Source organism: Symphalangus syndactylus, chromosome 6, assembly GCF_028878055.3.
Source record: "Symphalangus syndactylus isolate Jambi chromosome 6, NHGRI_mSymSyn1-v2.1_pri, whole genome shotgun sequence".
NCBI lineage: Eukaryota > Metazoa > Chordata > Mammalia > Primates > Hylobatidae > Symphalangus > Symphalangus syndactylus.
Window position 1 is genome coordinate 48,464,721 of NC_072428.2, and position 72,089 is coordinate 48,536,809.

At 38.4% G+C, this 72,089-nt stretch overlaps 3 protein-coding genes and 1 pseudogene across 4 annotated transcripts; 3 read left to right on the plus strand and 1 right to left on the minus strand.

Annotated features, from left to right (window-relative positions):
• The first annotated feature begins 3,709 nt into the window (after positions 1 to 3,709).
• Positions 3,710 to 4,460, plus strand: LOC129484447 (large ribosomal subunit protein uL16-like). Of its 2 annotated transcripts, XM_055282547.2 has the most exons (2): positions 3,710 to 3,825; positions 3,934 to 4,460. In XM_055282547.2, exons 1-2 carry the CDS (start codon positions 3,746 to 3,748, stop codon positions 4,388 to 4,390), a joined length of 537 nt encoding a protein of 178 aa, XP_055138522.1. In that variant the 5' UTR covers positions 3,710 to 3,745; the 3' UTR covers positions 4,391 to 4,460. The 2 variants fall into 2 exon arrangements, with proteins under 2 accessions (XP_055138522.1, XP_055138521.1); XM_055282546.2 differs by having other exon boundaries at positions 3,710 to 4,452.
• A 4,932-nt stretch (positions 4,461 to 9,392) lies between these two features.
• LOC129485526 (uncharacterized) lies at positions 9,393 to 9,490 on the plus strand (annotated as a pseudogene).
• A 37,453-nt stretch (positions 9,491 to 46,943) lies between these two features.
• LOC129485266 (olfactory receptor 8U9-like) lies at positions 46,944 to 47,918 on the minus strand. Its single transcript, XM_055284649.1, has one exon. It carries the CDS (start codon positions 47,916 to 47,918, stop codon positions 46,944 to 46,946), a length of 975 nt encoding a protein of 324 aa, XP_055140624.1.
• A 13,636-nt stretch (positions 47,919 to 61,554) lies between these two features.
• Positions 61,555 to 67,530, plus strand: LOC129484453 (olfactory receptor 5P3). The gene is made up of 2 exons (XM_055282559.1): positions 61,555 to 61,571; positions 66,393 to 67,530. The coding sequence occupies exon 2, from the start codon at positions 66,414 to 66,416 to the stop codon at positions 67,347 to 67,349; it is 936 nt and encodes a 311-aa protein (XP_055138534.1). The 5' UTR covers positions 61,555 to 61,571; positions 66,393 to 66,413; the 3' UTR covers positions 67,350 to 67,530.
• The last annotated feature ends 4,559 nt before the right edge of the window (positions 67,531 to 72,089 follow it).

The window sequence follows — 72,089 nt, forward strand, 5'->3', positions numbered from 1 at the left end:
TGATAAATAGAATAATATCTCACATCTCAATACTAATATTAAATATAAATGGCCTAAATGCTCCACTTAAAAGATACAGAATGGCGGCTGGGCGCGGTGGCTCACGCCTGTAATCCCAGCACTTTGGGAGGCAGAGGCGGGTGGATCATGAGGTCAGAAGATCGAGACCATCCTGGCTAACACAGTGAAACCACGTCTCTACTAAAAGTACAAAAAATTAGCTAGGCATGGTGGTGGGCGCCTGTAGTCCCAGCTACTTGGGAGGCTGAGGCAGGAGAATGGCGTGATGGCATGAACCCAGGACGTGGAGCTTGCAGTGAGCCGAGATTGCGCCACTGCACTCCAGCAACAAAGCGAGACTCCATCTCAAAAAAAAAAAAAAAAAAAATACAGAACGGCAGAATGAATAAGAATTCACCAAGCAAGTTTCTACTGTCTTCAGGAGACTCACCTAACACATAAGGACTCACATAAACTTAAGGTAAAGGGGTGGAAAAAGATATTCCATGCAAATGGACACCAAAAGTGAGCAGGAATAGCTATTCTTATATCAGACAAAAACAAACTTTAAAACAACAGCACTTAAAAAAGACAAAGAGGGACATTATATAATGATAAAAAGACTAGCCCAACAGGAAAATACCACAATCCTAAATATATATGCACCTAAAATTGGAGCTCCCAAATTTATAAAACAATTACTACTAGACCTAAGAAATGAGATAGATAGCAACACAATAATAGTGGGGGATGTTAATACTCCACTGACAGCACTAGACAGGTCATCAAGACAGAAAATCAACAAAGAAATGATGTACTTAAACTATACCCTGCAGCTTAAAGTATACCCTGCAATAAATGGACTTAACAGATATTGTACTTACAGAACATTACAGTACTTACAGATAATGTACTTACAGAACATTCTACCCAGCAACTACAGAATATGCATTCTATTAATCAGCACATGAAACATTCTCCAAGATAGACCATATGATAGGCTGCAAAACAAGTTTCAGTAAATTTAAGAAAATCAAAATTATATCAAGTACTCTCTCAGGCTACAGTGGAATAAAACTGGAAATCAACTCCAAAAGAAACCCTCAAAACCATGCAAATACATGGAAATTAAATAACCTGCTCCTGAATGATCATTGGGTCAACAATGAAATCAAGATGGAAGTTAAAAAATAATTGAACTGAATGATAATAGCGACACAACCTACCAAAACCTCTGTGATACAGCAAAAGCACTGCTAAGAGGCAAGTTCATTGCATTAAATGCTTCCATCAAAAAGTGTGAAAGAGCACAAATAGACAATCTAAGGTTATCTCTCATGGAACTGGAAAAACAAGAACATGCCAAACCCAAATCCAGCAGAAGGAAAATAATGAAGATCAGAGCAGAACTAAATGAAATTGAAGCGAAAAAAATACAAAAGATAAATGAAACAAAAAGCGAGTTTAATAGACCATTAGTGAGATTAACCAAGAAAAGAAGAGAGAAGATCCAAATAAGCTCAGTTAAAAACAAAACAGGAGATATTACTACTGATACTACAGAAATACAAAAGATTATTCAAGGCTATTTTGAACACCTTTATGTGCATAAACTAGAAAAGCCAGAGGAGACTGATAAATTCCTGGAAATATACAACCCTCCTAGATTAAACCAGGAAGATACAGAAACTCTGAACAGGCCAATAACAAGCAGTGAGATTGAAATAGTAATTTAAAAATTGCCAACAAAAAAAGTCCAGGACTAGACAGATTCACAGCTGAATTCTATCAGACATTCAAATAAGAATTGGTAGCAATCCTATTGATGCTCTTCCACAGGACAGAGAAAGAGGGAATCCTCCCTAAATCATTTTATGAAGCCAGTATCACCTTAATACCAAAACCAGAGAAGGACATAACAAAAAAAGAAAACAACAGACCAATATCCCTAAAGAACATACATCCAAAAATCCTCAAAAAAAAAAAAAAAAAAAAAAAAAAAATACCGGCTAGCCAAATCTAAGAGCATATAAAAAAAATCCACCATAATCCAGTGAGTTTCATAGCAGGGATGCATGGATTGTTTAACATCTGCAAGTCAATAAATGTGATACACCACATAAACAGAATTAAAAACAAAAATTACATGATCATCTCAAAAGATGCAGAAAAAGCATTTGACAAAATCCAGTATCCCTTTATGATTAAAACCCTCAGCAAAATTGGCATAGAAGGGACATACCTTAAAGTAATAAAAGCCATCTATGACAAACCCACGGCCAATACTATACTGAGTGGGGAAAAGTTGAAAGCATTCCCCCTGAGAATTGGAAGAAGACAAGGATGTCCACTTTCACCACATCTATTCAACATGGTACTGGAAGTCCTAGCCAGAGCAATCAGGCAAGAGAAAGAAAGAAAGGGCAGCCAAATCAGTAAAGAGAAAGTCAGACTGTTGCTGTTTGCTGATAATATGATCGTATATCTAGAAAACCCTAAAGACTCAGCCTAAAACCTCCTAGAGCTGGTAAATGAATTCAGCAAAGTGTCAGGATACAAAATTAATGTACACAAATCAGTAGTTCTGCTATACACCAGCAGCAACAAAGCTGATAATCAAATAGAGAACCCCTTTTACAGGAGCTGCCAAAAATATATTTAGTAATATACCTAACCAGTTGGGGAAAGACTTCTACAAGAACTGCAAAACACTGCTGAAAGACATCATATATGACACAAAAAAATGGAAAAACATCTCATGTTCATGGACGGGAAGAAGTAATATGTGAAAATGACCATATTGCCAAAAGCAATCTATGAATTCAATGCAATTCCCATCAAAATATCACCATCATTTTTCATAGAACTAAAAAAAAAATCCTCAAATTCATATGGAACCAAAAAATAGCATGCATAGCCAAAGCAAGACTAAGCAAAAAGAACAAATCTGGAGTCATCACATTACACGACTTTGAACTATACTGTAAGGCCATAGTCACCAAAACAGCTTGGTACTGGTATAAAGATAGGTTCATAGACCAATGGAACAGAATAGAGAACCCAGAAATAAAGTCAAACACTTACAGTCAACTGATTTTCAACAAAGCAAACAAAAATATAAAGTGGGGAAAGGAAACCCTATTCAACAAATGGTGCTGTGATTACTGGCAAGCCACATGTAGAAGAAGGAAACTGGATCCTCATCTCTCACCTTATACAAAAATCAACTCAAGATGAATCAAAGACTTAAATCTAAGACGTAAAACCATAAAAATTCTAGAAGATAACATCGGAAAAGCCCTTCTAGACATTGGCTTAGGCAAAGACTTCATAACCAAGAACCCAAAAGCAAATGTAACAGAAACAAAGATAAGTAGATGAGACTTAAACTAAAAAATTTCTGCACAGCGAAGACATAATCAGTAGAGTTAACAGACTACACACAGAGTGGGAGAAAAACTTCATAACCTATACATCTGGCAAAGGACTAATATTCAGATTCTACAAAGAACTCAAATCAGCAAGAAAAAAACAATCAATCCCATCAAAAAGAGGGCTAAGGACATAATAGACAATTCTTAAAAGAAGATATGCAAATGGCCGACAAATATCTGAAAAAATGCTCAACATTACTAATGATCAGGGCAATAAAAATCAAAACACAATGTAATACCACCTTACTCCTGCAAGAAAGACCATAATAGCTCTTTCCCATCGGTGTGCCACTGAAGATCCTGGTGTCACCATGGGCCGCCGCCCCGCCCGTTGTTACCGGTATTGTAAGAACAAGCCGTACCCAAAGTCTCGCTTCTGCCGAGGTGTCCCTGATGCCAAGATTCGCATTTTTGACCTGGGGCAGAAGAAGGCAAAAGTGGATGAGTTTCCGCTCTGTGGCCACATGGTGTCAGATGAATATGAGCAGCTGTCCTCTGAAGCCCTAGAGGCTGCCCGAACTTGTGCCAATAAGTACATGGTAAAAAGTTGTGGCAAGCATGGCTTCCATATCCGGGTGCGGCTCCACCCCTTCCACGTCATCCGCATCAACAAGATGTTGTCCTGTGCTGGGGCTGACAGGCTCCAAACAGGCACGGGAGGTGCCTTTAGAAAGCCCCAGGGCACTGTGGCCAGGGTTCACATTGGCCAAGTTATCATGTCCATCCGCACCAAGCTGCAGAACAAGGAGCATGTGATTGAGGCCCTGCACAGGGCCAAGTTCATGTTTCCTGGCCACCAGAAGATCCACATCTCAAAGAAATGGGGCTTCACCAAGTTCAATGCTGATGAATTTGAAGACATGGTGGCTGAGAAGCGGCTCATTCCAGATGGCTGTGGGGTCAAGTACATCCCCAGTCGTGGCCCTCTGGACAAGTGGCGGGCCCCGTACTCATGAGGGCTTCCAATGTGCTGCCCCCTTCTTAATACTCACCAATAAATTCTACTTCCTGTCCAAAAAAAAAAAAAAGAAAGACCATAATAAAAAAAAATGGATGTTAGTATGGATGTGGTGAAAAGGGAATACTTTTACACTGTTGGTGGGAATGTAAACTAGTACAACCACTACGAAAAACAGTGTGGAGATTCCTTAAATAATGAAAAGTAGACCTACCATTTGATCCAGCAATTCCACTACTAGGTATCTACCTAGAGGGAAAAAAGTCATTTTATGAAAAAGTTACTTGCACATGCATGTTTATAGCAGTGCAATTTGCAAATGCAATTACAAAACTTGGAACCAGCACAAATGCCCATCAGTCAATGAGTGGATAAAGAAAATGTGGTATATATATATACCATGGAATACTACTTCGCCATAAAAAGGAATAAAATAACGGTATTCGCAGCAACCTGGATGGAATTGGAGACTATTATTCTAAGTGAAGTAACTCAGGAATGGAAAACCAAACATCGTATGTTCTCACTCATAAGAGGGAGCTAAGCTATGAGGACACAAAGGCATAAGAAGGATACAGTGGACACTGGGGACTCAGGGGAGAGGGTGGAGGGGGGTGAGGAATAAAAGACTACACACTGGGTACGGTGTACACTGCATGGGTGATGGGTGCACCAAAATCTCAGAAATCACCACTAAAGAACTTACTCATGTAACCAAACACCACCCGTTCCCCCCAAAACCTATTGAAATATAAAATAAATTTTAAAAATTGAAAAAAAGGATTTTGCCCAAAATAATAAAAAAAAGGCAAGGGTCAGGAAAGGCTTCATGATAGGGGCAATTATGGTCATAGTTTATAAGGCAGTAAGAGTTAGTTATATGGGAAAAACAAGAAAGAGGACTCTACATCTATGTTTAGGCTGGTGTTTGGAAAGCATGAGGGAGTTTAACCTCTCTGAGTAGAATTGTGTGACATCTGCATACAACGTTGGTAGTGGTGGGGGTGGCAGGAAGTGATGCCACACCATAAAAATGTTATGACTTAAGAAAAAGAGATTCAACTCAATTTAAAAAGGTATGGGGAGTCACTGAAGAATGTAACACATGGGCAAAACAAAATAAAATTTGTATTTTAATAATAGCTAGTATAGGCTGTGCAAGGTGTCTCATGTCTATGATCCCAGCACTTTTGGAGGCTGAGGCAGGAGGATCTCTTGAGCCCAGGAGTTCCAGACGAGCATGGGCAACATAGGGAGACCCCGTCCCTTAAAAAAAAATAGCTAGTATTTATTGAATACTCTATATCTTACTAAGTCCCTAACATGTATGAACTCATTTAATCTTCACAATAATACCATTTGACAAAGAAGCTGAAAGATGCTAAATAATTTGCCCAAATATTCAAAATTATTTTGTGACAGGTTTCTTGGACTTCAGAGTTCTTGTTTTTTTTTTTTTTTTTTTTGAGACGGAGTCTCGCTCTGTCGCCCAGGCTGGAGTGCAGTGGCGCAATCTTGGCTCACTGCAAGCTCCGCCTCCCGGGTTCACGCCATTCTCCTGCCTCAGCCTCTCCCAGTAGCTGAGACTACAGGCGCCCGCCACACCCGGCTAATTTTTCGTATCTTTTTTTTTAGTAGAGACGGGGTTTCACCGTGGTCTCGATCTCCTGACCTCGTGATCTGCCCGCCTCGGCCTCCCAAAGTGCTGGGATTACAAGCGTGAGCCACCGCGCCCGGCCTAGAGTTCATGTTTTTGACTAGTAGGTGTATTCTACTGCTTCTCATGTGATAAAAGAACAGGAACTGAAAGTATCCCCATGTTGGGCTTAAGTGCCGCAAGCATTGCGTTAATGACTGTGCCCCAAGATCTTGTCTGCAATATGTAGCCCAGGCTCAAACAGCCTTACAGAGGTGGCCAGATTGGGTAGACTGTATGCCTGGAATAATAGGTCCTAAGCAGAGATTGTGGGCAGAGTTGTTCAAATCAGTACTGGATGTTCTTGGAGGTCTGACACACCACCTGAGATCATCACGTGTCCTTGTGCAACTCTTTGGGCATCCAAAGAATCCCATCAGCGTATGCAATTTGGGCATAAGATACAGCCACTTTTGGGAAGTACGTAGGGGCAATTCTTTTTAGAAAGTTCATGTTTTCCCTATCTTTTGGCTTCTCAGACAGGCGTTTATAAAGGTGGGGAAAATCAGGCATTTATTACAAATGAAAATTCATTCAGTCTCTGTGATTATTGTTGCCAAATATTACCTGCTTTTTCCTAACATTGTAGCCTTTGCTAAAAAACTCCATGGACTGCTGATACTTGGCAGTTTATAGAATTTCAAGTCACTGTTTCAAAAGAAAATTGTAGCAAACCTATTTTTGGTGTTAGGGCCAGATGTCATCATAAGGATGTCTGGACAGGAGGCTGGAAGTCCTTGTAGGTCAGGATGGTCAAAAGTAGCAGAAATATGAAGAGCAGAGCACAGATGCTCCCACCTTCACAATTGCAAACTTGTCTCTTGGTCTATTGCTTTGCTTTATGTTTCATTCAGATAAAGCTATTCAATGACCATCTTTTAGTGCAGTTTTGTTTAGAATAGTGGTCCTCAAAGTTGGTTTTGGGGCCTCTGGGAGACCCTGAGACCCTTTTATGAGTACTGTGAGATCAAAATTATTTTCATAGTAATTTAAAAATATTATTTGCCTTTTATCTCTCATTCACCCAAGAATGTACAGTAGAGTTTTCCAGAAGCTATATGATGCATTATATCACAACAGATTGAATGCAGAAACAGACAGAATTCAGCTGTGTTCTAAGCCAGATATTAAAGAGATTTGCAAAAATGTAAAACAATAATATCCTTTTAAATATTTTTGATCAAAATTGTTATTTCTGTCAACATGTAATAGAGTTATTATTATTTTTGAATGAGTTAAATAAATGTTTTTAAAAGTCTTAGTTTTAATATTGAATATAGTAAATATGAATTGCTATAATCTACATAAACAAAAGCTCTGGGGTTTTCTAGAAATTGTAGAAGTATAAAGGAGTCTTGAGACCAAAAAGTTTCAGAATGTTGGCTTGGAGAATTCACTATAGTCGATTTCTCAATGACTTTGAGAGGAAGGATGTATGTCCTGATTCCCCCCACCTCAGGAAACGAGAGGCAGCAGGAAATACATATATTTACAGTTCCCTGATCTCCTTGTGTCAAACATAGCTCTCTGCACGGTTGATCTGTTTCCTTGGTAACCTAACTGTAGCTGCCACCTGTGGCCTATTAACAACCTCCCCTGGCCAGTTGGATTCTATAGGGCAATGACTGGGAATAGTTAGGAAACTTGGTAAGGAAGTTTCCTCCAGCAGGAAATTGGTTCCTCTGGAACTTGTTAGGCATTAACGCTACAGCCAAGACCATGAAAACATTTACTGAAATTAGCGATAGTGTGCAGATCCTCTGGGAACACTTACTCCGGGCAAATAGAGTCAGGAATCAGGGACTATGAGTTTATTCTTAAAGGCTTAGGTGTCAGCTTTAAGCTATAAGGGAGCAATTAGGTTAAAATGACTCCTGAGTTTCGAATGGAGTCACACTTTTAAGCTTCTCCCTGGGGTTAAACATTGGTCTACAGCAGGGGTGTGAGATGTAATTAAAGTCTACTTTAAATCCAGATGTTTCCCTTCACGGAGCCCCTTTGCCACCACAGACTTCAGTAATAGTTACAAAATGTTGCCGAACCTAGAGAAGTTGACCAAACTTAAGACAGCCTCAGCCAAGCGTGAATTTTTGATAGCTTCATCAGTCTCAACTCAATAAAAAGCAAAACATTTTTCCCCGGATAACACGTGGAGGCTTTAAGATTTGTCCAATATAAGCACATGAATCTGAAGTAAAAATAAAACAAAACAAAATCTACAAGAAAAACACAGTCATGTTTTCCCTGAAGAAAAATAAAAACCAAGGATTCGACAGAGTGAAAGGAAAGAACAAGGGGTCCAGCCCAGAGGTCTCTACCTCTGGTGGGTTCCCTGCAGCCCATGGAACCCCAGGTCTGTGCCAGGTTAACCCAGCCCCTCACAGAGAGTGACACATCTGACAGATAAATGGCAGCGCCATCATCTCCTCCTCCTATCATTCAAATGCTCTACAGATGGCCTGAAATGGAAAGCAGTTTTGGTTTGACACAAAAGATCAACACATTACAGTAGGAAGAGCATGAGCAGAGAGGGAGAACATTTCAGTGTGAAAATTTTGTAACAAAAGAAAAATGCAGAAGTATGAAAATATAATGAATAATGATTTGAGTGTCTACTATGAGCCGGGCACTCTGCTGAGCTCTTTTTGCTTTCTCATTTAATGCTCTTAACGGTCCTGTAGCAGAGGCACTACTATTACCTTCATTTTACTCATGAAGAAACCTAGCTGGGAAGGCTTACATCACTTTAACTCCAGGTTCTAAGTTTGACCATATCCTAGGCACAGCATGTCCCTTTTCTTCTTCATTCAACTCACACTTACCAAGGGGTCACTCTATGTTAGACTTGAAAATAAGGAACCAAAACACACGTTGTTCCTGCCCATATGGGGCTTATAGTAAACGGCAAAATACATACATAAAATAATTACATAAATCAGCGCATCATCACAAGCCAATAAGTGTTTGGAGGAATATGTAAAGCAAACCAATAAGACTATCTATCTATCTATCTATCTATCTATCTATCTATCTATCTACCTATCTATCTATCATCTCTCTATTGATCTATCTTGACCTAGGCTGGACAGGTTAAGAAAGACATCTCCAAGAAAGTGATATTTACATTTAAATCTGAATTTTAAATAGGAATTAACCAGAGAGTTTGTAGAGAGTAGGTGGCAAAGAGAGCCATGGGCAGAAACAACAAAAGCTCTGTGGCAAAAAGAAATCTCAGACAAAGAACTCAAAGAAGTATGAGAAGTATTAATATCATAACTGAGGAGGTCTTAGGTTTAGACATATAGTGCTCGCTTCGGGAGCACACGTACTAAAATTGGATACAGAGAAGATTAGCATGGCCCATGTGCAAGGATTGGATATAGAAAACTTTAATACTTCATTAAGGATGCAGTTGAAAAATCTCTGTTGCTATATTTTGATTTTGATTTTTTGTTTGTTTTGAACTTTTTGGCTGTTGTTCTCATGTGAGAAATGTTTCATATATAGATGACAGAGAATAATGTAATAAATATTCAGGTAACTACTACTAACTTAAATATAATACTATAATTGGATAATGCTTTTAAATAATATGACCTCGATTATAATTGAACTCTCTTGTATACACCTAATGACATCAAAAAGTTTTAAGCCAAGAGCAGATATGAACAGATTTGCATTTTGAAAACATCTCTGAGAAGTTGCAGTGTAGGCAATGGGAAACAGACATTGATACGGGGATTCCAGTTAGCTGACTATTGAGGCTGTCCAGGTAAGAGGTATGATGGGCTGAACTGTGGTGGTTACAAAAGAGACAGATAGACTGGGGAGGTATTGGGATGAAACTGACATGACCATTAGTGATGGACTGGTTAAGGGGAGTGAGAGGGTGCTATGGAGGCTGAAGATAACTTCTGAAATAATCTCTCATGAAGTCAAACAGTATTTCTAGGGGTAAAAGTATCTATCCTTAGTGATTATCTCAAGAATTAAGAAAAAAGTACAACCAAATTAAAATAGAAACACAATTTTAAAGAATTTTAAAATTACAATTAAGGAATTTTAATTTTAAGAATTTTGAATGTTAAATATTTTAGGTTGATTTATATAATTAATCAATATATCTATTCACTATATCCTTTTCCCTCAACAAGATTAAAACTTCAGGTCAGGCGCGGTGGCTCACGCCTGTAATCCCAACACTTTGGAAGGCCAAGGCAGGCGAGTCACCTGAGATGAGGAGTTCGAGACCAGCCTGGTCAACATGGTGAAACCCCGTCTCTACTAAAAATACAAACATTAGCTGGGTGTGGTGGCTTGCATCTGTAGTCCCAGCTACTCTGGAGGCTGAGGCATGAGAATTTCTTGAACTCGGGAGGCAGGGGTTGCAGCAAACTGAGATTACGCTACTGCAGTGCAGCCTGGGCGACAGAGTGAGACTCAGTCTCAAAAAAAAAAAAGGTAAAGCTTCAGTACACTTTTATTTCCTTCTCCCCCAAACCCACTCTCTTGCCTTGTATTATTATCTCTCCTGTTGACACTGAGATTTCTTTCCAAACTCATTTTTTCTGCAGCCTGCATCAATAATTGTTTGAGTTTAATTATATGATTTCCTTGAATTTTACTTCATCACTTGGGTCTGTGTGTGTGATTTCCCTTTGACTTGAATTCCTTTTTTTTTTTTTTTTCTGGAATATATCCTTGAATAGTTCTTTCTTTTCTTTTCTTTTTTCTTTTTCTTTCTTTTTTTTTTTTTTGAGACGGAGTCTCACTCTTTAGCCCAGACTGGAGTGCAGTGGCGCGATCTTGGCTCACTACAAGCCTGCCTACCAGGTTAAAGCGATTCTCCTGCCTCAGCCTCCCGAGTAGCTGGGACTACAGGCACCAGCCACCACGCCTGGCTAATTATTTTTGTATTTTTAGTAGAGACGGGGTTTCTTTCAGAGACAGCCTGAGAGCAATAAACTTCCTGAAATCTTGCATGTTTTAAATGCTTTGTTTTGTACTTCATCTCAATGCTAGTTTGAGTAGATGTAGTTTAGGTTCAAAACAAACTTTTCTTAGAACTTTGAGGAAAGTCTATTGCATTCTATCACGAAGTGTTGCTAAAGAAAAGCATGGGATTAATCTTTTTATTTCTTTAGAGTGAAATTATGTTCTCCCCCCATGCCCAAAATTTGTAAAATTACGCTCCATTCTTGGTGCTCTGAAACTTACCCTGGGAGGAATCTGGATTTGTGCCTCTGTAACGTTCACCATGCTTGTCACTCAATGGGACTTGTAAATCTGAAGACTTTTGTGTTTCTTAAGCTGTGTGAAATGTTCTTAAAGTTATCTTTGACTGTTTTGTCTCCTCCATTCTATTTTATCCTTTTGGAACTCTATTTAAATAAATAGGGGTTGAGTTTCTGAATATATCTTTTGCATGTCCACTTTTTTATTTTCCAAATCTTTTCTTTCTGTTCTGCTTTTAGGTGGTAAAAACAAAGTTTAGTTTTCTAGTTCATCAGTCCCTTCTTCAATCGTATCTATTCCCTTTTTCAGCCCATTGTTTTATCTAGTAAATTTCAAATATTTTTCATTCATCACAATTTCAAGTATTTAAAGTACATAATTAAATAATCTTAATAATGTGTTTCTATTAATTGAAGTAATTTTAACTTTTTTTGTTTTGTGATCTGTTTTATTAGGTATTATCTCTTGTTAATGAAATTAAGTTTCTCTCTTTCTTTCTTTCTTTTTTTTTGAGACAGGGTCTCACTCTGTCGCCCAGGCTAGAGTGCAGTGGTGCAATCATGGTTCACTGCAGCCTCGACCTGCTGGGCCAAGAGATCCTCCTGCCTCAGCCTCCTGAGTAGCTGAGGCTCGTACCACCATGCCTGGCTAATTAAAAATTTTTTTTCTATAGAGACAGAGTCTCGTCATGTTTCCCAGGCTAGTCTGGAACTCCTGGGCTCAAGTGATGCTCCTGCCTTGGCCTCCCAGAGTGTTGCAATTACAGGCATGAGCCATTGCACCTGTCCAGTTTCTTTCTTTTAAGGCATAAAATTTCCTGAAATGCTTGGTGGTTTTTGATTGCCATCTCACCTTTGAATTGATAATTTCTCTGTATTTACCTATGGAGGTGGTTTCTGATGAGCTTCCCTTTATCATTTGGAGGAGTAGAACATGCCATGTGGGTATGTCAATAATTAAAAAAAACTTTTTTTGATTGTTGGTGCAATCCATTCATCTCGGTTTGCCCACCCTACCCTGAGTCTCTGTTCCTAGGGGCCACACTCACTACTTTAATTTCACAGGGAATGAGCTTGTGCTCAGCCTAAGCAGAGGAAAAGGGATTGGTCAACAATTGGCAATACCTTATTTAATCATTCTGATGACTGTCTCCAGTGCTTCTTCCTGTTGCTTGTATCCACTGATTCTGAACTTAGAGTTCCACTCCTAACTCTTCTGCTTATGATTTTATGTTGAGGTTTTCCCCATTTTTTCTCTATCAATTTAATTACATCATAATATCTGCAAAAAAATCATAATTTTGATGATTTTGTTTCTTCATTTTAGCATTTTCTTCCTCACTGTCTCCCCCTAATCTTGGCATATTGCCTTGACTAGGACTTTTAGAATACAGCTTCCAACCAGCCTGCCATAAGTGGGTAACAGATGTGCTGAGATGGCCAGAGTTTTAATGGCTATTGCTTCTAGGCACAAGTAAAATTTTTCTTTCACACTACTGTGCCATGCAACATTATCATTTTCCGAGAATTCTCTGGTGTGAAAAATATTGGGAAGTATTACTCTACAACAGTTGGGAAAACAGTTCCTTCATTTAGCTTTTTCAAATTACTTGTTATAAAATGGTTATAGTATCAAGCTGAACCTAGCAAATTATTTTAATTTGTGGTTATACATCTTTTCCTTATTTTAATTTTAAGTTTTTTCCTTTCTCTTCTTACATCTCTTTTCTTTCTTTTTCTTTTCTGCCTTTGGTAGACTTATCCAGGATGTGCCAGTTATTGGTTATTGCAAAGAAGTAGATATTTCCTTATTAAATCAAGTATACTGATTTTCTGTAATTTATTTAACTCATGCTTTTATATGTATTAATTCATTTCTACCACTTTTTGCTTTATGATTAGTGGTATTTTTCTAGCCCCCATGATTGAATGTTTCATTTTATAAATCACTCTAATTTTAAATTAAATAGTGTTAAGGCTACAAGTTTTCTTCAGTTTACCAGTTTGGACAAATAGTGATATACAATGCATTCCTTTGATGATAGTGATCCATTTCTAGTTATGCCATAAAAGGAATATATTTAAAAACTCAAGATATTTATGAGAAGTGTTCATTTTCAAGTACTTAGATTTTTTTTTCTATTTTCTGTTATCATTTTCAGTTTTAATTTATTTCAATAAACACTGTGCTCTGTATGGTTTTTATCTTTGGAAATTTATTAAAAACTTATCTGCAGCTGAATCTATGGTCAATTTTTGTGTGTCATAAGCATTTGAAAAGCACATGTGTTCCTGTTGGGATCTAAAGTTAAGCACACACTCACCCACATGCATTCATTCACACACACACATCTAGTGTTTTCTGCTTCATTTTAATGTTCATGAATCAGTTCACTTGATCATTTACCTGCTGCCACCTGCTGGCCCAGTGGAGCTCAGAAGCCCCTGTTCCAGTGGGCTCTTCAGGCAGCCTGTCTGCTCATCTTGGCTGACTCATGGGTCGCTGTCATGGCAAAGAGGCCTTGACTGCTGTTGACCCTGGATAGTCTGGGCAGTCAAAATAAAAATGGAGTCAGATGGAGAGTTTCAAGAAATATCAGATAGAATTGCTCACTTAGTGACTGACAGGTCATGGTGATGGCAGCAGCAGGGAGGCATTGCCAGGGCTGCATGCTCCATGGAGCTGGTGGGATCCTTGGACAAGCGGGAGCCCTGCCTGTTCTGAGTTGGGGTTGGAGCTCCCAGGGTGCCCCTGCAGCCACCCACACTGCAGCTGTAGTCCTGGGCCTCCTGCTGTATGGAACAGGCAGGAGCCCCACCCTCCCAGGTGCAGCTGCAGCAACCAGATCGGTGGCTACAGATCCGGGCCTCCCACTTCATGGAGCAGGAGCAGGAGCCAGACTCTCCCCCTTTCCTGGCATCCCTGAACTGTTGGGGGCTGGGAAGGCCCCCCTGCCCTTGTAGACTCAGAAGTTCCTGCTCTCACTGCCTGCCTAGCTTTTCCCTGCTGTTGGTGCCTGCTCAGATCTCAGAGAAGTCTGGGTGAGCTTTGGCACCATGAATGGCAGCAGGAGGCAAACAGGTTCAGAAGCCCAAGAAAATCAGCTAAAAAGAATACTATGTATAAATAATTTTTCCATAGCTGACTGGTTCCATATTTGTCATAAATTATTTTTTATTCTTGATTTTTCCCTCTTCCTAATGTCCTACTGTATGTGGGCAGAATGAGGGCAGTCCCATTAAGGCCCCACCTTCAGGCCAGGGAGGGCCTGAATTCTGGGGGTTGGGCTGCCAGTCCTGCAAACTGGAGTGGGGGCTTGTGGTGCCTTTTCCAGGACCTGCCACCCATGGCTGCCAGGGACCAATCAGCACACACTTCCTCCCCTCTGAGGTCCATAGAAGCCATGGCTCAGCCAGAGCCAGGAGTGGATGGAGAGAGGACTGGATGATCAGCTGCAGAGAGGAGATACCACTCTCTGCTAAGAGTTGGAGATAATGAGATGACCAGCTGCAGAGAGGAGCTACCCTCTCTGCTGACAGCTATAGAGATCACAGGATGACCTGCCAGCAGAGAGGAGCCACCCTCTCCAGGGCCTCCTCTCTGCTGAGAGCTGCAGACATCAGGAGGACCAGTTGCAGAGAGGAGCTACCTTCTCCAGGCCCTCCTCTCTGCTGAGAGCTGAACACTTGACAGGACTACCTGCCTACAGAGAGGAGCTACCCTCTGTGGGTCTCCTCTGAGCTGTGGTAACACTCATTAAATCTCCTCTTCATCTTGTTCAACTTCCACTTGTTTGCATACCTCATTCTTTCTGGACATAGGACAAGAACTCGGGCAAAGGTGTCACCAGCCAGCCACAGAGGTTTCTGTCCAGAAAAGCGACACCTCAAAGATCCCATTACAATAGGACATTAGGAAGAGGGAAAAATCAAGAATAAAAAATAATTTATGACCAATATGGAACGAGTCAGCTATGGAAAAATTATTTATACATAGTATTCTTTTTAGCTGATTTTCTTGGGCTTCATGAGCATCATCAGGAAGTAATGATAATTTACCTGTTTTGTTCCAGTATTTATAGTCTCGTAAGTCTGACGGTGGCTAAAATTTCAGAGACTTTTCTAGGTCTCAAAGAGTTAGAAAAGCCCATTGAAATCTGGGTTATAACAACAAGCCCCTATGACTCCCAGGGCTTCCAGTGCATTGGCATCATAGAGAGTTACAAGAGTTTAGGGTCATCCAGATACAGCTGGAACTCAGTGACCCACTTCCTCTGCGTTCACCTAAAGGAGATATAAATAGGGAGATGTGTCATCTTAATGGAGATCGTTCTGATTAGGCATAAAATCTTACTAAGCCAACTCAGAGGAGGTTGCAGTTCCTTGCCAATTTTTGATAGCCTTGTGTTCATCCACTTTCTCAGGCAGGGACTACAGGAAATGAAGGTGAACTTGCGAGGATTTTGGAGAGAATTTAATGAAGAGGCTGTTTACCAAGGTGTGGGCAGAGTTAAGGGGAATCATAAGGGATGTTGAGGCACTCAGAGACTAGTAACAACATTAACTAAAAATAAAGCCATTAAGACCCTAGGCTTGAAATGGTGATAAGGAATTAGTGTCACCTGAGTGGCGGACGTGTGGCAGGGGGTTGCCTGGTTAGACCACTAATGGTAGAGGGACCAGACACTGCCAGAACCACAGTGCAAGGCGGAGCAGGGAGGAAGCCAGAGACTACATCCCCTAACCTCTCTTCCCACACTTCCAACCTTTCGCTGGTGCCTTCAATCGGCTAGACCCAACCAGAATGCAGAGATCTAAGAGCCTGGGTGGTGCAGAGTGTGTGTGTGTGTGTGTGCAGCCCACTGTGTGTGTGTGTGTGTGTGTGTGTGTGTGCAGCCCACTGGGGCACAGAGCAGAGTGGATCAGAGAAGGGCAAGAAAAGATTGTTACCAGGTCAGAAAAAGAATAACCAGAGCCCACACTGGTGCTTGTTCCAGTCAGTTGGGGCCAGGATACAGGGTGTGTTTTATATGCAACATATTGAAAATTATAGTACCTGAGGCAGAATAATCAACCCAGGATTACTGTTTTCTGATGTGGACTGTGGATGTGAAAAACACTAGCCAGTAGAGATATAATCATAGCTACATTTTTATTCTGTGAAAACTATGTATTATGAGCATTTGTCTTTTTCATTTCTTAACAAATATTTTTCAAAACTCATTTTATTTTTGATTTGGGTATATTTTAAGTACATAGAACATGTTATTTATTTATTTGTTTATTTACTGAGACAGGATCTCTGTCTCCGAGGCTGGAGTGCAATTGTGCAGTTAGGGCTCACTGCAGCCTCGACCTCCTGGGCTCAACTGATCTTCCTACCACAGCCTCATGAGTAAATGGGAATACAGGTGTGTGCCACCATGACTGGCCAACTATTTACTTTTTGTAGAGATAGGTCTTGCTATATTGCCAAGCTGGTCTCAAACTCTTGGGCTCAAGCAATCCTCCCGCCTTGGCCTCCCGAAGTACTGGAACTGCACAGTGAGCCACTGTGTCCGGCCACAGAACTTTTAAATTGTGCATTAAATCTGTTTTACCTTCATGATTCTGCCTTTGATACCATGCTTAGAAAGAATTTTCCTACCCTTAAGCATTTATAAATTTCACCTACGTTTCTGGTACTTTGTGACTTTTCCAAAAAAACCCTATATTTATTGCACAATTTATTGAAATATCCACATATTTAAAAAATATATTCATCGATATGAGTTGATAAATATTTATATTGTATTTCTTTTCCTTTATGTGGTTATTATTTTCCTGGGCCAGTGTACTACACTGTTTTAGTTATTGCTTTGTTATTGTTAGGATACATTTTAAATCTAGCAAAGAAAAACAGAAAAAATCTGTTATTTTTCCTATTTAAAATTTTTATTTTGGAAAATTAACGAGAAATAAATGCTTTAAAAGGCTAGAAAATACAGACAAGCAATAAAAACAAGGAGAGTATCCATACTCCCATCAGCTTAGAGATATAATATCTAGTTGTACACTTTCCCAGTTTCCTTTTTTTGTTTATAGTCCCTGCAAATTTTATGCATACATATTTTTACTTATAGAAATTAAATTATCTTATATATACTGTTTTGAATCCTTTTATTTGTAATTTAATAGAAGACCGTGGGCATTTTTTCTATGCAACTACAGGTAGTATCCCATGATATGAATGGCCCTGGATTTACTTACACATCCTCCTTTTAATGAGCAAGTAAGTGGTTTCCAATTTTTTCCACTATTATACAGAATACGCAAATGAATATCCTTGCACTTACAGGATTTTTTTTCTTAAAATAAATTCTTACAAGTGCAATTCTTTGTATAAAAGAAAATTATATTTTTAACTTCTATAAATGTTGCCAGGTTTTCCTCCAGAAACATTTTACTCCTACCATGTATGAAATGTCCCTTTCCTCCTTAGCCTTACTAGCATGGGGGGGTTTTATGCTTACATTTTAAATCTTGGCTAACCTGATAGGTAAAAATTAATCTATCACTATTATTTTGTTTGCATTATTTTGATCATGAATAAAGTTGAGCCCTTTATCCTATATATATTTTATTTTAAATGAATTTATGTATATATACACCCCATTAAAATATATATCCTATATTTATATATTTATATTATATAATAATATATATTTATATATTTTAAATTGGATGTTTTTTTGTGAGTACTTTTTATATAATATAAATACTAGATTGAATTGAATAGATTTCAAGTTTTTTTAGTTGCCTTACAGTTTCTTTCCAATATCTCATACAAATATTTAAAACATGTGTGGGATCAAATATGTCATCATTTTGAATCCTGTTCTTAATGTCATCTGCAGAAAAATCTATCCAACCTAAAGTTCATTAAAACACGTTTCCCAATTTTTCCCACAGACACATTTACATTTGGCTATGGTATAAGCTAGATATCCAGTATTTTTTTTTCCGAAAAGAATACTGTAGTCTTACACCACTTTTGAATAACATCTTTTCTGCAATAACTTGAAATACTTCTCTTATCTTATTTATAGCTCCCAGCTATACTTTGGTCTGTTGTCTGGGTCTGTTCTGTTTCATTGATCTATACTTTTATTTCTAGGTGACTTCCACAAAAAGTTATTTTTTGAGGCAGTCCATTGGCTAGGCAGAAATCCTAAAACACAAACCCGTTCTGACTGGTTAATTAGGATACTCCCAGCTGAGAGATGTTGAAGGGCTGCAGACACTGAATTCAGTCTTTATCCAAGTCAGCTGGAACATCCTGTAATCCTTTAGCAGGTGTGAATGCAATCACCTCGCAATCTCCTGTCTCCACTTTAAAGCCTTAGCCTTAATTACTTCATTTTCTTTCACATAGTGAGAATTTTGTACTGCTTTGCCCTAGCTCCTGTAATACTTCTATTTTTCCTGTAAAGAAACCTCATGGCAATGGTGGAGATTTGCACAGGCCCTAAGAGCCATTGATAACAATATTGAGAGGTGACAGCATGCTGGCAGTCCTCACAGCCCTCGCTCTCTCTCGGCACCTCCTCTGCCTGGGCTCCCACTTTGGTGGCATTTGAGGAGCCCTTCAGCCCACCGCTGCACTGTAGGAGCCCCTTTCTGGGCTGGCCAAAGTGGGAGCCGGCTCCCTCAGCTTGCAGGGAGGTGTGGAGGGAGAGGCGAGAGCGGGAACCCGGGCTGCGGGCAGCGCTTGCGGGCCAGCTGGAGTTCCGGGTGGGCATGGGCTTGGTGGGCCCCTCACTCAGGGCAGCCGGCCGGCCCTGCAGGCCCGGGCAATGAGGGGCTTAGCACCCAGGCCAGCAGCTGCGGAGGGTGTACTGGGTCCCCCAGCAGTGCCAGCCCACCGGCGCTGCGCTTGATTTCTCACCGGGCCTTAGCTGCCTTCCCACGGGGCAGGGCTCGGGACCTGCAGCCCGCCATGCCTGAGCCTCCCACCCCCTCCATGGGCTCTTGTGCTGCCCGAGCCTCCCCCCCTCCATGGGCTCTTGTGCTGCCCGAGCCTCCCCCCCCTCCATGGGCTCTTGTGCTGCCCGAGCCTCCCCGACGAGCGCCACCCCCTGTTCCACTGCGCCCAGTTCCATCGACCATCCAAGGACTGAGGAGTGCGAGCGCACGGTGCAGGACTGGCGGGCAGCTCCACCTGCAGCCCTGGTGCAGGATCCACTGGGTGAAGCCAGCTGGGCTTCTGAGTCTGGTGGAGATGTGGAGAACCTTTATGTCTAGCTCAGTGACTGTAAACACACCAATCAGCACCCTGCGTCTAGCTAGAGGTTTGTGAGTGCACCAATCGACACTCTGTATCTGGCTGCTCTGGTGGGGCCTTGGAGAACCTTTGTGTCGATACTCTGTATCTAACTGATCTGATGGGGACGTGGAGAACCTTTATGTCTAGCTCAGGGATGGTAAACGCACCAATCAGCACCCTGTCAAAACAGACCACTGGGCTCTACCAATCAGCAGGACGTGGGTGGGGCCAGATAAGAGAATAAAAGCAGGCTGCCCGAGGCAGCAGTGGCAACCCGCTTGGATCCCGTTCTAAACCGTGGAAGCTTTGTTCTTTTGCCCCTTGCAGTAATTTGCTGCTGCTCACTCTTTGGGTCCACACTGCTTTTATGAGCTGTAACACTCACCGCGAAGGTCTGCAGCTTCACTCCTGAAGCCAGTGAGACCACCAGCCCACCGGGAGGAACGAACAACTCCAGACGCGCTGCCTTAAGAGCTGTAACACTCACTGCGAAGGTCTGCAGCTTCACTCCTGAGCCAGTGAGACCACGAGCCCACCGGGAGGAACGAACAACTCCAGACGGGCCACCTTAAGAGCTGTAACACTCGCCGCGAGGGTCCGCGGCTTCATTCTTGAGGTCAGTGAGACCAAGAAACCACCAATTCCGGACACAATATCATTATTCAACACTGTAGTTACAAATCTATGTACCTTCCTGACTTTCATCTCCACAGAAAGTAAATTTTTCACAGTCATAGACATTTCTAGTGCTTTTTAAAGGCACTGGTTCTGGTGGACACTGAGAGGCAATTTTTATTTGCTGCACGTGGAAAGGACAACAACATACCTGGACAGAAATGCCTCGAGGATGTACTGAAGGCCCCTCTCACTTTTCACAGGTACTGAAGACACATTTAACAGACAGACATTTCCCCCAAGGGTCAACTCTCTTGCAGTATGTTGATAACCTTCTTTGTTCTCCTTGTAAAGAGGCTTGTGAACATGATAGTGTTTATATTCTTAAAATTCTAGCAGACAAAGGCCATAAAGTTTCCAGAGAAAATTCCAATTAGGCACGTCAAATATTTCAGATACTTGATACTAAACTAGGAACCTCTCTTGGATCCTGATAGACTTAAAAGCTTATATGGTTTGCATCTGTGTTCCCACCAGGTCTCGTGTCAAATTGTAATCCCCAATGTTGGTGGTAGGGCCTGGTGGGAGGTGATTGGATAATGGGGGTGGGATTTTTCATGACTGGTTTAGTACCATCCTCTTGATACTGTCCTGGGGATAGTGAGTCTTCATAAGATCTGGTTGTTTAAAAAAGTGTGTAGCACCCTCCTGTTCCCTACCCCTCTTCCTCCTGCTCTGCCCAAGTGACATGTCTGCTCCCTCTTTGCCTTCAGCCATAACTAAGTTTCCTGAGGCCTCTCCAGCAGCCAAGCAGATGCCGCTGTGCTTCCTCAACAGCCCACAGAACTGTGAGTCAATTAAGCCTCTGTTCTTTGTAAATTACTCAGTCTCAGGTATTTGTAGCAATGTGAGAGTGGACTAATACAAAAGCATTTTAAACTTTCCTCAACCTCAGACTAAGAGACAGTCACAAGGGTTTTTGGGCCTGGCAGAGTACTGTTGAAACTGGATATCTAATTTTTCTTAATAGCTGAATCATTATATATCCTTCTACAACTTAACAAGCTAGAGCCTCTGGACTGGGAAGAGAATGCTTGTATCGTCTCCTTTCAATTAAAATAAGGACTTCTAAGTCGTCCTGCCTTAGGGCACCCCAATTGTCAGCTCCCCTTCCTCCTTTCTAGTGAATGAAAGAGAAGAAAATGCATTAGGGGGTTCTTAACTGAAAACATGGAGATTAACACACACCCCTTGGATGTTATAGCCAGCCATTAGATTCAGTAGCTAAGGGACTCCCTTCCTGCATGGGAGCTATATCAGGCACTGTGGCTTTAACTAAATCTATGTTCCTCATGCTGTAGAAGCTTTAATCAGTTCTCATAATACTCAATATTTTTCTGTAAGCAGAGTCACTTTTTATGAGATCTTGCTGTTGACTTCTCATATTATTCTTTCTCATTTCAATAATCGTAATCCAGCAACTTGCCTTCTCTTATTCAATGAGACACCTCATAACTGACTAAATTTAACTGACCAGCTACTAAAACTTAGAGCTGATTTACAAGAAACCCCTATACCAAATGCAGAATTTTCATAGTTTACTGATGGACCATACATGTCAGTTAATGAAGTAAAGTATCTTGCTGGATGTACTGTTATCACCTTTTGAAGTAATTGAAGCAGCCCTGTTGTCAGTGGCTACTTCAGTCCAGCACGCAGAACTTTATCCCTTAACTGAGGCTTGTATCCTGATGAAAGGTAAACCTGCAAATCTTCACAGAGCCAGCTGTTATGCCTTGGAGTTGTTCAGAATTTTGGTGTGCTTCAGAAGCAAACAGGATTTCTAACTTCTGGAGGGAACCAAATTAAGAATGGAGCTTTTGTCAAAAAATTATTAAATTCAACTCAACTTCTCTTTGCCTTGGCCATAATCACAATTCTTGGGCACTCAAAATTGGAATCTGTTGAGGCTAAAGGAAACAACTTGGCTGCTCATGCACCACAAATGGCTGTGTCGAGTTCCACTAAGACTGAAAACCTTATTTATAGTTAATATTAATTATTTCCCTCAAAATAATTTAAATAATGTTGTTAAAGCAGCTCAGCCTCAAGCCCCACATAAATAAAATTAATTTTGAGTTAAAAACGATTGCATTTTTTTGCCCAACAACAAATTTATGATATGGTCCGATGATAAACCAGTATTATGAGAATCTATTAAAAAAATTCCTACCTGAAATGACACATCAGATGACTTACTGGGCAACTGACAGACTTACAAGTTTTATGAAACTGTATTGGTGGGGAAACGTTTCAGGACCGCCAAAGACGTACAACTGACTTGTACTGCTTTGCCTAAATTCAATCCAAGAAAACAATTCAGAGTTCCAGGCCATTTTGACCTGCCTAATTGACCTTTTTTTCTTTGGAAAATGGATTTCATCCAGTTGCTTCCTTCTCAAGGTTGTAAGTATGTTCTCAGTATAATTTGTATGTTTTCTCACTGAGTAGAAACATTTCCTTGCCAACCTGCCACTACCTCAGCTGTTGCAGAACAGTTACTAGAAAAGATTATTCCTACATGGGGTATACCATTAGAGTTACATAGTGACTGAGAAACTCATTTCATTGGCCATATTACAAAACAAATTTGCAAAGTTTGGCCTGTATTACAACACTGTCATTGGGTCTACCATCCTCAATCTTTCAGATTGGTGGAAAGAGCAAATGGCATTATCAAAACTTAGCTGTCATAATTTGTGGAAACATTAAAATTGCCCTGGCCAAAGGCACTTTATCTAGTCCTATTGAATCTAAGGTCTGCACCTTTTATAAAACATAAGTTGTCACCTTTTGAAATTATCACTGGATGATTGATGCATTTAGCCCTCTTTCCTTTGTTGTTGAATTGACTAAAGGAGACATTCTCCAATATTAGGAAGGAATGATTAAGGCTATAGACAAAAAAATCATACCCTGGTAGACAGTCTTCCCACAGTGCGCTCCTGGGATATGAAAATATCAAACACCACAACTTTTAATCTGGTGATTTTGTCTATTGGAAGAGACATTTACAAAAGAATTCCCTTCAATCTTGATGGAAAGGTCCATATCAGGTACTAATCCCCATCCTGCCAAACTAAAAGTTGTTGATCCTTAGATTCATGTTTCTCATTTAAAGGATTCTCTTACCTCCTGCTGGAATTCAGAAACAATCAAAGACTTGAGGCTAAAAATGACCCGGAAGTGAAGCATATGTCAGCTGAAGTTGACTGATCATCCAAGACCACTCAGACTAGACCTGTATATGACTAAGATCCCTGAAATATTGAGCCACTTATATGTTGCCTTCTCTATATTCTTGGTTTTTGCCTTCTACTCTCTTGCACAACAGTTACCTCATGGCCAAGCAGTGGGTGTTTTCACTGTCGCCAATACCTACTATTACACTTGAATAAATGCTTCTAACAAAGTAGAGACTGAGTAGGTAAAATCTGTGAACATGTTAATTAGCTAAATGGAATACCCACCATTAAAATGTTTGGCTTTTTGATCTCTATAGCTGACTACCCTTTATAGTCAAAATCTGGCTAAAATTCCATCCAAAGTAATTGTCACTTAGAAGCTTAGCATGGTCTGTCAAGCCTATGATTCAGAAAAGACATCTTATTTGATAACTTTTTTTTGGACCAAACCTGGCTTGAAAACTCTCTTGTCAAAATCTCTTTTTCGTGGCCCAGTATAGCTATACACTTCTTAGAACTTGCAACTCCTGATAAGAAACATGGATCCCTGGGATACATTCATCTCAGCAATGAGGGACAAAATCAGACTTGCCAATTGATCTGCAATGCTTTCTGAAGAAAGTTCTTGATCAAAAGGGGAAAATGTGAAAGGAAAGGAAGTTATTAAGGCTAAAGCTTTAAAATGGAGTCAGGAAATTGCAAGAGGGTTACACTCATGGCTGTTAGAGGTCAAACCACAGGATGTTTCAATAGCCTTGGATAACAGCTGAATTCAGTATTTATTAATACTGGCTTTCAACAACTTAGCTGGGAGTATCCCAATTAACTAACCAATTAGAATAGGTTTGCTATTTAAGATTTGCCCAGCCAATGAACTGTCTCCAGAAACATCTTTTTTTTTGGTGGAAATCACCTACAAAAAACTTTTCTAGCCACATATTATATGATTAAATGTATATGAAATGTCCAGAATAGCAAATGCTAATGTATTTTCTGTTCCTATGGACTTGTCTACTCTGGACATTTCATACATATAGGTAGTCATATAATATATGGCCTTTTGTCTTTTCTTTCACTTAGCATAATGTTTTCAAGATTGCTCCATGTTGCAGCATGTGTCAACACTTATTCTATTTTATGCCTGAATAATTGTCTACTATATAGATACACTACTTTTTTATATACTTATAAGTTGAACATTTAGATTGTTTCCATTTTTTGGCTGTTATGAATAATGTTGCTATGAATGTGCATGATTTTTGTGTGTGTGAACATGTATTTTTAGTTTTTTTTGGGTATAGTTCTATGGGTGAACTTGCTGGACCATATGGTAATTGTATGTTTAATTTTTTGAAGAATTGTCAAACTCTTTTCTAAAGTAACTGCTTTAGCTATGCCTCATAAATTTTGACAGTTGTATTTTAATTTTAATTTATTTAAAATTATTTTCTAATTTCACTTTGGTTTCTTCTTTGACCAAAGAAGTTATTTATGGGTGTGTTATTTACCACATATTTGGTTATTTATGGTTGTGTTATTTACCACATATTTGTGAAATTCCAAATTTTTTTCTGTTATTGGTTTCTAACAGTATTCCATTGTGGTTATAGAACGTATCTTGTAATTTCTATCCTTTTAAATTTACTGAGGTTTGTTTTTTGGTAAAGCATATGGTCTTTCCTGGAGAATATTTCGTGTGCACTTGAGGATAATGTATACTCTGCTATTGTTGGATAGACTATAGATTTCTATTAGGTCTATTTGGTTTATAGAGTTGTTCAAGTCTTCTATTTCCTTGTTGATCTTCTGCCTAGATGTTTCATCCATTACTAAAAGTGGGGCATTAATATTTTCAACTATTATTATTGAATTGTCTATTTCTCCCTTCATTCTGTCAGTTTTTTCTTCATATATTTTGGGGTCCTGCTGTTAGATGCATATATATTTATAATTGCTTTATTTTCCTCATAGAATGACCCTTTTATTATAAAATATCCCTGTAGTCGCATGCTTTGTTTTAAAGTCTGTGTCGTCTGATATTAGTGTAGCCATTCCAATTTTATTGTGGTTACTGTTTGAATGATACATCCTTTTACTTTAAATCTATTTGAGTTTTTGAATTTAAAGTATATATCCTGATATTTCTATATTATTATAGAATAATATATTTATTAAAGAACCATTATAACAGAATAATAAAGGCAAATAACACAATTTAAAAATGGGCAAAGGATTTGAATAGTTATTTCTCTGAAGAAAGTATGCAAATGACCATTGGTCATTTGAAAAGCACATGAAAAGATACTAAACATCGTTAAACATTAAGGAAATGCAAATCAAAACCACGATTAAAAGAGTTCCACTTCCATGACAGCATGGTGAGCTCCAAAGTCCCACCTTGAAGAACCAAAAATATATGTTCATACAAAAACTTGTACACAAACATTCATAGCCATCATTCATAATAGCCAAAAATGGAAAACAATCCAAATGTTCAACTTATAGATATATAAAGATAATGTAGTATATCCATATAGTAGACAATTATTCAGGCATAAAATGGAATGAAGTACTGACACGTGCTACAACATGGATGAACTTTGAAAACATATATATCCTGTATATACATTTAAAGTGTATATCCTGTAGATAGGATAGAATTAGATACTGTGTGTGTGTTTTTTTTAAATGCAGTCTGTGATTTCCTGCCTTTTGATTGGATTGTTCAGTACATTCACATTTAATGTTATTATTGATATAGTTGGATTTATGTCTGCCATTTTAGTTTTTGTATCCTGTATGTCTTGCATGCTTTTGTTCCTCAATTTCTTCCTTATTGCCTTATTTGTTAGGGTAAGAGTGATCAGGGCCTCATAATTCACAACGATACTATGCCTAAGGTAGATCCTCCATCCCACAAGTGGGGGCTTGGTGGAAGAAGGGTGCCCTGATCTCTCAGCTGGAACTGACCTCTCACCTGAAACTTAGCTTCAGAAAGCAGTAACTAGGCATAGGATAAGAAATGCTGAAATCCCCCCTTTTCTAGGAAGTTAGCCCTCCAACTGGAAGCTGGGAGGAAAGAGAGCTCTGTGTTCTTGACCTCATCAGTTTGGAGTGGAGTTTGTCTCTTGATGAACTGGGATAGGGGAGGGAGGGAGCAGGTATTGTTTCGAATACCACAGAATCTTACTGTTTTTATTAAGTTTTAGCAGATTTTCTTGAATAAATTTTTAAAAAAAATTTGTTGTATACCCTTAGAAGCATTTCCAGAGACTAAATCACTGTGTCTTCAGATACAATTTTCACCTGTTTTGCTGGGGGGGTTGGACTTTGGAGCTCACCATGCTGTCATGCAGGAAGTGGAACTCTTTTCATTGTGGTTTTGGTTTGCATTTCCTTGATATTTAATGATGTTTAGTATCTTTTCATGTGCTTTTCAAAGGACCAATGGTCATTTGCATACTTTCTTCAGAGAAATGTTTATTCAAATTCTTTGCCCATTTTTAAATTGTGTTATTTGTCTTTATTATTCTGTTGTAATGGTTCTTTATATATTCTAGATACTAAGCTCATCAGATATGATTTGTAAATATTTTCTGCCTCTCTTTGGGTTGTATTTTCATTTTCTTGAAGTGTCCTTCAAACCACAAAAGTTTTTAGTTTTGATGCATTCCTATGTATATATTTGATTGTTTGTCCTGTAGGTATTGTAGCTAAAAACCTGTTGTCTAATGCAAGATCAGAAAGATTTACACCTATGTTTTCTTTTAAGATTTTATAGTGTTAGCTCTTATATTCAGATCTTTGATCCATTTTGAATTAATGTTTGTATATAGTGTGAGGTAGAAGTCCCAGTTCATTATTTTACATGTGGAGATTCAGTTATCTCAGCATCATTTGTTAAAATGTTGTAAAATTTTAATGATAAATTATTTAAATATATAAGTGAAATAGATGATAATTATATTTGTAATATTAAACTTTCTCATGTGAAACACATTTCTGTTCAGGTACTTATATTTGTATAGTGATATCATTTGTTTGCTTGCTTGTTTTAACATAAGTTTTGAATATTTCTTTTGATGCTGCATTTGTTATTAATGGGATCATTATGCATTATATTAAAATTTTCAAAATGTTTGTCTTTACTGGTGAAAATTGCACATTTTAATATTAATTTTAAAAGTTAAAAATTAGTGTACTCAGTCTCCTTTCTCCCTTTTAACTTTTCTCCTACCCCACAGTTGAGCATTTTAAATTATTTTTTAGCTGGATAGTGTATTTATCATTGTATCTTTAAAAATCAAGCTTGCATTGTTATTTCTAATTTTTTTTTTTTTTTTTTTTTTTGGTTTAAGCACTGTCCATTGACTTCCTGTTATAAAAGATGAGTATTTACCTCTTTCCTCTTTCCCACTCTACAGAGCTAATTTCTTGTTATTCCACTCCTGATAATGCTACTGTTTAATATAAATTAGATCAATATTTAGTTTTAAATTATCATGACAATGTATGTAATTCAGAACTGAGATATGTAGTAAATCATGGCTCTTTTTTACCTGACCCAACTTAACTAAATAACTTTCTATTTTTTCTATAGTTAACCAGGAAGCTATACTGCTAATTCAATCTCCAAATTCTTCTCCTCTGGTTGTTTAAAAATTCTCTCAGTATGTTATTTCATATTAGATATTCTATGAATTTCATCATTTTGGAGAGTGCCTGGTGTTTTCTTACCAGTGTTTCCTAACGTGCTTCCACGCCTATTTGATGCATCGCTATTATCTTGGAGTCTTCTTTACCTTTATCTTGGGAGTGTCTCTGGTATTTAATGTCTTGTTGCTTCACTCTATTTTGATGAAGCACATTTTCAAGTTGTTTCCTGAGAAAGGGTGTGTGGGAGGTAAACATTTTCAGATCTTGTTCGTTTAAAAAGCTCTGCATTCTACCCTGGCCCTCGGATAGTTATAAAATTCTAAGTTGGAAATCACTTTTTAAAAAAGCATTTTGAATTATTGTTCCATTGTCTTTCAGCTTCCCATATTGCTATTGAAAGTCTTAAAGCCATTCTCATTGCTAATAAAGTTTGTGGTATTTATTTTCCCCTCTCTGGAATCTAGCAAAATCCATTTTCTGCCTCCTTTGTCAGAAGTTTCACAATGATAAGTCTTGATATGCATTTGTTTTTAGACAGTCTGTTGGGCATTTATATAACCTTTAGTATCATATCCTTTATATACTTCAGAGAGAGATATTAAGAATGGATTTTGGCTTTGGTGTGAGGGAAGATGGATCATAATGTAAATGTACTGCCTTTTTATCTTTAATAGCTGGGAGGCAGCAGCTAAGATCTTAGATTGATAAATGAGGAAAATAGTAGTATAATGTTGGAGTTTTTGTGGTGGTCAATATAAATTTTAAAGGTAGGTAATGCTTTTCAATTTTCTACTCTGCTGTACTTTTGGAACTTTTAAAGTCATATTCATGTTTTGGTTTTAGAATTAAAATATAAAACAATATATAAAAATAAAAGTGTATATGCTCTGTGATCCAGCAATTCTACTTTTAGCAGTTTTATTCCAGAAGCATTCATTATCCTACTGTTTATTATGGCAATATTTATAACAAAAAATGTTAATCAATAGGAAAATGATTAAATAAATTGTGGTACTTCTGTGCTATATTCTATGTCCTGTGTAGTTGGAATTATCTTAGTTCCTTTCCCTACCTTCCTGCTTTGGCCCTAGAAACAGAAATATTCACCCTTTAAGAAGTAGGGGAAAATGGTTTCCATACTTCTCTTCATCTCACAATGACATGTGAAGATATGAAAAGAGTGATGACTTAGCTGATAGGAGAGATTAGAAGAGACTGGACTAGTCATTTATTTACTGTCTCTTAGAACCAAATAATGTATTCTGTGTTCTCTGTAGTAAGTCCTGTAGGGGAAGCCTTTGCACTGTCAAAAGACCTGCTAGGTCATAAATCCAGCTGGGCTTCTCTAATTCAGCTTCATAAAGAGTTCAGATTTAAATTTAAGTGAAAAAAGCAAGGCAGAGAAATATATATACATGTAATATGTGTGCATATATGTTATTTGTATATGTATATATACATATTTATAGATCATAGTATATCTCAAGTATTTAAGATAATACTTGCATATCCTATATATGAAATGCAGAAGAGTTTCAGAAGTATGCTTATCAAATTGTGAACTCGTTTCTATGAGGTAAGTAATAGCAGGGAGGAGTAAGAGGGATTTTTACTTTTTACCTCAATGTATTGTTAAAATATTTTAGTTTCTATAACCATGTATTTATTGATGCAATTTTAAAAATTTGAGGAACAAAAATACCCTGGAAGAAAATACATGAATATTTTCATGTATAGTGATTCAATAGTGGTTATCTCCAGAAAGTGAGTTGTGGAAGTCTATATCATTTATTTGTTTAATATTTTAAAACAATAACCTTGTATGGTTATGATTCATAAAAATAAGATAATATTAGTTTTTCATCATAGCCTCTCCCGAATCATGTTGCTTGATGGCTGTGATCATGGTCATAGCCTTTCTTTTTTTCTTACATTTTGAGAATGCTTTTATTGCTTCAAGTCTAAAATTAACATGTTTTCTCGTTTTTTTTTTTTTTTTCTTAGTAGAATTAATTAACATAGTTTCTATTCATATCTCACCCTCTGAGATAAACCTTACCTGGTCATAGTGTGGACTGTTTAATACATAATGTATTGAATTCAAATGGCACGTGTTGGACTTAGAACTTTTGGCTCTATCTTCACAACTGATATTGGGTTATAGTTTTTGTGTGTGTATGTTTCTGGCTGTGACATCAAGGCTATGTTAGTCTCAAAGAATGAATTTGGAAATCTTGTAAATAAAACTTCCACATCTCCTACACTTCTGCTATTTTTAATAGTGATTATGCATAGTGCAAGTGCTAAGTACTGTGTTCTTATATACTTGTTAAAGTTTCAGTAGCTGTTATACAGCTTTTTTCTTGTTTCTAATATTGTATCTTTAAATATTTGCATTTTTCGTAATTAGATTTTTTTTGGAGATTTTCCTGTTTAATGAGTTTTAAAATAGAAGGCCCAGCCTTTAGAACTATTTGTATATACTATTATACTCCTGTTTTTCTAACTAGTTTTCTTCTTCTTATCGTAACTTCTTACTTTGACTTTTATATATTTTGTTCTTGCTTTCTGAGTTGAATGTGCAGTTTGTTTTTCATTTCCTAGGTTTAATAATAAATATGCATAATAATAATAGCATTAATAATTATGCAGTTTTTCTGAGGACAGCTCTGATTGGAGAGGGCCCTTATTTCCATACTTATCTCCATGATACTTTGACTTAACCCTGGTAGGCCACAGGAATGGAGTGCAAGTTTCAGATACAACTTGTGTGACTTTTATGTTCATGGAAGAATTATTGTTAAGTATGCTTTTTTCCTTTTCTTCTTATTGGAAATCTATGACATTTTTATTTTAAAAATAGGGGTTTTCTGCTTAAAAAGGCTTAACACTGTTGACTTTTTATATTTGCTCTATTTAACTTTATTTTCTTTATACTGCATTGACTTTCTCTGAGAAGATGAGTTACATAAAATTCTATCATTTCTGTCTGTTTCTGTCTAGAGCACTCTAAATGCATGGTGGCTACCATCATTATTACTGTACCCCTTCCTAGCCTCACTTCTTGCTCAATTCTGTTCAAGAGGATTTCAAAGGAAGTCAGAAATAAGAATAGTATTCAGCATGACTCACAGAGCAGTGCTGCAGAAATAGAGGTGGATGGACACATTCTATTTTTTCGTTGGTACAGGGACTAGGTAAGACGAATTATTGAAGACACAGAAATATAAACACTAAATTTTATGATAAGAAAATAAAAAACATACTAGAAACAACATACATTTTATTTACAAAAATCAAAACATCGTTAAATGAAACAATACATGAAAGATAAAAATAAAAAATCTTGGCCGGGTGTGGTGGCTCAAGCCTGTAATCCCAGCACTTTGGGAGGCCGAGGTGGGCAGATCACGCGGTCAGGAGATAGAGACCATCCTGGCTAATACTGTGAAACCCTGTCTCTATTAAAAATACAAAATAGTTAGCCGGGCGTGGTGGCAGGCGCCTGTAGTCCCAGCTACTCAGGAGGCCAAGGCAGGAGAATGGCATGAACCCAGGAGGTGGAACTTGCAGTGAGCCGAGATCACGCCACTGCACTCCAGCCTGGGGTGACAGAGCAAGACTCCATCTCAAAAAAAAAAAAAAAAAAAAAATCAGTGGGGAGATGGTAGATGAAATGAAATGACTGGTTGACTAAAACAGAGAAAGAATAAAAGCAATCTAAAAAAATCATAATTAAATTTAACTATATGAAAGTGAAACATGGGTATTGCATATTATTGAATTAGTGTTAGATACACAAAATTGAGAGACTCTTCCACAATGAGGAAAGTGATATAAGCTAAAAATGATGAGACAAAGAGAGATGATGAAAAATAAAGAGTACAGAGTCTGAAGATCCAGCATACAGATAATAGGCATCTCTGAGGAAGCATTTATTTACTGTGAATCAGAAGCCATAATAGATTAAAGAAAATTTCATAAACTAAAAAAAAGATTCTATAGAGATGAGAATATTCCCTGTATTTCAGGCAAAAATAATAATGAGAAGAGACCCACATGGAGACAGATTGGTGAAGTTTTTGAATTTCACAAGGGGCAAAAATCAAATAGTTTCAAGAAGTCTAAAGAACTTTGTGGGAAATGTTTATGAGCCAGGAATTTATGTGATAAGAGAATAGATATATTCTCACTTAAATAGAGCCTCTGAAAATGAATTATTTATGCACATTTCATTGAAAGTTATTCAAAGACATAATTATTTTGGCAAGAAATGAACCAAATATTAAATCAAGAATGAGGAAATACAGAGTTGAAAAAACTGAACGTGAATACTGATAGTTAAATTATACTGAGGTCTCTCATTTAATGCATATTTGTACCACGTTTTACAGAATAGGACCTTAAAATAATGTACATCTATTTTTTTCACATGTAATGACTTTATATTTTTTTTAAGCACAAAGAAGAAACTAAACAAAGAACAACTAACAAAGAAGAAATAAAATCTTAGTCTTAACCCCTCACCACAAGACTTTTGGGTTCATGGCCTCTTGCAGAGGGATACACAACAATAACAGCTGTGCTATTGTCCATGTAGTGTTGAAATTTGCACACACATATTATGCTTGTTCCTTCTGAAACACAATAGATGGGCCAAAAGGTCCTGTGACTCATCCAACTGCTGGACCAAAGATTTCCACCTCCATCGATTGTCTTCTCTAAACATCTTTGTGGGAAACCACACTGGATGCAGAATGGGAGTGAGGCTCACATAAGAGAATTTGTAGATGGTTTGTTCTTTTTTGAATAAATTGTCCTTTGACCTAAATTGTCATAGAAGTTCTCAAGACAGTAATAAATGTGGGAGCAAAATTGAAATCTAGAGTAAATGTTCTTGAAATTTTTTTTGTTTTAGAAGGAAAGAACAGAACAGTTAGGGGAATCAATGATACAAATAGATAAATAAAATAAATGTTTCCTGAGCTAATGAAAACTTCATATCTTCAGGTTAGAAAGGCTCACTGAATGTCAGACAAAAACAAGATTAAAGAAAATATTTAGAAAAAAGAATTGACTCAAGAAAGTAAAAGATGTGGTAGAAAGAAAAGGTAATAATAACGCCTCTAAAACAATTGTTTAAATAATGCCTGTTCATATGATTTTGAAATAACATATAGGTTCATGAGTGATTTTTGTCATTGTTGTTGGGATGGAGTCTCATTCTGTCATCCAGGCTGGAGTGCAGTGGTGCAGTCTTGGCTCACTGCAACCTCTGCCTCCCCGGTTCAAACAATTCTCTTGCCTCAGCCTCCTGAGTAACTTGGACTACAGGTGCGCAGCACAACACCTGGCTAAGTTTTGTATTTTTAGTAGAGATGGGGTTTCACCTCGTTAGCCAGGCTGGTCTTGAACTCCTGACTTCAGGTGATCCACCCACCTAGGTCTCCCAAACTGCTGGGATTACCGACGTGAGCCACTGTGCCCAGCCCATCTGTGATTTTTAAAAGAGAAGATGCATTGTTTAAAAAAAATTGTGATATGAATCTAAAATATTCAGATCATTGGGACTTGGGGTTATAGGGAGATAAGTGAGGAGGCAAACGTGTGATAAACTGTTTCTTTTATAGGGTGTATGTAAAAATCATGATGTATTCTGGAAAGTGATTCAAATTCAAATGCAATGTTTAAAATCACAGGCTGGGTGAGGTGGCTTACGCCTGTAACCCCAGCACTTTAGGAGGCTGAGGCAGGAGGATCGCTTGAACCCGGAAGTTCAAGACCAGGGAGGGCGACATAGTGAGACCCTATCTCTACAAATTTTTTTTTTTTTTTTTTTTTTTTTGAGACAGAGTCTCACTATGTCACCCAGGCTGGAGTGCAGTGGCGCGATCTCGGCTCACTGCAAGCTCCACCTCCCAGGTTCAGGCCATTCTCCTGCCTCAGCCTCTGGAGTAGCTGGGATTACAGGTGCCCGCCACCACATCTAGCTAATTTTTTTTGTATTTTTAGTAGAGACGAGGTTTCACCATGCTAGACAGGATGTTCTTGATCTCCTGACCTCGTGATCTGCCCACCTCGGCCTCCCAATGTGCTGGGATTATAGGCACGAGCCACTGCGCCCAGCCAAAAATTTTTAAAATTACCCAGGAGTAGTGGCATGCATCTGTACTCCCAGCTACTCGGGAGGCTGAGGTGAGAGGATCACTTGAACCTGTGAGGTTGAATCTGCAGTGAGCCATGATTATACCACTGCACTCTAGCCTGGGTGACACCCTTTCTCAAAAAAAATCACAGATAACCAGTAACTAGCAAGTAAAATATGGAGGAAAGATAATCACTAGAGCAAAGTTAGAAAAAAGAAAAAGCAAAAAAGTGTAAAATTAGGAAAATAAAAACATACTAATAGAAAAATATGATAAAGTTTGACCAAATGCCATATTTATAAAAACAAATGTGAATAATTTAGATTTGAATTAAAAGATGAATATTCTCAAATTACATCAAAAGTAAAATTTAAATATAAGCTGTTTACAAGGGACCCAACTAAAGCAAAATAACTGATAAATTTTAGCAATAAACTGATGGCAAAAATATGCCATGTAAGTAATTCATAATTTTTTTTAAAACCTGGCTGGGCACGCTGGCTCATGCCTGTAATCCCAGCACTTTGGGAGGCTGAGGCGGGTGGATCACGAGGTCAGGAGATTGAGTCTATCCTGGCTAACACGGTGAAACCCCATCTCTACTAAAAATACAAAATATTAGCTAGGCATGCTGGCATGCGCCTGTAGTCCCAGCTACTCGGGAGGTTGAGGCAGGAGAATCCCTTGAACCCAAGAGGCGGAGATTGCAGCGAGCTAATATTGTACCACTGCACTCCAGCCTGGCGACAGAGACTCCATCTCCAAAAAAAAAAAAAAAAAAAAAAAAAAAAATCCATGTCTCTCCATCCCATCATTATTGTTCATCCCATCATCTTGTTCCTGTATGACTGCTATGTGAGCCTAATTGTAATAATTCTTTTTGCCTTTAGTCTTATTTCTCTCTTGTTCACCTCCCACACTATTCAGACTAACCTTTCTAAAATGCATTTTTATCTGTTAGTCCTCTGCTTGAAAGTGTAGTAAATTCACATTGCTTTTAGGATAAAGTCCAAACTCCTTAATATGGCCAAGGCCTTGCATCATCTGTCCTTTACAGCATCTATGGCCTCATTTCCTGCCATTCCCTAGTTTGTACTTTCTAATTCAGCACCTTTCTCCTCGACTTTCAGTTCTTCCAGTACATATTCTCTGTCATCTGGGCCCCTCAGCCTGCTGTTCCCTCTGCTTAGAACACTGTTTCTACTGCGCTTGTAATTTCATGCTGATGTTCCTTTTATGACTAAGAAAAGATATGCAAATAAAACTTATCTACTGAGAGCAAAAATAACCCGTGAGTTACCTGGAGTTTACAGAGGCTAGAAAGACTAGAATGCACTGTGGCCACAGTGCTCATGTTTTTCAAGAGGGTACCAGTGCTGTGACGTTTCTAATAATATCCTCATCATTTCCTCAGTAACAGGATTAGTATTAAATCCCAGAGGAAAGTTGCAAGAACCCATTTGCTCAAGTTATGTAAAATTCAGACTCAACAAACTCCCCCCATTTATAACACTGTATGAACCTGGTAACAGCACATTCAAGATAGCAAAAACATGCAAGTAAGTGGCTTCTAGCTTCAATGCCACAGATATTTTTTAAATAGTTATTTTAAAATGATAATTTGTTGGTAGTATATTTAAGGAAGTCTAAATAATTAGACTTGAAATCATCAGAAGGAGCGTGTAATACATCCGATGGTTTAGTTCAACTCAACTTTTAAATCAATATTTTAAAATCAAATTTTATTCTAATGTGTTTGAATTCTGCAAAATTTTTTCAGGTGTCAAAACTTGGAACTTTTAAAAAAAATTTTCTTGAAGTTCTGAGATACATGTGCAGAACGTGCTGTTTTGTTACATAGGTATACATGTGCCATGGTGGTTTGCTGCACCCATCAACCTGTCATCTAGGTCTTAAGCCCCACATGCATTAGGTATTTGTCCTAATGCTCTCCCTCCCCTTGCCCCCCACCCCCAATAGGCCCTGGTGTGTGATGTTCCCCTCACTGTGTCCATGGGTTCTCATCGTTCAACTCCCATTTATGGGTGAGAACATGCAGTGTTGGTTTTCTGTTCCTGTGCTAGTTTGCTAGGATGATGGTTTCCAGTTGCATCCATGTCTCTGCAAAGGACACGAACTCATTCTTCACTGGTCATCAGAGAAATGCAAATCAAAACCCCAATGAGATACCATCTCACACCAGTTAGAAGAGCAATCATTAAAAAGTCAGGAAACAACAGATGCTGGAAAGGCTGTGGAGAAATAGGAACGCTTTTACACAGTTGGTGGGAGTGTAAATTAGTTCAACCATTGTGGAAGACAGTGTGGTGATTCCTCAAGGATCTAGAACCAGAAATACCATTTGACCCAGCAATCCCATTACTGGGTATATACCCAAAGGATTATAAATCATGCTACTATAAAGACACATTCAGACGTATGTTTATTGTGGAACATTATTTTTTTTAAATGCTTTAAAGGCTCTTAAGTAAAATGTTTTTTCTTAGTGTGATGTTTGTTGTAGGGGCTTATGAATTGTTTGTTGCTCTTTTACTAATTAAGCAAAGGTTTGTAAGGTTTTAGAGGCAGTTCCTTTCTTTTATTTTTATTCCAGAATTTTAGCAATTGTTAGGTTCTCATCTATCACATCTCAAAAGTTAGTTTTCACTCCAAAACTGAGAGGTTCAAATAGGATTTAAATTGTCAAAAAAATTGTGTCTACTCTGGTGTTTTTTGCATCATGACAGTAATTTGACTCTGCAGCTTAAGAATATGGAGAATATAAAAAAAGGATATGGAGAATATGGAAGTGACAAGAATTATAGGGTTCAGACATCTACTCTGATACAAATTATTTACCAGCTGGCCCAGGAAAGGTGAGCCACTGCTTGTCCCATGGAGCCTCACGCATGTGTTCTTTGGAAGAGAATATGTAAAGCCTGAAGGAAATCTGCAGATGTGCTTTATTTAATTCCTTGTTATATTTATGTACCTAAGAACACTTCGGACAAAAGCAAGCTAGGATTCTGGTTCAGATGGCAGAGTGAGTGTGAAAAGCTTTGCTGTGCATTGGTCCTTGTTGCAAACAGGCTGATGCCTAGGCCGGCCCTGTCAGCAATCCAAGCCCAGCTCTGGGCTTTTCCTTGGTGAGGACAGTGGGGAGCAGTGCAATCCCTGTGGGCATAGGAACAATAGGCCACAGCCCACTGTGGTGCTCTAGGGAAGCAATTTGGAGCCTGAACCTAGCCCCATCATTTAGACATACACCATGAATCAGGGGGCATTTGTGCTATTATCAGCCCCCACTCCTATAACAGGTCAGCCAGGTCACTATATTTCCCATTCTTTTTTTTTTTTTTTTTTTTTCTCTTTAAACATACTTAGTGGCTGGGCGCGGTGGCTCATGTTTGTAATCCCAGCACTTTGGGAGGCCGAGGCAGGCGGATCACGAGGTCAGGAGATCGAGACCACAGTGAAACCCCGTCTCTACTAAAAATACAAAAAATTAGCCGGGCGTGGTGGCGGGCGCCTGTAGTCCGAGCTACTGGGAGAGGCTGAGGTAGGAGAATGGCGTGAACCCAGGAGGCGGAGCTTGCAGTGAGCCGAGATTGCGCCACTGCACTCCAGCCTGGGCGACAGAGCGAGACTCCGTCTCAAAAACAAAACAAAACAAAACAAAAAAAACATAGTTGACAAACAAAAATTTGTCAAGGAGTACAGTGTAATAAAGTACAGTGAAAAACATCAGTGAAGAAAGCTGTAAAACTTCTTATGGCCTCAGATCATGCAGCATCTGCACCTGTTAGTTCCCTGCCAGTCTCCTTCCTTGGTGTCAATCTGGCCTCCACCATTTCCACACTGTGTGATCTAGGATCCATCATTTAGTTTCTTTAAGCTCCACTTTACTCATCTGTGTTATGATTAATCAGAACGGCTTTTGCTAAGTAATGATGAAGTGAGATATGCTCATGTATGCAAAGTGCTTAGATCAGGGCCTAAAGGGTAGTAAGAGCCCAATGAATGTTAAGCGCAGGGTTTAACACCCTTTGTAGAGCCCCAGCTCAATATCCTGCGATGTTCTGAGCAGGTTCCTTAGCGTATTCTTTATGTCAGTTAAGTCCAAAACATAAGGGAACTAACTATGTCAGTGGCAAGTCCAGACAAGAAGGATAGAGATTTGTGAATTCCTAGGCGCCAACTGGATTCTGACAACCAGACAAGTGAGAACAGGAGGACTCAGCTACTTTCTTTTTCTTGAGGACCGGAAATCAGGAAAGATCTCTTCTAAAACAGTAGCATTCAAATGCCTGTGCAGAATGAGGACTCCTTAAAGGGTGAGGTGATCTGCTCAGAAACATGCAGGTAGGAGTTGGGTAAAAGAGGTCTCCTGACTCCCATTTTGATGTTTCTTGTTTTGATCAAACTGCCTCTATTAGAGTCTTCTTGGAATCTCCAGAAAATACTTTGTGCAGAGTGTAGATACAACTGATCACAATAAGAAATCATCTGGAACCACATTCTTCCATTAAAAAAAATTTGAATGGCTGCTATGTTTAAGGCTCTGTGCTGGGCACTTAAAGACCCAGCATCTTTCTGTTAACCATCTCTTCTTTGGGCCAACAGCCTCCTAGTGAGACAGGTCTAAAACTCCAGCATCATGTTTGACACGTATATTGTCTCATTCTCTGTCTCTTCTACTAGCATTATTCGTTCACTATACATTTAGATTGTGGCAGCAACCTTTCAATTTGGCCCCTGCCTATAGGCTTGACACTGGTCACTAGGAGGGTCCCTAGTTTGGAGTTAATATAGGGTATATATAACTTTGGAGTTAAGGGTAAAATCTCAACTGAAGATTTAAGACTATTTCCCAAATGGGATCGATTTCTTAATTCTGTTTATTTATAAAGAATCAGTAAAAAGCATCCGGGATTCTATCACCCAGAAATAACCAATACCAGCCACTACCAGCAATCTCTATATCTTTACATATTTCACATATGTGATTAAAAAAAAATCACATTCATAATTTGAAATCATTTGCACATATATCATGAACATTTTCATAAAAATAAATCATTTTAATTGATGCATTACATGCTATTGTGTCACTAATCCTTAATTTAATGAATCCTCCATTGATATTTTTTATATTAATACTTTTTTTTACTATTATAATCACTAACAGTAAATTGCTAAATACACAGATCTTCATGAATTTGTTGGAGTACTTTCATCAAACAAATTATTGTAAAGGAAATTGCTAGATCAAAGAATGCTTAATTTTAAGCTTTTGATGAGTATTGTCAAATTGCCCTCTGGAAATTTTATGCCAATTTACCCTGTGTTTCCTCTTTCTCTACAGTGTCATCCTGGTTATTAATATTTGTTAACGTCTTTGCCAGTCTGAAAGGGGAAAATGATATTATGTTAATTTGTATTTTATTGATTACAATGAGATTGAAATATTTTGCATATCAAAGGCCATTTATAGTTCCTATTTTGTGAGTTATCCATTCGTATCTTGTAACTATACTTTCACTGATTTATCTTATTATTTGTCTGTATTAATTCTGTCATATATAGTGAATATTTTCCCATTTGATTTTTTTTACTAATTATTGTAATAAACATTAAAATTTTTGATTTCATCAAATCTGTCACACTTTTTATTTGCAACTTCTGAACTTAATTCTTTTCTTGGAAAAGCTTTTCTTATTCCAAGCCTAGCAAATATTCAGCAATATTTTATTCAAGCACTTTTAAGGTTTCAAATTTGTTACCTTAAGATCTGATCAATGTTGAATTTATTTTGATATAGAGTATAAGAAAAAGTAACTGTGTTGTGGCTTGCATTTTCTCTAATTTACGATAAATCCATCTTTTCCCTCACTGATCTGGAATGGTGATATTATTATATGTTATACATACATGAATCTACTGAGGATCTTTGATGTGAAGAAGTTAGATGCAGAGATGCCAGGGAGGTCCAGGTGCAAAGTAATGATAAAGCTGCTAGTAGCACTGAAAAGGAAAAGGATTAGCCCAAGGAATCTTGTATGAATGCATAGATGAATAATACATAAGTCTTGTCTCCTCTTTGAAATATGAGGTAACAAGGAGAAACTACATATTTTTTGAATTCGATGACTGGGGAAAATTATCATGTACAAAAATAGGGAAAGCAGGAGGAGTTGGCTGTGAAGTAGAAGATGATGATCAATTTAATCATTAGGATTTTGAGTTTGTGGTCCCAATAGAGTATCTGTGTTGTGGTGGGGAGAGAGGGAGGGAGGGAAGAAGGGGGAGAGAGAGAGAGAGAGAGAGAGAAGGAGGGAGCAGATTAAGTCTAGATTCAGCTAACTTTTGTGACATATCTACTGTAACTACTTTATTTACTCTAATAGGCAACACTGCATTTTCCTGGATGGTTCATCAACACTTGAGAGATTTTACTCTTTCTCAAAAGAGTAAAGCAATAGCCTGCATCTCCACAGAATCTCAGAATGGCACATCATCTTCTCCCGGGCCCTCTTCCCTGCCCGCTTTTCTTTCCTCCTACCCAGCCTTGGATCCTCACATCTCAGGCTCCTCATCACCCTCCTCCTAGAGTTAGAGAGGCAGTGGAATTCTCATCCTAGCAGCCCTGCTGGGGGAAGGTAGAGAGCACAGGAAGGGAAGGAAGGTAGGGGAAGAGGCTTCTGCAGAACCTTAACCTTGTGCTACTTTCTCTCAGCTTCTGCCAGGCTTATTGCTAGTCCAAGCAGAGACCAAGGAAAAGGTCTCTTACCCTTACCCCTTCCCGATAGAACACCCCGGCCTGCCTCTTACAGCTTACCTCTAATGTTTTTTCAGAGGCTGGGTGAGCCCAGCAGAAGCTCAGAGCAGTCACAGACATGGGGACAAATGCTGCCTTTCAGAACTGCAGCAGTAACAAGAAAAACGTTTCTACTGTCCGCTATGGAAATGTGTGAGCTGTAGGGGTTTAGGGTCAGAGAAATGTCTGTGAACATTTATTATTAGTTAAGAAGACAACTTTGTGTCCAGGGGACAGTCTCCACGTTCCAGATCATTGACTTGCAAACAGACAGTGGGACCAGAACTCCTGTAAGTTGGAAATGGGCTGCACTGATTTCTTCCAGTCATGCATAAAGAAAATCCGTTATTGGAGACGTATGCAACTTCTATATTTTGTCACGTAGGTAGATATAAAAACATTTTCCAGCAAGGATTTCCCAAACACTTCAAATCAAAGACTCTAAAAGTTACACACTAATCATGGTAGAGTCTGGTTATTAAAAATAAAAGCTTTATACTTTTATAATGTTTAAAATATATTTTAGCATACCCTAGAATATTTTGTCTGTTTGGCAGCTCTTTGAGGTATAATTCTCCTCATTTTCCAGATGAAAAATTTAAGGCTAGAGGGGTCAAGCCACTTGACTGATATCACAGGTCAGAGCACACAAAGGACTCAAGCTCAGACTGTGAGTTTCCCAATCTATTCCTCTTCCTAGTACATCACCACTGCTTCCACAGGCTTTGAGCGTCTGCTTTTTGAGACCATACTTTATTTTTGGTAAGCAAAATCTTTACCTGCAAGAACATGCATTTTTTCAGGATCAGCATGATTTATTCTTACTTGGTTTGTGGGTGTCTACTAATGTGCTCTATTATACATGTCTAAAGTGTGGACCGATAGGAATTATCAGGAGTCAGTTTCAGGTTTAATGAAGTGATCATACCAACAGCCTTCTTTTGATAAATTTAACAATTTAATATATAGGAAAATATGAATATGTCAGGAGATAAAGGCTTAACAGATTGTGTTTTAACACCTAATTAAATAAAGCAGAGCAGAGAATTGTATTCTTAGATTAAAGCTAATAGAGTTGCTATTTTGAGCCTGTGAACACTTGAGAATTATCTGTGGTTTGTGATAAATACAAGAAAAGATAGTCCAAAATTACAAGAAGATATTTCAACCTTTCTTCATAAAATGACTACTCCCTAATACAAGCAACATTAATTAGAATTTCCTTTCAATTTGCTCCTTTATTATAGTTAACACTAATTTAAACTCTGCATTTGAAAGATGTCTAAGGAAAGCTAGTAGCTACTTTTGCCAAAGCAAATAAGTGAAATACTATTTGTAACTTTCACATGAAATATGACATGATAAGAATAAAAATGGTTAAAAGTGGCTCTTTCTAAAGGGGAAAGACAATAAAAATGAAATAAAAAGCTCTTAGGAGAAACCCAGAGATGGACCTGAGAGCTCTCTGTACTCTTGCCTAAATATGAGAAAGCTGTAGTCAGGTAGCATCCCCAGCCAAGGGTGAGGCAGAGGCGGCCAGGAGAGTGCTGGAGTCTGACTGGCTCATTGACTATCCTTCTCCTGATGCCACATCTAGTGTGACTGGCAAACAAGACTGCCTTTCAGTGAGGAGCAGAAGCTGCAGGTTCGTAGGTGTCCAGGTGCCTGAGTGGCCAACACACCCAAGCAAAGAAAGTAAGCTTGTGCTTTTATGGACACTAGGTAAACGCCTTCAGTTTAAATTTTTTGTTAACTATTTTAGCTCATTTTATTATCTTCCAGGTGTCTAAATCTCCAGTCTGTCTGTTGTACTGGTAATTTAACTCTGTAATGGAATAGTTTGCTGCCAACTATTTATATTAAGTAATTTAAAAATATTTGTAATATTATTGACAATAACTATTAAGTTATTGGCAAAAAAAAAAAAAAAGCAAGCTTGAGGGAATAAAACATTTTTGGTTTAGGCTACAGAATAAGACCTTCTGGAAACTGTCTCTATTAGGATAGTTTCTGCAAAGGCCTAAGAGATACTTATTTAGTTATTAAGAATTAAAGATGATCTTTTCCCTTCTCTAATTTTTCCTGTCTTACCAGACATGGAAGTTCCAGTTATTTATAAAATGTTTATATTTTTAGAGCAAGCTGGCTTGGAAGAGTAGGCTAAATCTGTCACTTTCCCAGGAGCCTAAAATCCCCAAGTTCTGACATCAGTGGCCTCTTTATCGCTGGTGGATGCACCACTTAGTTGCAGGTGAAGTCTCTCTTGAGCACTGAATTAACACTTTTCTATTCAATCTTGTTCACCAAAGAATGCTAGAACGATACATCCAGGGCAGAGTTGAAAATTTTGGGGCACATATTTGAGATTTTAAAATGCCTAAATTTCTGAAATACTAATACATCAAATAATATGAAAGAAAATGGAGAAGAATAATGTGGTTCCTTCTCATGGTTCCTTATTTTGATCCGAATAATAAAAAAATTCATTTGGCATGTTTCCAAGCATGACAAATCAGTAGAGTATAAAATGAAGAGAAATAAGAAGTTGAAATCTATACCAGTTGAAAAATTCAGCATTTTATGTCCAAATGAGTATTTCAGATACATATCATATTTGTTAACGAAAAGTCTAAGTGGTGAATGCTGGCAAATAACATTCAGTTTTAGGATTACCATAAGGAAGACGAATACGCTGTTTATTTACATGTGAGAACAGTTTATTTTCACTTTCAGCAAAATGTTGCCCTCTTAAATTCTGATAAATCTTCCATCATTTTGGTAACATTTACATATTCAGAAAATACTTTGGGCTGAATAATTAGTGTAATTATTGTGTGTATTGACTGAAACAGCCTCACTTTATAAGGAAACAAAGGTGTATAATTATATTTGTTTCTCTTGTGGATTATATATTATCATATTAATACTACACATACATACAGTACTCTATTTTTTAATGCAAATAATTAATTCGAGAATTCTTCACCTGAGACCTTTCTTACTTCATATGGCCAGAATCAGGGCGATAAATTTATAAGGCTGAGTCTCAATGGGAAAAGCAAATGGGAATTATTAGCTCAAAAATTAGCTGATTCTGACGTTTTCTCATACCTATTTGCTTTTCAAGTTTTTGGGAAATTTAGTAAAATGTAGATTTATATCCTTCGCAATCTACGAATACAATATTCTCAATTTTATGCTTTGTTTTACAGAGTAATCAAGGAAGCATGTTGAGCAAAGTGTACAAATTCAACAGCTGGGAAGCTATTATGGGGAGGTCTTGTGACATTTTCTTCAGGTTTCCTTGAAAAGAACTGAAAACTGATGAAACTTTTAGACCAAATATTCCTTTGAATACATGAATAGAATTCATTTGCTGAGAGGCATGTGTTGAAACGTGATATCTAGTGCATGGTTATTTTTCACTTTCTAAATTAAACTGACAGAGTTTGAGAAATAAGTTTAAGAAATAGACATGGCTTTTGATCAAAAGCACAATTTTCCATCTAAATGTTGGTCCGTGTTCATCTTTATCTCAGTTAATAGCAACCTTGTTCTGCAGCAGTTGTTCGTTGATTGTTATGGTCTGTCGACAGCTCCAGCCCGTGCCATCTTCCCAATGTACCAACTTCTCTTTCCCTAGTCAGGTTGCGCTGTTGCCTTTGTATGTCTTCCCGCCACATAGATGTTAGTTTCATTATGAGAATATTGAAAAACAGTCTTCCGGTCATAACCCCAGTGGCTTCCTTTTCTCTGTCACTTCCAAACCGCTGGACCATTGCTGGGCACCATGTCTTACCCACCCATGAGAGTTAGGAATAAACACAAACGAGTTCAATTCAGTTCAGCAAACAGTTATTGTGCATCTATTTTATGCCAGGAAATGCAGTAGGTGCTGGAGTACAAAGTGAAGAAGATAATTTGCTTGGTCTCGAGGGGGAACTCCTGGTCTAATACCCAGGCTCCTATAATCCCTCAGCATTATCCTCTCCACTTTGCCTGTTCCCCTGTTGCTCATTACCTGTAAAACCGCTCCTCCCTCTCTGGCTCAATTCCTGCTTTTCTTCCCTCTTTTCCTTTATCCTGCTAGTGTCTTCCTTTTCAACCATAGCCAAAACTCCATCTTCAAATGCTTAGCGATACAACTTATACCTCAACTATCTGGAAAGGCTTTCTGAACTAAGTAGGAGAAGTTGTAAATATTTAACTTTTTATTTTTCTAAATTATCTGATTATAAGCAACAATAAAACAAAGATCCCATATTATTCTCTGCAGAGTTAATTTGGGGACAACAGGGACCTCTTAGTTTTTTTGATTAATTTTGAACTTACTTGTAATTAATTGGTAGTATATGTTACAAACCATTAAAAGTTACTTAACAGTAATCACTTTTGAAAATAGGAGGAAAATAAACATTTTTATGGCAGATTTGTTTGCCTTAAGAATTATTTTGAAAGAAGTATTAGAATCAAGGCTTAGAAAAACGGTAGAGTGCTTGGCCGGGTGCAGTGGCTCACGCCTGTAATCCCAGCATTTTGGGAGACCGAGGTGGGTGGATCATGAGGCCCGGAGTTCGAGACCAGCCTGCCCAATATGGTGAAACCCTGTCTCTACTAAAAGTACAAAAATTAGCCGGGTGTGGTGGCTCATGCCTGTACTCCCAGCTACTCAGGAGGCTGAGGAAGATCACTTGAACCCGGGAGGCGGAGGTTGCAGTGAGCCGAGACTGTGTCACTGCACTGCAGGCTGGGTGACAGAGTGAGACTCCATCTCAAAAAAACAAACAAACCCCAAAACAAAGAGTGCTCATATTTTTACCTAAATTAAAAAAAAATGAGATTTTTCTTTCACCTATCCCCCAAAACACCAAGAATTCATATAGCCTTATTTCCAAGAAATTGGAATACTGGATCTATGAAAACAAAAATACAGAACATGGAAAATGTTGCAAAACTAAAGTATTTCTCTAGATCATTCAAATTAATTAAGACAATAATTTTATTTCTTAGAAACATTCACATATACCCAGGCCTGATTACTTCCCCAAATTCTCCCTCTTTCCATTCCTTTTTCTCCCTACTCACCCCTCACCCCCTCCCAAAAAACTCACTGTGGCTCCACTTTCCAGAGACTAGAAAAATTGAACCCTGGCTGTTGAAAAAATGACTATTTTTAACATCTCTAAAGGTTTCCTAAACCTTCTCTTTATCTCTTTTAATTAAAATTTCTTTTCTAAACAACTCCACCATCTAACTGAATCCCAGTGTTTTTTGTTCTTTTCTCCCCCCCACTGTTGCTGCAATACTATATTTTCTATTGTTTATTTAAAGCATGCAGTATTTCAATTACATTTGGATTAAATAAGGTTTTTGTAAGCTGGTCTTGAAACTTAATCACCATCTGTAGCAAAGTGTTATGAAGAAATATGTTCTAAGACTAACAAATTACTGTCTACAATACAGCCTGTTGTAAACTGAAAAGTGTTTCTAATAACACAGATTTTCATGTGTGGGTTTTGTACCCAGCTTTGTTAAATTATAGTTTTACCCAGAATGTTGCTTTTCAGGATCTTTTTTAATTTAGAGCTTATATTATTATTTAATTGGTAGTAAGCCATTTCTTCTTCAGCATATGAAGGACACAATTATTGACATTCTAGCTTGTAAGTCAATTTTGATAGTTCCTGATAATTGGATTAAACATTACTATGTTAAATAAGTGACCCAGTACTTTGGTCATTAAAATTCCCAAATTAGATTACTGTTTGCTTCCTGATTGGACAGCAGTTGGCCTGCTAAATCTAAACTTAATTAGAGATATTACACTTGTCAATATATCAAACTTTCAATATGCTGCATTCCATTAACTCACTCACTATAACTCTTTGCCCTCTAGCATTTTTTTTCAGGGCATCCTTTACTTCTGTGTTTCTCAGGCTATAGATAAGAGGGTTAAGCATGGGAATTACAAGACTATAAAACACAGAGACTACTTTGTTTTGTTTCCATGAATTCCCCGCTTTTGGTTGCAGCAGGTACATGAAAAACAGTGTTCCATAAAAGATGGTGACGACAGTGAGGTGGGAGGCACAGGTGGAAAATGCTTTGCACTTGCCCTCAGAAGACTGGATTTTTATAATGGAAAAGAGAATGCAAATGTAGGAGATGAAGATGGTAAGGAGGGACCCAGTGAGATTTACTACAGAGAAGATCACGAGCTGCTTTTCTTTGTTGTGGGTGTCAGAGCAGGAGAGGGTCAGGAGAGGGGGGTCAGCACAGTAGAAGTGGTGGATGACATTGGAGTCGCAGAAAGACAGCTGAAATGTCAGAGCTGTCTGTATCACAGAGTTTAGGAAGCCATAGGTATAGACCCCTATCACGAACTCCCTGCAGACCCGCTGCGTCATAATAGCTATGTAAATCAGGGGGTTGCAGATGGCCATGTAGCGGTCGTAGGCCATTGTGGCCAAGAGGAAGCATTCTGTAGTGGCAAAAGCACCGGAGAAGTACAGCTGAGCAAAACAGCCTGAAAAGGAGATGGTTTTTTTCTTCACCAACAAATTTTGCAGCATCTTGGGCCCAATGGAAGATGAGTAACACAGATCAATGAATGCCAGGTGACTGAGGAAATAGTACATGGGGGTGTGGAGCCGCGAGTCTGCTCTGATCAGCAGGATCATGCCAAAGTTTCCCACCAGGGTGATGAGATAAATGACCAGGAACACCACAAAGAGGGGGAGCTGCAGCTCAGGATGATCTGTGAATCCCATGAGGACAAATTCTGTCACTGTGGTACGATTGCCTTTTGCCATGTTCTCTCGCCTGCTGCAAAAATAAGAAATGATTAGATACTTAAAACCAAACGCTTCTTACCTCTTTGTTGCATTACCATATGAAAAAAATGTGGCTTTACATTTCCAATAGTTAAAGGTTGTCATTAGCTATGGGACTTTATTCTGCTAAAACAGACTTGGCAACACTGAACTCATTTCTTTTTTTTTTTTTTCCTTTTTTTTTTTTATTATACTTTAGGGTTTTAGGGTACATGTGCACAATGTGCAGGTTTGTTACATATGTATCCATGTGCCATGTTGATTTCCTGCACCCATTAACTCGTCATTTAGCATTAGGTGTATCTCCTAATGCTGTCCCTCCCCCCTCCCCCCACCCCACAACAGTCCCCGGAGTGTGATGTTCCCCTTCCTGTGTCCATGAGTTCTCATTGTTCAATTCCCACCTATGAGTGAGAACATGTGGTGTTTGGTTTTTTGTCCTTGCGATAGTTTACTGAGAATGATGTTTTCCAGTTTCATCCATGTCCCTACAAAGGACACGAACTCATCATTTTTTATGGCCGCATAGTATTCCATGGTGTATATGTGCCACATTTTCTTAATCCAGTCTATCGTTGTTGGACATTTGGGTTGGTTCCAACTCTTTGCTATTGTGAATAGTGCCGCAATAAACATACGTGTGCATGTGTCTTTATAGCAGCATGATTTATAGTCCTTTGGGTATATACCCAGTAATGGGATGGCTGGGTCAAATGGTATTTCTAGTTCTAGATCCCTGAGGAATCGCCACACTGACTTCCACAATGGTTGAACTAGTTTACAGTCCCACCAACAGTGTAAAAGTGTTCCTATTTCTCCACATCCTCTCCAGCACCTGTTGTTTCCTGATTTTTTAATGATGGCCATTCTAACTGGTGTGAGATGGTATCTCACTGTGGTTTTGATTTGCATTTCTCTGATGGCCAGTGATGAGGAGCATTTCTTCATGTGTTTTTTGGCTGCATAAATGTCTTCTTCTGAGAAGTGTCTGTTCATGTCCTCTGCCCACTTTTTGATGGGGTTGTTTGTTTTTTTCTTGTAAATTTGTTTGAGTTCATTGTAGATTCTGGATATTAGCCCTTTGTCAGATGAGTAGGTTGCAAAAATTTTCTCCCATTGTGTAGGTTGCCTGTTCACTCTGATGATAGTTTCTTTTGCTGTGCAGAAGCTCTTTAGTTTAATGAGATCCCATTTGTCGATTTTGGCTTTTGTTGCCATTGCTTTTGGTGTTTTAGACATGAAGTCCTTGCCCATGCCTATGTCCTGAATGGTATTGCCTAGGTTTTCTTGTAGGATTTTAATGGTTTTAGGTCTAACATATAAGTCTTTAATCCATCTTGAATTAATTTTTGTATAAGGTGTAAGGAAGGGATCCAGTTGCAGCTTTCTACATATGGCTAGCCAGTTTTCCCAGCACCATTTATTAAATAGGGAATCCTTTCCCCATTTCTTGTTTTTGTCAGGTTTGTCAAAGATCAGATAGTTGTAGCTATGCGGCATCATTTCTGAGGGCTCTGTTCTGTTCCATTGATCTATGTCTCTGTTGTGGTACCAGTACCATGCTGTTTTGGTTACTGTAGCCTTGTAGTATAGTTTAAAGTCAGGTAGCGTGATGCCTCCAGCTTTGTTCTTTTGGCTTAGGATTGACTTGGCGATGCAGGCTCTTTTTTGGTTCCATATGAACTTTAAAGTAGTTTTTTCCAATTCTGTGAAGAAAGTCACTGGTAGCTTGATGGGGATGGCATTGAATCTATAAATTACCTTGGGCAGTATGGCCATTTTCACGATATTGATTCTTCAAACCCATGAGCATGGAATGTTCTTCCATTTGTTTGTATCCTCTTTTATTTCATTGAGCAGTGGTTTGTAGTTCTCCTTGAAGAGGTCCTTCACATCCCTAACATCACAATTAAAAGAACTAGAAAAGCAAGAGCAAACACATTCAAAAGCTAGCAGAAGGCTAGAAATAACTAAAATCAGAGCAGAACTGAAGGAAATAGAGACACAAAAAACCCTTCAAAAAATTAATGAATCCAGGAGCTGGTTTTTTGAAAAGATCAACAAAATTGATGGACCGCTAGCAAGACTAATAAAGAAGAAAAGAGAGAAGAATCAAATAGATGCAATAAAAAACGAAAAAGGGGATATCACCACCGATCCCACAGAAATACAGTCTACCATCAGAGAATACTACAAACACCTCTATGCAAATAAACTAGAAAATCTAGAAGAAATGGATAAATTCCTCGACAAATACACCCTCCCAAGACTAAACCAGGAAGAAGTTGAATCTCTGAATAGACCAATAACAGGTTCTGAAATTGTGGCAATAATCAATAGCTTACCAACCAAAAAGAGTCCAGGACCTGATGGATTCACAGCTGAATTCTACCAGAGATACAAGGAGGAACTGGTACCATTCCTTCTGAAACTATTCCAATCAATAGAAAAAGAGGGAATCCTCCCTAACACATTTTATGAAGCCAGCATCGTCCTGATACCAAAACCTGGCAGAGACATAACCAAAAAAGAGAATTTCAGACCAATATCCTTGATGAACATTGATGCAAAAATCCTCAATAAAATACTGGCAAACCGAATCCAGCAGCACATCAAAAAGCTTATCCACCATGATCAAGTGGGCTTCATCCCTGGGATGCAAGGCTGGTTCAACATATGCAAATCAATAAATGTAATCCAGCATATAAACAGAACCAAAGACAAAAACCACATGATTATCTCAATAGATGCAGAAAAGGCCTTTGACAAAATTCAACAACCCTTCATGCTAAAAACTCTCAATAAATTAGGTATTGATGGGACGTATCTCAAAATAATAAGAGCTATCTACGACAAACCCACAGCCAATATCATACTGAATGGGCAAAAACTGGAAGCATTCCCTCTGAAAACTGGCACAAGACAGGGATGCCCTCTCTCACTGCTCCTATTCAACATAGTGCTGGAAGTTCTGGCCAGAGCAATCAGGCAGGAGAAGGAAATAAAGGGTATTCAATTAGGAAAAGAGGAAGTCAAATTGTCCCTGTTTGCAGATGACATGATTGTATATCTAGAAAACCCCATTGTCTCAGCCCAAAATCTCCTTAAGCTGATTAGCAACTTCAGCAAAGTCTCAGGATACAAAATTAATGTACAAAAATCACAAGCATTCTTGTACACCAATAACAGACAAACAGAGAGCCAAATCATGAGTGAACTCCCATTCACAATTGCTTCAAAGAGAATAAAATAATGTAATTTTTTCAGGACCTGTTTGTTTGGTTCTCAAAACCTATTTACCCCTTTCTCTACTGTTTTTCCAAATGCCAAAGCACCGCTGGAGAACCAAAAATTATAAAAGAATCCCTGAAAAATGAAAGCAGGAGAAAATTTCTTGAGAAGAAACTTCAGCCAAAATGTATCTGTAAGAGGATTTCTGCAAGGTGGTAGCTTTGGGAAACAGGACGGAGTGTCTGAAATGTGGTTGGTGCAGTGGTTTGTGCTCTAATAGAAGCAGTGACAGGATACAGACATTCTTTCTGTTCCTGCTAGTACAAAGTAGTGAGCAACAGAGGCATCTGTTACACCTGGAGCAGTGAGTGGCTCAGAATCCTAGAATCAGAACAGTTTCATTAACCCCCACAAAACTATGTCAGCACCCTCCCCGCAAGAAAACCCCACAATGTTAACCAGCTGATTTTACTAAAATTTTGAGGCACAGTTAGTGTTTCTCTTTTAACAATTAGTTACGAGAATAGAGAAAGAGACAAAGTTTGCTAATCATTTCATGAGGCAATGTGTAACCTCAATATTCAACCCACAAAGTGGTCAATAAGCATATGAAAAGCTACATTAACTTGGGAGGAACCAGAGAAGTGAGGTACCATTTTACATCTAAGATGGATGCTCTGGTATGCTGTCCACAGCATTCTGGGATTGAACCATTTTCCCCATTGCTCTTCTGGCAATTGTCTTTGGGTGAAGTAGGTCATTCCCCCTTGCTCCAATTTGAGGCTAGTCGATGCACTGGCATAAAGGCCCAGACACGTTGCTTAAATTGGAAACCACTTGCAGGGCCATCCCAGTGACTGTTTCCTGTGGGATCTGCTGAAGCTGTTGCTGTGATTGCACTGTAGGCCAGCTTCTCTCTCTACCTAATTCTGCTTCAGTGTTTACAGGAGTGAATGCTGAGAATACTTCCTAATAAATTTCTTATACACAAATCTCTATCTCAGACTGCTTCTCAGCTATAACAAAATACCGTAGACTGGATAGATTAACCTATTAATCTGTTATTATTCACAGTTCACAGTTCTGGAGACTGTGAAGTCCAAAGTCATGATACTGGCAGATTTGGTGTCTCAGGAAGGCTCACTTCCTGGCTTGTAGGCAGCCACCTTCTTACTATGTCCTCCTAGGGCTTTTCTTTGGTGCAAGCTTGAGAGAGAGACAGAGACAGACAGAGAGAGAGAGAGAGAGAGAGAGAGATAGAGAGATCAGCTTCCTTCTTATAAGGGCGCTAATACCGTCACATCACCAGGGTCCTACCATCATGATCTAATAGAAACAAAATTACTTCCCAAAGGCCTCACTTTCAAATTCCATCACATTGGGGGTCAGAGCTTCAACTTGTGATTTTTTGAAAGGGCACATTCAGCTCATAACAGGTGGTAAAAAAGTATAATATAAAATTGGAGTTTGGAGCTGGATCACCCACCAGCTGGCTGGAAATGAGGACTCCATCACTGGTGGTAAATGGAGTTTGAGCAGCCCTTAGTGGTATAATTATTAACACTTTCTCTGGTGATAAATAGGGATGGCATACTAGTAGAAAAGAATGCACTGGCAGATTAAATGTATTAAGTATTTGAGACATAAAAGGGAAACAGAAATTATAAGGGCAATGGAATTGGATGTCTGTTGTAGAGACAGTAGAGGGTTTTGAGAAAGACTTTGAAAGGCTGAAGTTGATTAATTACCAACTAAAAGTTAAATTTGAGAGCCACAGTCCCTTGTTATAGCATTTGGGGACTAGCATCTCCTGTAGCCTGTGACATAAAAGGCTAGGAATCATGCGTAAGACTTGATTATGAGAGTAGTAGATCTTACGTTAGAATTTTAAGCCACTGAAGCTTGACTACTAAGTTCAAGATCTTAATTAGGAAAGAATGAGACACTGAGTCATGGAATAGGGGTATCTGTGTTGATGCATTTAAAAATCCTGAATCACTAGATTCTTCTAAACCCTCTGGATTCTTCCCCGTTAAATGTTTGTGTTCCACCTTTAGATAAAGATAAAACAGAGGACGCTATCTTGCAAAACAACTTATGTTCTCCTTAAGCTCTGTCCCTACCTTTTCTTAACCACTTGATTATAACTAAAGGTAAATCATAACATAACCTAACGGGGGAAAAGGCTGAGCCTGCTATGGGAGCTGTAGGACCTAGTCAACATGTAGAATCAGGAGCTGAAAGAGTACATGCTGAATCAAAGGGTCAGACATCAAATTGGATAAGAGATAATTTATCAGTGTTGGAGCCCTCTCCCTTACTATAGGACTTAATATCTTGGTAAAGATCACAGCATATGATGCAAAGAAGCTGCTAGGATGGCTTTTAGAAACTTGCAGAAATTAGTGACTCACTAAGTAGAAATGTCAGAACTGCTGTGGAAGACAGTAGAAGGAGGGATAGAAAAGCTTAGAGAAGAGCACTTGCTAGAATAAATAGGTGAAAATGAAAAGTCCACCAGATAACTAGGCTCCATATAAGGTCCCAGAGGACATTCTGTTTACCAAACAAAAGGAATATGCTGGTGAGAAGGACACCAATGTCACTGAGAAGCTCAGTGGTGGCTATCTGTAGGATAGGGCTGATTGTAAATGATGTCGTTACAGAAGTGAACCTTTGATAGAAATGGAGATGATATGGTATCAGAATAAAAGTAAATGATGTTTCTGAGATAAGACAAATGGATAGACAACAACAACATGCTCAATCTACACAAAAGAAATCAAGGATAGAGATTAGGGGGGCGATTATACCTGCTCAAACAAAAATATGTGATCTCTTGCCCAGTTTCCACACCTGAACCAGTTTTCAGACTCAGAGCCCTCTGACTGAAGAAGAGGCCAGGCCCTATGAACAAGGACCCTGAAGAAGAGGCCAGGCCCTATGAACAAGGACCCGGAAAGTGCAGTTATATATATATTTTTGCCTTTGACCAGTGGAGTTATATATATATGTGTATATATATAGCCTTTCCTCAAAGAGAACTATGGTCATTACTGGAGTAACTAAATCCTGGGAAACAGAAATATCCAAACTTATCAAGGCTTATAACATGCGAAATTTGAATTGACATTGACACCTATGACTTAAAGCTTCATCGTGGCCACTTTCAGGGTATAGGAGGGCCAGATAATAAATGGGATCCAGGGCCTGTGTATGGCTCCCAGTGGGTCCATGCATTCATGGACCCATCCAGTGCCATTTCTTTGTTCTCAAAAGGTATATGGAATGAACAAAATGGCAGAATAGTAGTAATGGGCAGAATATCCACATTGATTTATTAGCTTTAAGAGCCATCATAGTAGTGAAGCCTGAGTGGGAGCCTCTGAAACTGCCCATCTCCTGGCCAAATTACTAAAAAATAAAAATCTAATCTCAAAGGGAAATGGCAGATATCAGTGCCATCTTTAAGAACCTAATGATACTAGGGTGATGGTATCATTAGGTTCTTAAAGGTTTCGTTTAATTCACCAGTGTAGTTCCTACAAAAACCAGACAGATCCTATAAATTTAATAAAGCATTAACCCCAAATGTAGCTGCTGTGCTACATGTGTGATATCTTTGCTTAAAGAGATTATTACAGCCTCAAATACACGGTATGGGGCAGTTGATCTGGCAAATACCTTCTTTTCCATTCCTTATCAGAAAGAATGATTGTGGAACAGATTTTATATATCTATATATATCTATCTATATATATATATTTATTTATATTTATATTTATACATATATTTATATATTTATTTATATATATTTATATATATATAAAATCCCAGAATTATGTTAACTTGATCACCCTTTGTCTTAAGGTAATATTAGAACAATAGAAAGAGGGCTTATATCTTCTCAACTACCTATGAGGTAAATAAAATGGAGCAAAAGACCCATCCATGACAGAAAAATGGAAAAGGCAATTCAGTAGGTTGGTTTGAACTTGGAAGAGGAAGATTGAAAATAAATTCCTCTCAAAAGATATTACCAGGAAAAATTATAATGGAATAAAGAAAGCATAACATAAGACAGTACAAAATAGATTTTAAGGTAAAAATTGTTAAAAGGGACAAAAAAGGATGTTTCATATTAATATTTTATCCCAAGGTACAGTTGACTAAGAAGTGGTGAGGGAGGCTGGGTGCTGTGGCTCACGCCTGTAATCCCAGCACTTTGGGAGGCCGAGGCGGGCGGATCATGAGGCCAGGAGTTTGAGACCAGCCTGGCCAACATGGTGAAACGCTGTCTCTACTAAAAACACAAAAATTAGCTGGGTGTGGTGATGGGCACCTGTAATCCTAGCTACTCGGGAGGCTGAGGCAGGAGAATCGTTTGAACCCGGGAGGTGGAAGTTGCAGTGAGCCGAGATCGTGCCATTGTACTCCGGCCTGAGCGACAGGGCAAGACTCCGTCTCAAAAAACAAAAAGAAAAAAAAAGGGGTGAGGGAGTTATAAATATAGGCTTCAGAACCAGACTACAGCGCCAACATTCAAATCCCGGTCTCAGCATTTTCTGTGTGATTTCAGGTAGATTTTTTTTAACTTCCCTGTGTTCATTTTACTTTGAGGACCATAGAGTCTTTTTGATATACCTTAAGCAAACACACATACACATATTATATGTATATAGATGTAGATTTAGATATATATGATCTGTCATGGGAAGTCTTGGGCTTCTGAGTGAATTTAGAATGCCATTACGGAAAGTTAACTTATAAAAAAATTCCTGTTTATTTCTTCCATAGCACTTATAATTGGTCATTATCTTATTATGCATTTGTTTATAGTTTACTATCTGCCTTACCTACTAAAATATAAGCTCCATGAGGGCAGGAACCTTGTCTGCCTAGTTCATTATTTTATCCTGAGTGCCTAGAAGAGAGTTTGAAACACTGTTAATGTTCAATAAATATCTGCCGAATGAATGAATGAATGAATAATTAAAATACTTTGTGTCCAAGTAAGGTATTACTTAAAGAATTTGGGTTACAATCACAGAAAGTGACAATACATGTTTCAGGATCCTCCCAGTCTTCCCTCTGAAATACTCGTGAAAATGGATGCACATATCTCATTAGCTCTGTGAATAGTAAGTAAGGTTGGTCAATGATCTTGACTCCAGAATGAATTTCTACTAACCAGGTCATCTAAACACCTAGACAGAACAGACGAGACTCTGCACACAGTAATATTTCATCCATGCATTTGGAAATGATAAGCGCAGTGGATCACAAAGTTGCCTGGATATCAAAATCACCTGAGGAGTCTTTATAAATCCCAGTGTACAGGCCATACCCTATACCAATTAAAACAGAATCTTTGGGAAAGGGTTCAGGCAGTATTCTTTTAATTTTTCCATGTTATTCTGATACTCAGCCAAGATTGAGAACACTGAGGTAGTGATTCTTTTTTTTTTTTTTTTTGTATTTTTAGTAGAGACCGGGTTTCACCGTGTTAGCCAAGATGGTCTTGATCTCCTGACCTCGTGATCCGCCCGCCTTGGCCTCCCAAAGTGCTGGGATTACAGGCGTGAGCCACCGGGTAGTGATTCTTAAACTTTGGTGTGCATCAGAATCACATGGAGGGTTTGCTAAAACACCAGGAATATTCCTTTCAAAAAGGAGTAAAACATAGAGGAGCTCCAGACTATGCACAAGGATATAAGTAGGGAGAGAAACCAGGCTAGTTTATTCCTGTTTCTATTCCAATACCTCTCCCAAAGGAAGAGGCAGCAGTGATTGAGGTGTCTGTCTCCAAGCAGAAACAGTGCTTTGAGCAGAGTCAAGGCATGGCAGTAAAGCCCAGAAGACAGGTAGCTGAGGTACCTTTCCTAGCAGTTCATCTTACCTATTTCCCTGCCTAACTGAACAGGGAGCAGTACCACTGGTCTTTGCACCTTTCCCATGTAAGAATCAGTGGGCAGTTCAGCAGAAAATCCCCATTATAAAAATGCACTTATAGTAACCCGCCCCCAAAATCTTTTAGGATTACTAGAATCACAAAATAAGAGAGACAAATTCAAAAGACCAACAGCAAAATAAAAACAAAAACCAGAAGGAAAGAAAGAAAAGAAAAAAGGCAACAGAACATAAATTCAAGTAAAGAGAGTTTGTAAAGCTATCATGATAAAATTCACATTAAAATAAATATAATCTTTTTAATGATTCAGGAGAAAGTGCTATATAAAAATAAAATTATGAAACAATAATAAGTTATAAAAACATATTAGAGGCTTTGGAAATCTAAGAGTATATCATGGGCTTGTTTCAGAAGATGAACATATAGGGACATTTTATCTTTTTAATGTCCACATAGTAATCCATAGGATGAAGGTGCCATAATTTTTTCAACAATTCTTTTGTTGATGCACACTAGACACTGCAATTTTTCTGCTGTTTAAGCAATCATGTAATGAACATCTTTTTGTATATGTATTTTTTCAGGTTATTACCTCTAGGATTAATTCCTCAAAGTGAAATTTTGGAGTACAGCACTTGAAATTTTAAATAAAATTTGCCAGGATATTTTCCAAAAGTTTTCAGAAAATTCATATATTTTTCAAAATGTATAAAAGTACCTTTTCCCCCTGTAATTTGCTAGTACCAGATACAAACAATCATTTGAATGTTGGCTTACTGTGATCTAACCTCACTGGCTTATTCTTCTCATGGATTTTGCATTACTCAAATTTAAAGGAAGTAAAACCTCCTTGAAAAGCTTTCCCCCAAACCTTTACATGGTTTGCTTCCTTATTTCATTCATATATATGATTTATTGTTATCTCCCAACACTAGAATACTAGAATGTAAGTTCTATGAGGTCAGTGATTTTTTTTCTGACTTCTTTATCACTACATCCCAAGGAAGCTTGGGATATAGTAGTGTTCATTGCATATTTTGGAATGAATGAATACGTGAATTAATGTGACAAATACCCTGGGACCTCTGGAGGGAGTGATTATTTGTTATCGTGTATTAGTTTCCTGTGGCTATTGTAACAAATTACTATGAATTTGGCAGCTTAAAATAACAGAAACTTATTATTTCACAGTTCTGGAGGCCAGAAGTCTAAAATAAGTATCACTGGGCAAAAATCAAGGTGGCAACAGAGCCATACTCCCTCTGGAGGCTCCAAGGTGGAATCCATTTCCTGTGTCTTCCAGCTTCTGCTGGCTTCTGGCATTCCTTTGCTGTGGCTATACCACTCCAATCTCTTTCTCTTTGGTCACATTGCCTTCTCCTTCTCTGTTTGTGTCATATTCTCCCTCTGTCTCTCTCTTATAATGATACTTGTGATTGCTTTTAGGGCCCACCCAGACAATCTAGGATAATCACTCCATTTTAAGATTCTTAGTAACATATGCAAAGACCATTTTTTTTTTTTTTTTTTTTTTTTTTGAGACGGAGTCTTGCTCTGTCGCCCAGGCTGGAGTGCAGTGGCGCGATCTCGGCTCACTGCAAGCTCCGCCTCCTGGGTTCACGCCATTCTCCTGCCTCAGCCTCTCTGAGTAGCTGGGACTACAGGCGCCCACCACGACGCCCGGCTAATTTTTTGTATTTTTAGTAGAGACGGGGTTTCACCGTGGTCTCGATCTCCTGACCTCGTGATCCGCCCGCCTCGGCCTCCCAAAGTGCTGGGATTACAAGCGTGAGCCACCGCGCCCGGCACAAAGACCATTTTTAAAGTAAGGTAACATTTATAGATTCCATAGATTGGAGCCTGATATCTTTGGGGGCCATTATTCAGTCTGCTACAGTCTTCTCTCTGGCCCCCAATGATTTATCTTCATTACACAGGTAAAATATGTTCATCCCACCTCCAAATCCTCAAAAACCTCAACCCGATACAGCATCAACTAAAGCCCAAAATATCATCTAAATATTATCAGCTTGAAAGTCCCAAATCTTACTATCTAAATTACCTAAATCAGATATAGGTAGGATACTGTGTATGATCCATCCTGGGGCAAAATTTCTCTCCATCTGGACCTGTGAAACAAGAAGACAAGATATCAAGATATCTGTTCCCCAAATATAATGATGATACAGGCATCATGATGTAACAGTCATAGACATTTCCATTCTAAAAGGGGGAAAGTGGAAGGAGGGAAAAGGTCATCAGACCCAAGCAATTCTGAAGTTCAGCAGGGCAAACACGGCATTTCAAGGCCTACGAATAACACTTAGTGACTCAATGCTCTGTGCTCTGGGTCTGAGACTAATATTTTCTGTGTGCACTGCTGGCTCTAAATCCTAGACCCAAGGCTCCAGCTTTTGGGCCAAAAGGTTTGTTCTTGAAGTTATCCTTTCTTTTTCTTGATAGGTAGCACATATTTGTAGCTGATTAGTTTTATCAGCCTTTTCCTGCTTGTAGAATTTTATGAGTCTTACAGCCTTCTTTCATCTTGTTCTGTCTCTGTCCCTTTAGCACAAGCTGGTGGTGTTTCTGAAACTATATCATTTTTGAAAACCTTCTGGTTCTCCCATGTATGTTATGACTATTCACATCATTAGACAAGAGGGTCCTTCACCTTTAAGTAATTTGTTCTCACATTTTAATACATTGAGTAAACAACAACAATAGGCTGTACCTTCAACACTTTGTAAATCTGCTTATCTAAACATCCAAGTTCATCACTTACAAGTTCTGCTTTCCACATAACTCTAGGTCAAAATTAAGCTAGACTTTCTGTCACTGTCTAACAAGGATCACTTCTTCTCCAGTTTCAAAACAGCATGTTCCTTATTTCTGTTTGAGCCCTCACCCAGCAAAGTGAACTAAAACACATGACCCAACTCTATGCTGTCTACAAGAAAGTCACTTCAAACATAATAATATAGGCAAATTGAAAGTAAAATAATGGGTCAGGCGTGGTGGCTCACACTTGTAATCCCAGCACTTTGGGAGGCTGTGGCAGGCGGATCACGAGGCCAGGAGTTTCAGATCAGCCTGGCCAATGTGGTGAAACCCCGTCTCTACTAAAAATACAAAAATTAGCTGTGCATGGTGGCAGGCGCCTGTAATCCCAACTACTCGGCAGGCTGAGGCAAAAGAATCGCTTGAACCCGAGAGGTGGAGGTTGCAGTGAGCCGAGATCGTGCCACTGCACTCCAGCCTGGGTGACAGAGCAAGACTCCATCCCCCCAAAAAAAAAACAAAATAAAATCCAAAAAAGGAAGTAAAATAATGAAAAAGACATAGTATGTAAATATTAATCAAAAGAAAAGCAGTGGCTATATTAATATTGAATAACGTAGACTTCAGAGCAAAGAAAATTACTAGAGGCAGAAAGGGATATTACATAATAATAAAATACTTGAAATTATAAAAATGTAGAAACAGAACATATTAGAGGATTCCTGAAGTTAAGGAAGGGATGGGGATGGGACAGAGGTTGTTGTGGCTATGAAAGAGTAATGTGAGGGGTCATTGTGTTCATGGAAATGTTCTGTATCTTGACTGTATCACTGCCAGTATCCTCGTTGTGATATTATACTACAGTTTTTCAAAAATGCGTTCATTGGAAGAAATTGGGTAGAGGGCATATAAGATCTCTCTGTATTATTTACATTTCTTAAAACTGCATGTAAATCTACAGTAATCTCAAAGTAAAAAGTTTAATTAAAAAATAAAGGTAGTATCATCTAGAAACATACAGAAAACATAAGCACTTATTTTTTCCCAGAAGAATTTTTATTTTGAAGAGAAATTATTCTGGTACACTGTACTCTTGCTTAGTCTTATAAATCTCAATATAGTTACAGGGGTTTTAGCAGTTCATCAAAAAGTTTTATTAAAAAATTCTAATGCATACTAAAAATAAATAAATTTACAGATGTTTTTAGACTTTTTTTTTTTCAGTTGAGGTCTTGCTTAGTTGCCCAGGCTGGAATACAGTGGTGCAGTTGTAGCTCAGTGCAGCCTCAAACTCCTGACTTCAATCAATCTTCCCATTTCTGCCTCCTGAGTAGTTGAGACTACAGGCATGAGCCATGACACCTGGCTAATTTTACTTTTATTTATTTATATATTTTTTGTAGAGATGGGGTCTTGTTATGTTGCCCAAGCTTGTTTGAACTCTTGGCCTCAAACAATTCTCCCACCTTGGCCTTCCAAAGTGCTGGGATCACAATGTGAGCCACCAATGCCCAGCAGCAACACATATTATTATGAGCATATGTACCTGTAATTTTCATTGTCTTGATGAATTTTCAGTGAAATTTTTATAAACAAGTAGTGTACTCAAGAGGCTATATCCCAAAGGACCCCAAATCTCATAAATATCACCTTCCTATATAGTGACAGTTCTTTGGAATTTGTCATTATTGCTGATGTACATTCATCTGCAGGTAATAATTTCCCTTTTCTATTGATACAGGAATGTTTGTTTCTCATTTTTTATTAGAAGTTAACGTATAGTTTTTTAAAGGAAATACTCATTTGTTGAACATTCACTTATTTCTATGCTCCATACTTGGTATTATCATTTACATCATCTTATTCAACACAAGAATCATGTGAAGTATTTTTTTAAACAAATAACGTAATGAAGAGTTGAACAGTTTATGTAAAATTTCCAAGATTCCATAAATTGCTGGTGACAAAGCTGAATCTAATCCCAGGGCCGCATGTCTCCAAAGCTCATGGCATTTCTGTCCAACACATTGCTTCCATGCCATAATAGCATGTATAACTGACTCTGAATTTCTGTTATACACATCTATCTTTTCCAAAATTTTAAGCATTCATTCATTCTTGGGTCCATGCCACTTAATAAAGTCCTGTACAAAGATAAGGAAGATAGGACTTTGGAGTTCAAACATGTAATTGCATGGTGTTCTTAACATAGCATGCTATTGATCAGTTAATTCAGACATAAAATTATTCAAGCATCTTAGTTCAGAGTAAAAGTGTGAAAATAATGTGGCTGGATGAGCACATGACTTTGATGCCAGTGTGTGTGTGCATATGCATGTGGTGTGTGTGTGTGAGAAAGAGAGAGCAGTGCACATGTGCTAGAGAGTTCAGTCTGCTTTAGAGCAAATTCTTTAAAGAAAAATACATTATTCTTTAATTTTGGTTGATCTTTAAAAAGAGAATTATGGGAATTTTTGTGGTTGCTATTGTTGAGGAGCAATAAAGAATGGAAGTTTCCGAGAGTAAATAAACCTTATATTAAATGATGTAGGAAAACATTGAATTATCTTAATTTTCTTCCATAGAAGAAGATATAATTGATAAAATTGGAATTAAATTGTTGACATGTGAAGTAAAAATTCCCTGTTTTATCTTATCAGCTGTAGCACCTCTTTTGGCTCCCTCTGTATGGTCTGTCTTTCATATTCCTCTGCCTTTCATTCATTCCTCTCTACTTTTTTAAAAAAACACTTTTGCTTCTCTTTTTTCTTAATTCTAATAGAGGCATCAATTGGATACTTAAGATACATAGAAGCGAAGAGCAAAGTGTTTGCAGACTCCAGAGTGAAAGTAATCTATTGAGAAATTTAAAGAATTATCTTCATATGGATGTGTAGAGTATAGACTAGTAGATTAATTTACTATGCTGAATCCTAGAATATCATTTTAAAATGTCACAGCATCACATTAGCTCAGGTAGACCTGTAATTCCTGAATCTCTTTCATAGTGCTCTCACCAATTTGCAGCCCATTCCAACTGGGCACAATTGTGACTGCTTGACGGTTCTCCCATGTATTGAGCAGTTATTTTGTGTATCCTCAGACTTCTAAAAAGCACTGGAGTAGTAAAAAAAAAAAAAAGATGAAAGTTAATTTCCTTCAGGAGCCATTTCTTGCCCAAGATAAATTGCTTATGTTCCTTCATTCACTTTAAGACTCTGTATCTTCTGCTTCTCTTTACACATATTCCCAACCAATCAACATGGAATTTCTGTATCAGCAACCCTATTTTTGTAGCAGCCACTGCAACATTCTTCCTCATTTTGCTGACGCCCTTTGGTGCATATTGGTCTTTCTATGCTGTAATCCCTACTTCTATTACCAATAAAGGTTACTTTTTCATAAAGTCATGAGACCCTACAAATACAGACACAAATATATATTTTCAAATATTTTTTCATATTTATGATGAAGTATACATTTTATTTTTATGGTAATTTTTCTCTCCTTCGTAAAAATCAACTTCTTATTTTGGAAATTTTCTTTCTTATATCTCCATGTTCAGTTTAAACATTTTGTATAATATCTGTTCATCTTCATTCTTCCCTGTCCTAGTAAGATGTTCTCTATTTCTAGCCAATTTTTTGAAACTCTATATGAAATAACAGCATAGGTAGAGATGAAAGTCTTGACAGACCGTATGTAATATTCAAGATGCATACTCCATAAAGGTAACCATGACTAGCAATGGCAGTTTTGGATCTATGTGAAGTCACCACTACAGTAATCTCAGAAATGGCTATCACCGGAATCCAGTTTTTTTGTTTTTTTTAACTCCAGGATCTTTGACCCTTTGATTTTACTTACTAGTTTTTCTCATTGGTTTTAAATTCTTCAATAGGGATGACTTTTCCTTGGGTGAGATACTGGGATTGCCTCAAAACTGTTAAGTCACTCCAGGTCAGCTGAGTTGCTTGCCTATTACCCCTTCCTCACAATCTTCACAACTTTGGGATTAGCTTTCACTCTCCCTTCTGCTCATTCAGCAATTAAATTGTAGCATACTAATGTATGTTTGACAATTGTGTGTATTATCTTCTGTACTCTCTCTCTCAGAATGTCATCTCTGTTCAACTGGAGCTAAGAAAGGTTATTTTCAAGTATCCAAGCCTTCTCTTGAATCAGGAGGTCCCATATCCATCTCTCTTTAACTCTTGAAGCCTTTTTCCTGCGCCCTTCTGTAGTCACAGTTATCAACAAAATTTCTTATGTCCTCAATATCGCTTTTGAACATTCCATTTCCCTCACTGTCCTTTTCAACAGACACTTGGCTCTCCCTGAGGACAATGTTTTCTCTGCAGCCTTCTCAAATGATGAACTTTTTTTTCTCTTACCACTTTTACTCCGAACCTGGTGGTGGATAGGATCTTCCATTTCCCTTGTTGCTGCTTGTGGACATTCTCTCTCCTTCCTACCGACAAATACCCATAGTTGAGTTTTATGTCATCTGACTATACTAACCAATCTTACCTCTCTCTCCTCATGCATTTGCAATCATCAACTGACTAGCATCATGTCTCCGCATCTTTGGAAGATTTTTGGCTCTGGCTCACTCATTTTCTTACGTTATTTCTGTCACTATTCCTGATGGTTTTAATACCTCCACATAGAGGATGCTTCCAACATTTTGGCTTCTTAGTTTCTTGACATATCCTCAAAAAAAATTTGTTTTCCTCCCTAAAACCTGTCTCTCCCATTGTTAGACATTAGCATTTGCCAATAACTGCAGCTTTTCCATAATCTCATTTTTAAGCATCCCAAACTGTAACTACCACCATTTCTTGTTTTTCCTGCTTATTTTCACTAGTAGAATAATTATAGCAAAATTTCAATCCTTGCAGAAGGGCTAGAACCGTTTTGTTGATTTTACCCATCTCAGGTACTCACTTCATCTTTGCCTAGCTTAAATGTAGTGGTTATTTTACTCTCTACTTTGCATATACCCTAACATTCCATATCTGTCCCTTTCATTGCTCAGAAAAAAGAAAATCTTAGTGAAATCTGACCCCTCATTTATCAGGCACTCACAACTGTTCAGCTGAAAACAAAAGCATATCAATTCCCTAGGTGCTGGACACTGAAGGAGACTATCACCTGCCTCACAGAATTGTCGTTATCTCTCAGCCGCATCTTTATGTGAATTACTGCACTGCAAAATTACCTTTTCAAGAGTAAGTGTATTATTTATATGTTAGCATAATTTTAAAACCTTTTTAAATATGTAATGAACCAAATATACTTTCTGATAGTCTATAGTCTTCTTTAGAAATCATAGAAAAGATGTATAATATGTGAAATAAAGATAGTAAATGAATTAGAAGAAGTCCAAGAATATGGTTCTTCATTTTAGCTCAGTTTCCAGAAAGCCATTTGATCTAAAGTTACGTTAGACAATTGTGTGTATTATCTATCTTTTTTAGATCTCAGGTTATAATTTTGTAAAGTGGGAGAAATTGAGTAGATTATTTCTAGGACCTTTTGAAGCTCTGAGAAAGCTTTCCTGCTTTTCTTGCATTTTCATGATTTTTCTCAAGTGAGTTGGTACGGAGGAGGGCCTTCCAGAAGCTGACCTACAGATGCAATTTTTATCAGACAGCAACTATTCAGATAGGGCTGGATATTTGTGTTCTATGGAAGGCTGGAATTTTCTGTTAGCAACCTAGCCCCAGCTTATGCAGAGTCTTGGGTATAAGTTGTGTCTTTGGAGCCTTCCCGGAGTAACCTGATCATGTCTTCTCTAGATTGGCTCACTATCATGAATCAGATAGCTTGATCCTGAGATAATCAGGAGATATCTCATCTCCTCTTTAAAACCTTAGTCTTCCTCTGTTTACTTGTTTATAATGTGAGTGCATTACTTCACCTTCTGTCTCGGTCCAGACTTCCTGGGTATTTGGTGTACTTTTCCTCAATTGTGAGATCTCTGGGTGGGGACCACAGCTCAGTGTTGAGTTACTGACCTCTTCTTGGTCCTATGGATTAGCATGCAGCTAATCTGTTTGACCTCTGTTTGGAATTCAGAATTCTTAATGACTACACATCTTTGATACAATAGATGATACCTCAAACATCCTTTTGAACAGCTGTTCTTTTCCATGAATCTTGGTCTGTTCTGACATTTATGTCTCCCTTCAATCATGTCTTTGGCCTTAGAAGATTGAGTTACTGGATTCTTTATATATTCTCGTGGCCATCTCTGAGATGTGCTTGCAGAACACCTAAATTAACCATCCAATACGAGTTGAGTGTGTTAAGTTAAAAAAAAAAAGATTTTTCTGAGTATTCCTGACCTTACATCAGTGAACATTAATGTTTTCAAGTCTTACATAAGATACTGTGTGTGAAAGCATTTTCTTCCCAAATTTACATGAGTGCCTACATTGTTATACTTTTTTGTTAAATAGATATTGGAAAAATAAGTGTGCAATTATAGCATTTAATACCATTATAATACTCATTTGTTTTTCTTTCAGTTGGCACCATTCCCAATATAGATGGGGACTGGAAACGACACCACTGTGGTAGAGTTTACTCTTTTGGGGTTATCTGAGGATACTACAGTTTGTGCTATTTTATTTCTTGTGTTTCTAGGAATTTATGTTGTCACCTTAATGGGTAACATTAGCATAATCGTGTTGATGAGAAGAAGTCATCATCTTCATACACCCATGTACCTTTTCCTCTGCCATTTGGCCGTTGTAGACATTGGGTACTCCTCATCAGTCACACCTGTCATGCTCATAAGCTTCCTAAGGAAAGAAACCTCTCTCCCTGTTGCTGGTTGTGTGGCCCAGCTCTGTTCTGTAGTGACGTTTGGTACAGCTGAGTGCTTCCTGCTGGCTGCCATGGCCTATGATTGCTATGTGGCCATCTGCTCGCCCCTGCTCTACTCTACCTGCATGTCCCCTGGAGTCTGCATCATCTTAGTGGGCATGTCTTACCTGGGTGGATGTGTGAATGCTTGGACATTCATTGGCTGCTTATTAAGACTGTCCTTCTGTGGGCCAAATAAAGTCAATCACTTTTTCTGTGACTATTCACCACTTTTGAAGCTTGCTTGTTCCCATGATTTTACTTTTGGAATAATTCCAGGTATCTCTTCTGGATCTATCATTGTGGCCACTGTGTGTGTCATAGCCATATCCTACATCTATATCCTCATCACCATCCTGAAGATGCGCTCCACCAAGGGCCGCCACAAGGCCTTCTCCACCTGCACCTCCCACCTCACTGCAGTCACTCTGTTCTATGGGACTATTACCTTCATTTATGTGATGCCCAAGTCCAGCTACTCAACTGATCAGAACAAGGTGGTGTCTGTGTTCTACACCGTGGTGATTCCCATGTTGAACCCCCTGATCTACAGCCTCAGGAACAAGGAGATTAAGGGGGCTCTGAAGAGAGAGCTTAGAATAAAAATATTTTCTTGATGAAACTAGTTAGTTTGAAGAATTTGATATATTAATATTTCATATATGATAATAATAAGACACTGAGTGTTTGTGGTCAAAATATATCTGTCCATAGACCATTACCCAGTGTGGAGCTTTTTAGTCAATCAGGAGGGAAGATTTTCAGACAGAATAGGAAATTAGAAGTCCACTTGCTTTATTTATAATTGAGAATGCAAATAGTTTCACATAAAAAATGCTTTATCTGCTGAAAATCCTTTAAAAATTTTATTCTTATTTTTTCAAGAGATGTTTTCAGCCATAAGTTAAGGCATACCTTTAAACCTTCAGACTGTGGCCATTTTCAACATCAGCTTATCCTGAGATACATGCCTGATATCTATAGTTGTTACTGAGTACATTGTGAGAGAAAATGACAAAGGAACCGTAGTAAAGTTGCTGGAGATATTCTTCTTCCAGAAAGGTTGCCTGCTGACAATGAGCTTGGTAGACCCACAGCAATCTGGTCTGTGTTTCTATTCTCTGTCTCCAGCATGGTTGTAGGGTCCCAGAGAAGAACCTGTTAGATGCCCCTGACTAACCTATGAATTTCTCTGTCAGATCAAAACCATTGGCTTCTGTGGGAATGAGCAGAGTTTCTGAACTCCTTAGAGACTGAGTGGAAAAAAAAAAATCAGGCAATAACTTCCAAGAGGAGAATCCAGCATATAGTGTGACATTGTGACTGTGAGGAACAACCTTTTGGAGTGACTCGTTCGTGGTCAGAGCCTCATCTTACTTAGGCAACTCAAGGGGATTAGACTGCCTGTCCTCTGAAAGTATGTCTGCCCCTGGAGAGGCTTAATCAACCTCTGTATGCTGACCACTACCAGATTTATTTCTCTTTCCTGTCCCCTCTTTAGTGTTTCAGACAACAATCCCAACATTCTGTCAAGAAAATCAATCATTTTATTCATTTATTTTTTATTTTGTACATTCAAAAACTATATTTGAGGCCGGGCACGGTGGCTCATGCCTGTAATCCCAGAACTTTGGGAGGCCAAGGAAGCGGGATCACCTGAGGTCGGGAGTTCAAGACCAGCCTGACCAACATGGAGAAACCCTGTCTCTACAAAGAATACAAAAAAAAAATTATCCCGGTATGGTGATGGGCGCCTGTAATCCCAGCTACTCAGGAGGCTGAGGCATGAGAATCGCTTGAACCCAGGAGGCGGAGGTTGCAGTGAGCTGAGATGGCTTCATTGCACTCCAGCCTGGGCAACAAGAGCAAAACTCTGTCAAAAAAAAAAAAAAATAAATAAATAAAACTATTTGGTTATTCTTCTTTTATTTTATATATATTTTTTGAGACAAAGTCTAGCTCTGTCGCCCAGGCTGGAGTGCAGTGGCACGATCTCAGCTCACTGCAAGCTCCGCCTCCTGGGTTCACGCCATTCTCCTGCCTCAGCCTCCTGAGTAGCTGGGACTATAGGCCCACCCGCCACCACATCTGGCTAATTTTTTGTACTTTTAGTAGAGATGGGGTATCACTGTGTTAGCCAGGATTGTCTTGATCTCCTGACCTCGTGATCCGCCCACCTCAGTCGCCCAAACTGCTGGGATTACAGGCATGAGCCACTGCAGCCGGCCTATTTGATGATTCTTATAGGCACTGCCCTAGACGAGGATATAAGTGACTAATAGCCACAGATGTCTGTCGTGATGGAATTTGTCTTCTAACATAGGAGTCAGACAATAAAACTAACAAGTAAGTGATACCTACTATTAGAAGGGGATGAGTGCTATGGAGAAAGAAAAAGTGGAAGAGTATGTGGAAGGTTGATGTGCCAGGGGCAGGGAGGAGTCACTGCAGGTCTCACTGGGAACATAACATCTGAACAACTGCTGCCAAAGGTGAGGACAGTTCATGTTGAATGTGGTGTTACCTGTGTAACATCTCTATGAGTCTAATCTTCATTCACATGCATGTAATTTACTTTTGAGGTTTCTGTTCCAACAGCGGCAGAATTGGTCATTTTAATCAGTGCCATAGTGAGTACAATTAAAACATAATAAAATGTTAAATATATCTTAAATTTCACTTTAGAACTTACAGGATAATAAGGAATTATCTTATCAGAAAATGTGATAACCTAGAGAAGTAGGCCCAATACTCAAAAATGCTTTTGCCGAGAGAGAATTTGACAAGTCAGAAGATTGTTATTATCCTGAGCTGTGGCTTTAGTGTTCTTTTGGGATGAGAGGGCCACAAATCAAAGCCTATGGCATATCCAGGTGAGAAGTCTGATTTCTACACCTCACATATATCCTCAGGATAAGGGAAAACCTGAAGTAACCAAGGCTGGCACAGGTTAGCAGCCCTGGAGAGCTTGAGAAGCTCAGTGCTTGAATTTGAATATAACATGGTCAGGGACAGGTGGTCTGAATCAGGGTGAACTGAATAAGCAAACAACAAACTCACACCTCAATGATTCCTACTGGTAATTATTCAAAATCAATAACCAACACACAGTGAAAAATAATGACCAACACAAAAGGAAACAAGGTACCAAGCATGAAAGCCAGTGGAAGGAATAGGCAACAGAAACAAAACTAAGATTTAACATATGGAAATGAATAATTACAGACTATAATATTGCTTTGTTTCAAAATAAAAGGACTATTTGAAATATGTACAATCACAGAAAACCAAAAATGACTCAGTGTATGCAATTATTTAGAACATCATACTTGAAAAATTCACCACGCCAGTAGAATCACACCAGGCATTTCTATTTGGTGAGCATAGTCCTCATTGGTCTTCAAATAGAAATCCCAAGTGGCAGCACAGGCAGAGGAACCATCCTGCTTAGAAGCCTCAGGACCTTAACTGGAATCAATATATTTTACATAGTGTTTAGTATAGTGTTTAGTTCCAGGGTCCCTGCAAGGTTTTTACAGCAATAAGAATCACTGCACTCAAGGAAATATAAAGTATAAAATAGAATATACTGGCCTCTGTATGGAAAGAATTTACAATTAATCATTTTTGTCATAAACAGTATAGTGTTATATGTAACACACCTGATGTTTCAGTTTTGTCCGAATTTAGGAGAAATAGGAAGTTCACTCATGGTAAAATTTATCCTTAAAGAAGTCAAAGGACATGGTATTGGGGGTCTTAAATGCAATACACTATTTACATAGAATTCTGAACAAATGCACGGTTTAGAATTCCATACTGAATCATAGGCAGGGCTTAAGGGCCATGAATAATGTTATTTGGGAAATGGGCCCCTTCCTCTGTGTGTCAAGTATGGGGCTCTGAGAGAAATTTGTTTAGAAGACAACCTAGGCAATACCATTCAGGACATAGGCATGGGCAAAGACTTGATTACTAAAACACCAAAAGCCACAGCAACAAAAGCCAAATATGACAAATGGGATCTAATTAAACTAAAGAGTTTCTGCATAGCAAAAGAAACTATCATCAGAGTGAAGAGGCAGCCTACAGAATGGGAGAAAACTTTCGCAATCTATCCATCTGACAAAGGACTAATATCCAGAATTTACAAAAACTTAAATTTATGAGAAACAACCCCATCAAAAAGTGGGTGAAGGATATGAACAGACACTTCTCAAAAGAAGGTATTTATGCAGCCAACAAAAGTAAGAAAAAAAGCTCATCATCACTGGTCGTTAGAGAAATGCAAATCAAAACCACAATGAGATACCATCTCATGCCAGTTAGAATGGCAATCATTAAAAAGTCAGGAAGGCTGGGTGTGGTGGCTCACGCCTGTAATCCCAGCACTTTGGTAGGCTGAGGCGGGCAGATCACGAGGTCCGGAGATTGAGACCATTCTGGCTAACATGGTGAAACCCCGTTTCTACTAAAAATACAAAAAATTAGCCGGGCGTGGTTGCAGGTGCCTGTAGTGCTAGCTACTTGGGAGGCTGAGGCAGGAGAATGGCGTGAACCTGGGAGGCGGAGCTTGCAGTGAGCCGAGATTGCACCACTGCACTGCAGCCTGGTCGACAGAGCAAGACTCCATCTCAAAAACAAACAAACGAAAAAGTCAGGAAACAACAGATGCTGGAGAGGATGTGGAGAAACAGGAACACTTTTACACTGTTGGTGGGAGTATAAATTAGTTCAACCATTGTGGAAGACAGTGTGGGGATTCCTCAAGGATCTAGAACTAGAAATACCATTTGACCCAGCAATCCCATTACTGAGTATATACCCAAAGGATTATAAATCATTCTACTATAAAGACACATGCACATGTATGTTTACTGCGGCACTGTTCACAATAGCAAAGACTTGGAACCAATCCAAATGTCCATCAATGATAGACTGGATTAAGAAAATGTGGCACATATGCACCATGGAATACTATGCAGCCATAAAAAAAGATGAGTTCATGTCCTTTGCAGGGACATGGATGAGGCTGGAAACCATCATTCTCAGCAAACTAACACAAGAACGGAAAATCAAACACCACATGTTCTCACTCATAAGTGGGAGTTGAACAATGAGAACACATGGACACAGGGAGGAGAACATCACACACTGGGGCCTGTCAGGGGTTGGGGGACCAGGGAAGGGATAGCATCAGGAGAAGTACCTAATGTAGATGACAGGTTGATGGGTGCAGCAAACCACTGTAGCACATGTGTACCTATGTAACAAAACTGCATGTTCTGCACATGTACCCCAGAACTTAAAAGTATAAAAAAGAATAGAATAAAAATATTATTTTTTCTTGAAAAAAA

Bases quoted from the DNA above. Each gene is read 5' to 3' on its own strand.
- LOC129484447 (XM_055282546.2), top strand. From the start codon at position 3,746: ATGGGCCGCCGCCCCGCCCGTTGTTACCGGTATTGTAAGAACAAGCCG.
- LOC129485266 (XM_055284649.1), bottom strand. From the start codon at position 47,918: ATGGCAAAAGGCAATCGTACCACAGTGACAGAATTTGTCCTCATGGGA.
- LOC129484453 (XM_055282559.1), top strand. From the start codon at position 66,414: ATGGGGACTGGAAACGACACCACTGTGGTAGAGTTTACTCTTTTGGGG.